This window comes from Corvus hawaiiensis, chromosome 1 (assembly GCF_020740725.1).
Source record: "Corvus hawaiiensis isolate bCorHaw1 chromosome 1, bCorHaw1.pri.cur, whole genome shotgun sequence".
Classification (NCBI taxonomy): Eukaryota; Metazoa; Chordata; class Aves; order Passeriformes; family Corvidae; genus Corvus; species Corvus hawaiiensis.
The window spans coordinates 40,522,237-40,594,325 of record NC_063213.1 but is presented as its reverse complement, the minus strand read 5'-3'; the positions used below and the strand labels follow the sequence as shown (position 1 = coordinate 40,594,325).

The following is a 72,089-nucleotide window of genomic DNA, read 5'->3' as shown; positions in this document are numbered from 1 at the left end:
GAATTTAGTTTAAATTAGTGATGCTTAAATTAATTAAAGAGAGCGGCCTGTGAATTTTCCCATCTGAGTTAGGATTCAAGATTTTATTTGTGAAGGGGGTTTTTTTTGTGTGTTTATTTTCAGCAGCAGCAAATTTGAAGAAAATCTGATTTGAATGTTGTCTGCTGCATAGGAGGTTACATTAACATTTCAATTAAAAATTACATGCAGGCAATTGCTCGTTTATCCTGAGATTCCATATATCTTAGTCTTGTGTAACTCAACATAGACCAGCTACAATCAGTGACACTGCAGTACTTGCATGGGCAAGATCCTAGAGAGGACATATTTGGTAGTGAGAAAAGGGCATGGGAAGTTTGGACACCTGCCTCCTTTTTTGAGTAGTGCCCTCATTGCACTGGGCCTTCATGGAATAGAGCAGGAGGAGATGCACTTCATGGAGCAAATGCATGACTGATGAGTCATTTGAAAGTGCATGAGCTAATTCAGCTTCCACTGACTTCAGGTGGATGGATTAAATGCAAGAATGAAAAGTATGGCATCTATTTTGAAACATTAATTAATTTATCTAAAGTTGTCTGCTGTGTCTGGGTGCAATAGAGATCCATGGTCTTTAGGTCTCTAGCTAGCATAGGACTTGTAGCTTGGCAGTGGACAAAGTCTTGGCATCCCCATTGCAATGTCAGCTCTGGGTAACAAACGCAGTATCAGCTGCTTGTACGTTAAGAGAAAATTCTGGTTCCAACAGAAATGGCCATGTAGTCCTCACAGAGTCCAGGAGTTGAGAGTGGGCAGAATCCCACCAAGCTTTGTTACCCCTGTTTGCTCTTTCCTTGCTTCAGGCTGTAGCCCAGCCTTGGCTTGGAGCACTCCTGCTCTGCCTCCCTCAGGACAGTTGCTGGAGCCTGGGCTAGAGGAAGCCCTTGCCAGCTTGAGCCATGCTGGCCAGGTAGAGAGCCACAGGCAGGCTCTTCTCTAAAGAGCACTTGGGTCTGGGCTGAGCTATGTCACAGGCACCTTAAGCTCTGGATGCTACATTTATCAAGTTTTCAGCTCACTCCTCCAGACCAGAGCCAGCATGGTCCAAATCTTTGCTCAGAAACCAAGGCAGATTACTATTGAACAAAAACAAAGTCAACTACATCTCAGATAAATTGTCTTCTCAAAGCAGTAACTCATGAAGAGGTTACAGCAAGTCCCATGTCATGCCCTTTCCTAGCAGCATTTACATTGCTGGACAGGCATGAGATCAAATGGAAGTTCAGGCAGGAGCTGCTAAGGAAGAATATTACTACAGATGAAGTGTATGGATGGTGAGAGGCAGTTTACAAAATGTTATGGAAATGTTTCCAAACATAAGCTCATGAAATTTTGTTCTGAAATTTGTAAAGCAGCCTTCTGAAAAAAAAATCATCTTTGCAGTGAAGGTCAAGTTGGCTCGAGCTGACATTTATTTAAATAGCATAAGTTGCTATCCCTTCTCTCTATCTCTCACTCTTTTTTGCCCCTTCTTTTTCAAATAATCAAATCCCTTTGAGAGAAATGGAGGGGTTAAAATTTTTACTTTAGGGAAACTGTTGGATTGACAAAGCCTACCCATTAAACCTAATTTATTTAATAGAGATCCCAAAGGCTTTGCAGAATGAAATAAATTAGAAGCTCCTCCTAAGGAATGGTGTTGGACTCCTGGGATGTATGTATGTGTATTAAACATTTTCCATTCATAAGAAACCATTCCTTCTGAAGACTTTGTTTTTTGCTTGCTGACTGTGACATAATTTTCTTTATTAACATAGGTGGTGCAAACCCCTGTGAAAATAATACAGGAATGTTGAAGATGTTAGGCTAGCATGATGAACTAAAAATGGAGTAATCCTGTTTTATGCAATCCCACTGCTCCTCTGAAAAGCAATTAGATTTCTGATTGTAACTGATTTAATGGTAAGATTGTAAGTTTTCAAGTCCAGTTTTTTTGTGACCTCTCCTCTCAGATAAGAACACAAGAAAGAGTGAAGAGGGCTTGCTTTATATAGTGTTATCTGTAGAAGCAAAAAAACCCCACCTCCAATCATTACAGATGTGTTTATTCCTTTGAAATTTCTTTCAGGGGCTTGGCATCTCTGATGAATAAGAAAGGCAGTTTGAACATGTATCTCCACATTTAATTCCTCAGTGCATCCGCTTTAGCAGCAATCATTACAATGGGGTTGACACATCTCTGAACCTGAGAGGTGTTGTCAGAATACGGAGGAAAGAGCACGCAAGATGAAGTCAGAGCATTTGTTCCTTGACAGCTCAGAGACACTGGCAGCCAGATAGGACTGGGAAAAAAGAGAAGGCACTATAGTTCCTCCTCACTGATCTGAAGCCTGCAAATAGATCTCATTTCAGACATAAACACGCCAAGCAGCATGGTTTCCTCGGAGGTTGTTGCAGGAATGAAGCATACTTATGCCTTCTCTGAAGTTTTATGTTTTGTGACCCCATTTTAATGACTGTTTTTTCCTAACAGTCACTCCCTGCAAAGATTCACACTCAAATAACCTATTTATGTTATGAATGAGAGGGTTTTTGGGGGGATTCAAACTGAAATTTATCTCCTTATCCTTACAGCTTGCAAAAAATAAAGTTTAATGTCTGAATTGCTACTGAATAATTAGATTTTACATTCATCAAGGAAGGTAAAACCCATTTGATATGCTTACTTTTTAGATTATTAACATATATAACTTTGTGTCTGTACGTCTTTTATACTACAGCTGAAAGTATGCCTAGATTACTTTCAAGTAACTCGCCTTGTATCAGTATCAAAAATGTCACAATAATGTCACCATCGGAAAATATTTTGAAAGCTCAATATTGGAAGCCCAGTAATTTCTACTCTCTTTCTTTTTCTTTCTTTTTTTTTTTTTTTTCCCTAGAAATGCAAGGTCAGTGAATTTGAATGTTATAAATATTCAAGCTGTGATGTGTTTATGCTTTTGTATCCAACTACTACAATGGCATGCACAGAGATGCATCCATTCTCAGCTGTTTTCCAAGCAGGAAAGCTTGTGCTATAGTATGACATAGTTAGTCTTTGGAAAAGAGAGATTCCAATATTCAGTGATTAAAATTTTAGAAGTCTTCTTTCTTCTCTGCTATAAACCTAAAAAGGTTGTTCAGGACTGCTCCTTCTGCAGCTGGTATCCCTGTGTCTGTTCTACTTATGGTGCTATTTATAACTAGTAGTAGTGTCTTACAGAACCCTACCCCCAAGTTATTGCAGAGAAAAGCATGAAGAAGGGGCAAAGATGAAACCCAGCCACTTGTCTGCCTAATTCAGACAGAACATGTCTTCGCCTGTGAAGAGACATATCAAACAGGACATTGGCTCAGCCAAAACTGGAGAGCTGTGTTGATGTCACTAGTACACATGGCATAATGTTGACTAAGGTTGTTTGCTGGTAGACCACAGGCTTCTGTGGGTTCAGATTTGTGAAGTGAGTCTTTTCCTTCCACCTCTGGGATGAAGCCAGCTTTTGGATGCAGTTGGCAGCACCCTGCCATACAGCTGCCCACATGCCAGAGCAATTCTTCACAGCACAGGTCTCCTGAGAGGCAATTCAGCTGGCATCACTGAAGATAGAGACAAGTTGTCCAACCGCAACACTTGGGTATTTTAATTCTGCAGTCCTCATTCTGTCTCCTAATCATACATGGGTATTATTTAGATTCACAGTTTCAAAACACATCTCTATATGTCCAGCTCCAAAAATAGGTCAAAACACCTATCCCAGCACCAGTAATATAAATTCATAGGGTAAGCATAGAAGAAAGGCACCCATAAACATACATCCTGCAGCCCACCTTGCCTGACTTGCAAGAGGGAAAGTGAGTGCAGAGCAGGATGCCTCAAACAGTAACAAAGTTCATAGCTGAGAGCAAGATCTAAACCTACGACAGAGGATTTTGAGCCAGCACCTCCCTTTATGAATCTCTGCTTGTCTCCCCAGTGGCACTAGGATGTAGAAGAGCAGGGCATTTCTCAAATTCCAAAACATTTAAGGCATACAAGGTTAAAGATGGCCTCTTTAGTCCCATCAAGAAGCTTGTTGGAAACAATCAGTGGTTTTGGAGCATTTGTACAAAGCATTTTCAATAGCTGCTCTGTGTAAGAAAGGGGCTAAGCATCACCTCAACTACACTGGCAAGCTCTAGCCCTGGTGGTGATGGGTGGCACTAATGACTAAAAAAAAAAGGCTGTTCTATTTGCTCTAAGATTAAGAAAAAGAATCCTTTTGAACAACAGTTCTAAACTCCAGTCTACTTCTTAATACCATGCTCTTATGGTTGGAAGATGATTAGCTAGTATTCCCATGCATTTTATTTAACATTTATTTACTCCCAGACTTGAATAACTTAATCATAATAAAAATAGATTTATTGGTCTGTTTCTCCTTCTAGCCCAGTTAGGGAGAGCTCAGAATTTTATAGAAATTTGAGAAGCAGAGGCTGAATAATAACAGCTAATCTCTGTTCATTGTGATACAGCCCAGAACAGCTTCAAATGATGGCCAAGCTCTGTTATCATCCTAGATTGCATGAAAATTAGAGATTTCTTTGAAGTACCTCCTCTGCAGTACAGACCCATTTTCATTTCCTAGTTAGTCCTCTTCTCCCATATGATCAAAATCCCATGACTTTTTATAGATGCAGAACAGCTATTCCTGATCCTATGTTCACTTAGAGGGAAAAATTGTGGACTATCCCAACATCTCTTTTAACAGGGCCAAAAAAGTCTGAGGTTGCCACAGGTAATTCCAAGTGTTCCTTCATTTATGCTGATTTTACTGAAATGTAAGTTTTAAAAATATGGTATATACAAACCCAATATTAATTATGAGGCCATAAGTGCTTTTTGGGGTATCTATATAACCGTGTCTGTAATTATCAAGGAGTCCACAGAGCACAACACGTGTTAAATATGGGAAGTGTCCAATCTACAGGAGAAATAGTCAAAATGCAATAATCCTTGTTGACCGGGTGGAGGGTCACACTCTTTCAGCAGCCTTTGTGAACTTCATGTCACGTAAGACACTACAGCATAAGGTATTCCTTCCCAGGTCATACACTTGTCCCATGCAAGTGTATCCCCGAGCTACTGTTTCTCAATAATTCTATCTTCTCTCCAACAGTGCATTTTTCTTGTCCCACCACTGTCTGCTCTCCTATTCCCAAGAAACTGAAATAAATACAGTCTGAGAGACTAAATTTCAGTAGAAACAGTGCCTGGAAAAATCTCAAGGGTGACACCACCCACCCTGCAGTAGTAGTCATGAAGTAGTAAGTCATGGCAATTAAAGTGTTGTTTCTTAATGAAAGTGATAGATAGTAGCCCTGGTTTTATTACATCCCTTGCTGCTTTTTGAAGTGAGTTAGACAACTCTAAAAATAGATATAATTGCCAGGCAATTGCAAAGGAGCCTGTTTGTGAATGCCAAAGAGATTTAAAGGTAGGTACATTTTGAAAACGTTCAGGTAGAGTACTTTCTTTTCCTTCATCCTAATTGCTGTTTGGGGGGATGCAAGAGAGGAGTGTCCACGCGTGATGAAATCAGTTCTGCCAGCAATCCACAGCAAAAAGGACAGTCAGGGATGCAGACAGTAGAAATGGGGCTGTTTCATAAAACATATGCCACCTATTTCAATACAGAATTTTCCTCCAAAACAAAAATTGCAGTGGTTTTGTGCATGTGGTTCAATGCTTATGAAAGTTACCAGTTGCAGATACTGGTGTAGACTGTCACAGCTTTCCTGAAAGTGGCTGAACTTAGTTTAATAATTGCCTATTTTTTCCAGAGAAGTGAAAGAACATGTGCAGTCTTGCTACCTTATTTTGCTCCAACTTGATCCCAATATTGAGAAGTGAACATCTTGTTCCAGAAAGACAAAATGCTTCCCTTGTCCCACTGTGCCTGCTGCCCTTACGACAATCAGCCGCTGATGACTTAGAGGCAACAGGCAGGGTTTGCTAGACCCCGAGGATTAATGAAAGCTTGGGTGCTGCTGATGGCATGGGAGCCAGGGCAGCTCAAGTGCAAAGTCTGCCCAGGAATATTTAGGCAGTTAGCACATGCATACTTCGTAGTAGCCACAAATTATGTCGTTTGAAGGGCTGCATAAAGGAGCAATGGATAAGCATGGCTTATGAGAGTGTTACCTGGTGCTCTTCACTGCTCTGCTTGCTTTTGTTGGGACTGGGAAAATGATCATGCAATATCCCCCAGACTTGACCACTCACTTGCAATGTGGGGAAGTTTACACTTGGACCCCTGGTCAGGCTGGTGACTCCCCTGTGAGGCCTATTTGGTGACCTGAGACCTAGAGCAACTCTGAGCAAGTGTTTCACCACAATTGTGGCTGAGTATATTACCTGTTGGTAATAACTAATGGCCTATTACCATTTTCATGAGTCATCTGATTATTTGATTCAAAGACTCTACATTAAAATTTTCAGTTGCAAGACTTTTAGCAGGATACCTCCCAATATACTTCCTTCTCAGTTCTGAAAATGTAGGGAATAACTGCCACAGGGAAAAAAAAAGAAAAGGGAAAATGCATTCCCAGTCAAGTATATGCAGTATATGATGTATCTCACATGTATACTGCAACTGTTTTCAAATTCATCTTCCTTGAAATAATTTTAGACTCAAAGATTTTTTCTGTGACGATCTGTAACGGCCAAAATTGTTTAGTTTTGTAGTGAATTATACCTTTCTTAAACAATAACGATTACATGTAGTAAGGTGTGAAACACGAGTTCTTTGACACATCTCAAAACACCTTACAAAGGAGCACAGAGTGCAATTCATCATCATAGCCCGCTATGTCAGATGACTCATGTTGTTATCAACAGATATTTAAAACCAAATTCCATGAAATTTCAACTGTTTACTGCACTATCTCTGAACATTATTTTTACCCACTAGTATGTCAGACGTTATTGCAATGTTTCTTGCCTAATTTGGCATGACCACTACCCCAAATTATGAACTCTCATCTTCTTGAGAAGTTAGCTTTTAAAAAACAAAGATGCCTTGTGCAATCTGAACACAGTTTCTAAAATCTGAAAACCTCCACATGCATTTTTGCTTGTCTTTGAGCTGGGTAAGAGTTGAGCTATTTAATTTTATCAAACTGTCCAAATAAACCATTACTCTTGTACTGGTGGTGTGTGCCAAATAGTAGCCTAGAGCAGGGCTGCTTGGCAGTGTTAAAGTCCTGAACTAATAGGCTCATAATGAAAACAATTCAAACCAACCTGTAAGAAGCATGGAAGGGCCTATGCATCCCTCATTAAAATGAATCTGTTGTTTCATTGCCACTCTGTGGTAACAGGGGCCATGTTTTGACTCACCCTCCAAAGTGGACGCGGTCTTCGTGCACACAGCCTCTCCACAAGGAGATTCCTCAGTGCATGTAAACATAAGGGACAGGAAACAAGGAACCAGATGTAAATCAGTGCTTGACTTAAGAAAAATAAAGATCTCACTTCAATTCTGTCTTGAAGGCTTAAATGGTAGAAAATTGCACAGGCCTCCCTCTGCATCAGGGGTGGATGCTGTTCTAAAAGGTAGTGCAGTTCAGCATGTCCAACAGCGAACAGCGGAATGCTGCGTAAAAAATCTGCTTCTTTGTAGGTCAGATACAGATACATGTCTTGACTCATATGATGACTAATAAGAACTTCAAATTCAGTTCTTTTTTTCTTTTCCAGTATACAGCTCCAAATGAATTAAAAGGATTCCGTTCCACCCCATTTTTTACTGAATCATATTATTTTCAAGATCATGATCTTCTGATCTCATATATACACAAAGATCTTATCATCAAAATGTTTTCAAGCACTCATCTCCCTCAAATTAATTTTTGCACATATTTTCATAATGCTTCTGTATGATCTAGAGAATAGTTGTCCTAAAATGGAAAACGGATGTACAGCTGACTCTTTCTTTACCTGTCCTCCTTGACTTTTGAAATGGATCTGTCTTTGGTTTTAGACAAACAATGCTATATCAGAAATGTTTCATTAGTAACAATAATAATGTACTTGATGTTTTTGTCCTGAAAATGCAGCATCCTAATATATCCAATATTATTGTGCTCATGCTGCATTTCTACAAGCACAAACAATGTATCATCACTGGACAATAATTTTGCCAGATGAAGGCTGTGACTTTGTCCTCTGAGGGTTGTCTATAAGCAGATAATACTGTTGAACTAGACAGAGGGATTTACAATGAAACTCTTTTTAGTTTTCATGCATAAGTCCAGGGAGCTTTTGAAAATGGTCCCTCTTTGAGTAATTTTAAAATGTTTCTAGAAGTGATATAGGCTCAGTGTCAGAATAATATGTATGGCTATTTTTAAATGGTAGTGTAAAACCCCAGCTGCACAGCTTTGTCTGTATTCATATTTTATTAATCAGTCTGTTTTAATGTCCTCACTTCTCTCTCTCTCATTATCTTCCTCTAAGTCCCTACACAGCTACTTCCCAGAGACCATTTTAAAATTAATTCTAATGATTTTAGTCACTTTTAATATGACTTTCATAATAAGACTGTTCTCTTAGTGAACTGAGTTGTTAGTTGACAGCAGTATTATTTGGGGACCTTGCCTTCCTGTTTCCCCCAAGCTAACAAGAGTCAGGCCAAATACTTGGTCTAATCTTGTTTACTTATTTACAATTTAAATCAATTTAAATGAATATGCCAAGGATAAATGACTCCCTTAAAATATAATAGGAAAATAAAGAGGGTCTAAGCTCCAGCTGTTTTTCAGAGAGAAAGACAACTCAGACAAATGCTGTGACCAGGCTCATTCCCAGCAACCAGAAAAACCCTGAGCACATGGGGCATCTTCTCTAGCCTATTGGGCATCTGGCGCAATTTCTGCCCTCTGGTTAATGATCAGTATGGCTAACAGCCTCAGATACCCCACTGAGCCTGCAAGAGTTCTTGGCAGACCACTGATTTTAAGTGGGTCTAATGTTAATTTGGGTTATACAGTGGGTGGCAACCTTTAGTGCCTTTCAAGACAATGGTTAATGAGAAGGCTAGCCACAATTTGTGCACTTGACTAGTTAAACAAGAGCAAAAATGTCTGATCTTATTGACATCCAGAAGAAATGAGGCAATTATGGTTCAAAGATTTCTGGTTACTTGAACTTCTTTTCTTTTGTTTTACCCTTGTTCTTGTGGATCACTGTGTACCTATCAAGAGTCAGTAACTTCAGCTTTGGCAATTTGCCTAAGATCAGTGCCTTGGAGCAAAAAATCTTAGCGGGCTTCTTTGCAGAAAGTCATGCTTTTCCCATTTCCTAAAAACCAGAAAGACAGTGTCATTTTCTCTGGGCCTCTAGTTCTTTTATGGTGCTTCTCTATCTCAGTAGTACTGGCAAAACTTAATTCACTGGCAGGGTTCACACTGGACTGTCTTCTGTGAAATTCTTCAAAAAGGAGACCACTGAAAAGTGTTAATAGGAACCACAAACTGTGTTAAATCTCCACCAGCTTCTTTTCAGAGTTTGATTTATTACTGTGAAGACATGCACATCTTCTTAGGGTTTCATTCTTGGTCCTTCCTGATGTTCAGCACCAAAGAACAGTAATAACAAGGGATGGCTGATATCTGAGAAGAGAAGGAAACCTTCACACACAGGACATATATATATGTGTTACTACAGATCATGTCATTTCCCCTGTAATACCTGTTATTACACCATAATGTATTTGTCTATATCAGAACACACCTGTTATTACACCATAACAAAATTTTTTCGTGAGACAATTTCAAGGAAGGTAAAAGCACTTTTTTCAATGAAGTGGCTGCAGAAGAACAATAGCGATCTCATAGTAATAACTGCTTTTATGGAGCATTTTTCATCTTGTGAGCAAGATCTACCTTAAAAATAAATTGCACATACCGTTCCCATTTTATCTAGGTGCCTAAGCATGAGGTATCATTTAACCTACATATTTTGTTCTCCCAGTGTTTCTGTAGGTTTTTTTACAAGTGTCATTCAACAAGACTTAGGCACACAGTTTACTTTAAAGCCTTTAAAGGCTCAGTTGAAGTCAATATCAGTACTCTTGGTACATTATATTGAACAGATGTGTAAATATCTGCAGGATCAGTATCTTAGGCTGGCAGCTTCTTTGGGGCATGTCATACTTCTACTAATGTACAAATACCATGTAAATGTGTGGCAAAAGATGCATGTTCAGTAAATATGCACAATATCCTATTAAACTTTCCGTTTCTGTTCCTTTCTTTCTCTGCCTTCGTCGTGGTTCTTTTACTCAGAGTTTGGATTGAAACGCAGAAGACGCAGAGCTGTTCTTCGGACTCAGATGTTTATTATTTCTTATCTATGGCACAGCTGCATGGAATGTGCCTCTAAGTCAACAAGGTGGAAATGGCCCTCGAGTTCTAACTTCCGAGGTCTTTTAAAGCCCAATTTACCCAATTATGGAATGCCAACTAATTTATTTTTACTTATAATCCAGTAACTAATCACTCATGTTCTGCACTGCAGGTTTTTTGAACCAATACCAGATCACCCAGACCAGTGGAGAAGAAGGAAGAAGAAAGAAGAACTAACCAACACCTAAAATCCTCCATCTTGTTACATGTATATTACTATATCCCAGAAACCTAAATTCTCTGAACCTAGGGTTCCAACAATATCCCAGTGAATTTGACTAACAGTTTTGTACATAAAAATAACAGACATAATTTTAAAAATTCAACCTAAAACCAATCAATCAAGCCAATTATTGTGAAAGACTCAAGACAGCAGATCCTGGGTACCATGTGAACTCTTCCAGAGCAATCAAGTTTTATACATCTTCATGATATTGTACATAAAGAAAAAACTATCTTCAATATCCTCTGAACATATGTACACATCTCAGATGGCTGAACTGAATAGCTGTTATGTTATTGTTAGTTGTTGCTGGACTACATTTTAAAAATATATTTTTTTCCATTTAAGGAAGATAATAAATCCACCAAAGTTTCTCATTTTCTGCCCAGACACCCTGCAATCTGCTTCTGGGATAGTGCTGGTTGTTTCTTCTATGTCCCATCATAAACAGCGATTCTTTATGGAAACTTCTTTTCCATCTAGCTATTAAAAATGACAGCAAAGATTATGCAATAGAGGAGTTGCTTGGAAAACATCATTTGCAGTCTGTACATACACTCAATGACACAAGCCCATTTCTTAAATAAAATTGTAGTTTAAGAGAAACCTGTGATAAATCTAAACTGAGGAGAATATCTTGAGAGCTGAGGCTATAATGTGTCCTTTTGTCCTACCCTTCAGCAACAAAAAATATCCACTTTCTGTGATGATAAGCATTATATGGAGCTATACCTACTGTGATTTTGTAGGCTTCCAGGTGCAAACATCTTGGGGATCTATCATACCATTTTTGTTTATAAATAATTTGCAGTGTCACACTGTTCATCACACTTACTAGTGATATGTACAACACTTATTTTACACTTATTTTTCAGATGCAGTAGTAATGAAGATGTGTTTCTACCTTAATTCACCAGTCTGAGTTGGTTTTCTTTCATTCCTTTTCATGACTCTCTGGATAAGATGTTAAAAAAGTTTCCACTAATTATGTCAGTCTACACAGAGAAACAGCTAATTTATGTTTATTCAGTAATTATTTTCCTGGATGCAGCCACTTGCACCTCCCAACCACACCAAAACACCATGGTGCGTTTATAAATGTTTTGCCAGAAAAGGTGCTAAATATCCAAGTTCTCATGCAGGGATGCTGAGCACCCTCACCTGTCATGAAGACAGAACACCTCATAGTTTAGGGCTGGAAGTCTTCAGAAACCTGCTTTCAACAGGGCTTTTCAACAATCAAGCTGCCATTGTCCTGCAGTTGTGTCCTGTCAGCCCAGGCAGGATGGGACTACTGATGGCAGAAGCTATAAGGCCAGGCCTCTTCTACAGGCAGGTACTTCTGAGAAGTTCTTCTGATGCTTGCAAGGCGAAGAACTGCAAGCAATTGGCCATATTTTGTGCTCACATATTTTTAAATTTTGGTGGGAATTGCTTGGTTTTTGGATTCTCAGTGAGTTCTTCTATCTCTGACTAGTGGTACTGGAGACTACTTGGTGCTTCTGGCTCATGGTGTAACCATGTGCATTCCTGAGAGCCCTGGAAATTAGAGGCTGTTGTTATGTACGTTTAAAATTTCCTTACAATTTAAGGCCAAGAGAGATCATCAGACTGTCTAATCTGTCCTGCACATAGGTGCCTATTAAATGTTGTACATGTAGGCCAAGGTGAGACAACTACTTTCACTAGCCCATAGTATTTTAGTCCTTGAGAAACCAAACCGTTATGCGTCTAAAAGAGTACCTGAGCTTCCTATGATGCTTGAGAACTGATAAGGCATGACATGCAACAGAAAAACAGACAACCACAGAAAAAAATCCGTGCAAAATATCCATCATCCTTGCCAATCTGAGCTATTAACATTTCTACTGCTCCTGGACTGGGTTTAATTCAAACCCAAGCATCAGATGTCTAAAATAATTTTCTGCATCGGTTTAATCTCTTCCTGGCTACAGCAAGATAAATAATACATGGTTCAAGGGAAGGCAAAAAGTTCTTCTGTAGAATATATGAGACCAAATATCTCTCAGAGGAGTGGCGAAGAGATTCTTCCTCTCTGCTGTAGGCAGCCAACTGGAGCTCTCAAGTATGGGATTTGATTATATTTATTACCTTAATACCAGCCTGAAAATGTCTGAGTGGGCAGGGTGCAATTCAAGCCATCTTGTTCCAGCCATAATGGAAGAAGTTGCACAGATGCATTGTTCTAATGGATATAGGGCCAGAGGGATCACCAGGGGATCTAGCCTGATGTGACCCTCCTTCCCTCCCTGAGCCTGCTCTGTCCATTAGAAGTTCTTCCAGAAGCTGAAGTAAAGCTGTATTTAAGACAGACAGCCTTTTTTTAGGACAAGATCAAGCAACGGTGAGTGCACCACCTCCTTCCATAAGTTGTTACAGAGCTAAATTACCTTTACTGCTAGGAAATTACATCTGATTTCAAGGTTGATTACATCTAACCTTAAACTTCCAGTCACTGGATTTAGTTGTGCTTTTGTCAGCAAGAGTGCAAAACCTCACCGTTGTTATCTATTCCCTGTATCCTCTCACTCTTTTCTTGAGTAAGTGGAATATGTCCAGCTCTTTAAGCCTTCCATCTCAAGATTTGCACTAGACATGCAAAATATTTGGATTTTTTCCAACATTTTCTCATCTTCTTAAAGTGCAGGCATCAGAACTGTGCTTGATATCTTGGGAACATGCAAGGACTGTGCTGAGTCCTCTTCTCACCAGCGTACTGATACCTCACGTAAGGGGTGATTAGGATAATCACTTTTTATCATTCCCTGAGTCTCTGCTCTCTGAGACAGTGTCCATTCCTACAAGCTTTTGGACTGTAGTAAAATGAATTTAGTGTGCTGCTTGTTGGACAGTGATCATTTAGCCAAATCAAATTACTGCAGAAGTAATATATCTTTTTTATTTATTGTGCTAAAATGCATTGTGCTACATGCAAGCCTTTAAAGCAAACATTCTATCTCATGGTCTGAAGTGCTGAAAACAATAGAAAACAGTATCAGGTGAAGACTGTTTCTGATTCTGCTGGGAAAGCTCCTCACATTGAATGAAATCTCCCCATTAAAGGGATACATTTTGAAATTTGTCAGTGAGACACTTCCTAATCCTCTCAATAGGTGACTTGTTAATTCCATGTAATGCAAGACTTGAAATCAAAATGTCATGTGGTATTAAGTTAACTGCCTTGCAGTAATCCAAGTACCTCCTATCAATACAGATGCTTTTCTCATGCAGACCTGTGCGATAACCTATCTGCCCACTCCTTTTCTGACCTCATACTCCCCCCCCGCTTTTCCTTGCCCTAGTCCTGGCCGCTCCCTCGGGCTTTCCCTATTGGTTCCTGTATTCCAACTCCGCCCATGTACCGCCCCTGAGCCCCTGAGAAAATGCCCCTGCACCGGGGTCACGAGGTCTCTCTGCCTCTGGGCATTGCTGGGACGAGATGTAACTATTAAAAGATCCTCTTAAACCTTCCTGAGAGGACCCTTCTCCCCTCCTTCGCCATCACTGGTTGTAGCGCTGACAGCTACCGGAGCAAAACCGCGGAGCTGTCCGGAATGGACTACGGGAGGGCGACAGTGGTCGCACTGCCCTAAGCAGCTCTGCTGAGCTCTCAGGGAAAGCTGCAGCTTGCTAAACTAAACCTAGCATTACAACAGGCCTGTAATCTTTTATATAAGTCTTCGAAATAACTAAAAATTGCACAAGTGTATCTGACGAGACCTAACTTCCACTAACCTGTTTTGACGAGGATTAAATAGATCTATTCTTTTTTTAATATTTAAGTATCCCAGAAAAACATGCTATTTTGTGAGAAGACCAAAACATCAGTTTCAACTAATGGACGTAGCAGAAAAATATACTTCCCTACTTATATTGTTCTCTAAATCAGAGCTAGGTGGAGCATGAGCTGAACAAGCTGAGCTTATTTACAACCACTGTTTTTCTCTCTCAGTTAATGAATTACTGACAGACTAAGGATCTTCTGTTATTTAAAACAGAAACTTGCACCTAAAAGTCACTTCATCTCTCCTCTATGTAGAAAAGAGACTAAGTACAAGACCAGCAAGAGCTTTCAAATGACGGAATCTGCCAAATACAGGGGCACAGAAACTACTGGTGCTTCTTGAAGAGAGTGTTTAATGCCCAGTCCTCAAAGCCTTGTGAGAGTAGCTGTGCTTAGAAATCAAGATGGTCTCTACACTGCCAGCACAGGGCTTAAGAAAGATTAAGAGACACAAAGGATTTGTACTGTCCCTCTGTAAAGAGGACTTTGATTCATTACTAATCTTCTCAGGGCAAAACCTCATCACCTATACACGCAGTAGCACTGCCTATGGGCTAAAAGGAGAATGAAGTCTGCTGGTACCATGAAGCCTAGAGAGAGAGCAGAAACAGGTATCCAATTTAGGAATGCAGCTATAGTGTGAACATTGTGGTTTGTGTTGCTTTTAGTATTCCTAGGTTGGAAAATTTCATGCTTTTTGCTGTTCTTGTGGCTCAACAGAGACTACTGCTCTGGGCCCTGTCTGTGTCCTCCCTTGGAGTACGGAGTAATCCCAGGGAGAATGTGCTGCTGACATGTCTTCGCACTGCTCTCTACAAAAAATCCCACTCTGGCCCATGAACAGAATACTCCCCCTAAACTCCTAAGCATGCGCTACTAGAGCTAAAAACATTGTGAGATTTAGCTCTTTAATGTACCTACATCTACAATATTAATTTCATACTACTGTTTGCTATGAAAATAATTGATCCTGTAATGAAAGGAATATTAGTCAATGGATAAAGAGAAGGTCAGTCAATTTATCTCAGCACTGGAAGAAGTGGTATTCTTTGCTGATTTTTGTAAAAAGCTGTTAATGTCTGGGAAGATCAAGGGAATAGATAGTTCCAGATGATTCTTTAATTTAGCCATTGAAATATTTTGTTAATATTTATAAGATTTTAAGGATCTAATCCTGTAAAGTCATGTTTATATGAATAATCCTTACTCACAAACAGTCTTGCTGAATTATATAGGGTTTTTTGCATTAGAAAAAAATAATTTGTGTAAAGACCAGTACTACCAGGCCCTTAAATATTTACAAACACTCATCAAAATTATTTTATGAGGGAAACTGAAGGACCATCTGGTATCCCCTGTTATTTAATGCTCCCTGATTTTCCTAACTATGTGTAGAAGTCAGGAAATACTAGCATTTTCTTTCTTATCTGAGGGCAGCCAAATTACCTTCTCCTTATCCTTTAAACTTACACTCCTTCCTAACAGAGGACTAATCCTTTCACTTCTACTTATGTAAAATGGACAGGTGATGCCAGTAAGCCAGTCAGCAAATCTGCTGCCGGGCTTGTTCAAGGACCAAAGTTTCTTTCACCTAGAATAATAATATAGTCTTTCTTCTGCACACAATCACCATGACATCAGCAGTATTTCAGTCCTTAAAAAATCTACTTTTAACAGCAAGTAGCTGTGCATCCTTTTTACAGTAATTTTCCCTAGAAAAAGTACTTTATTCTCCTTTTCAGAGATATACTAAACACCCACTTTTCAACTGAAGTTTTAGATGCTTAGCTGCTCTCGGGAGTGAGTCTTTGAATACAAACCTTCAAACCAGCTACACATGTGCAGCTGGTCAAAAAACTTTTTATAAGGTGCAATTTTACAACAAAAACACGTATTTCTGTCTTTTTTTGTGAGGTTCTGTTTTCCTTGGCAATTGCACTTAAATCATTAGGATGAATAACGTCATGGCTAATGCAGTAAGTGAAGTTATGCACGCTAAGATCAGTCCTCTCTTATATTGTTGAGATATTTAACAACCCAAACAGTTAATTCCACAAAGTACCAGTAGAGGTTCAATTTTAAAGGGAAATTACTGCATTTTTATCTAATTTTGGTTTTTTGGGTGTTGAGCCAAATGGAAATTAGATCTGCTAACTCTTTTTTTTTTTTTGTTAAAAATATTTAACAGCAAATCACTCCAAGGAGGTTTGCAATGCTGGTAATGTGGTGTATTGCAACCAAGTGCATCCATTCTGGGTGCTATACCCAGTTGTCAGATATCTATATGTCGAACACTAAAAATATGAACACAAGCTGTACTTGAAGAAAGGGCTGCTGCACATTAGATTTTGGGTTATCAACAATGATTGATATTTTTCTACTTCCTTAAAATGAATCTGAGTTGGTTTCAGCTAAAGGAATAAAACTCACAAAGCCTGAAAATTGTTTCCCATTGCAAATAATACAGGGCTGGCAGTGCAGTCATGGCTTCTTCAGTCAGTTTCATCAGCTTTGTGACAAAATCAAACACACTGCAAAAAGAAATGCGTGCTCATGTACTATGTTTTTATTTTTAAACTGATTATGTCTTCAAAGATGGTTGAGTCAGTCAGTGTGAGAAATGTGTAAGGAACTCATGAAAGTGATTTTTATCAAGTGTCTTTTTGTATTTGTTATTTTCTCTGATACTAATAAGAATATAAAATGATAGGCTTACATATAAGTGTTCATGAGCCAATTTGCAAATATTCTTAGGAGAAAAAAAGAGCAGGTTTTGATATAGCACAAAGGCCTGGTCCTGCATTATCTTGCTAATATGATCCAGATAGATTACTCAGGGAGGTAAATATTTACTTGGGTAGAAACTCACAGGACTGAGGTTTAATGATGAAAAATGACATTTGGCAATGTATTAGTTGCATGCCTTTCCTTTCTTCCCTCTTCCCTCAAAAGACCACCTGTCTGTGGCCATGGCACTGGTCCTTCTGAGCTAGAAGGTTTATATTGACAATGGCCTATACAGAGATAAAACAGTTTTGTATAGTTAGAGGCAAAAAAAAGCAGCCCAGAGGAAATCAATGCCAATTCATTTTCTGTTCCACGCAGCATCTTAGGCAGCTTCCACCTTAAAGCAAACCAGCTAAGATGGATCTTTCTAAAACCCATCTACTCAGGCGCTCTCAACTGGAGACAGGCAACAAAATTCTTTGCTGCATGAAATGAATAGAAAGTTTACTTTGCAGAGCCAGAGTAGAAAAGTGCACAGCGGAGAATGTATGTTTGAGTGAGAGAGGCAACCAACTGGTGATGTTTCTCAAAGTCTGGGTTATGACAGTCCATGCAACTGCTGCAACACAGAACATTTTACAGAAACACCTCTTGGAGAATAAAGTCACCCTCACATGAATCTTGATAAACCCGAAGCAGGATCTGAATAACTGGATCATCACAAAAGGCTGGTGAGGTTGAGCACAGCCTAAGTTCACCTATTGTAGCAAGTATCATACATTGGCAATGACAGCTGTTCACTCAGATGGGCAAAACAATTAACCTTATTCCTATTTTGCTGGGGAACCTGGTGGGCACTGGGGGGAGCAGAAGCACCCTCTGAAGGCACCCCACGGTGATCCTGAGAGGCAGGGCTCTCTCTCTCCGTCAGCCCCGGCGCGAGCGGCCACGACCCTGCCCCTAAATCTAGCGGGTGAGAGCCACAGTCAGCCCCGGGAGGGAGACGGGCAGCATCACCTCTCTCGGGCAGCACCACCTCTCTCGGGCAGCACCTCCCCGCTGTGCGGTGGGAGCGAGAGGGAGGTCTCCTCCTTCTCTCCCTCCCCGCCCCGCTCTCTCCTCCCTCCCTGCCCGCCTGCCTCCGTGCCTGCAGCCGCAGCGCAGGGGCAGGAGGAGCGGCGGCGCGGCAGCCACAGCCTCCCGGCGGGCGCCCGGCGGAGGCAGCAGGGCGGGCGGGCGTTGGCTGCTCCCGGCCCCGCCGCCCCGGCCGCGCCCCCCGCAGGCTCCGCCCGGCGCTCCCATGGCGCGGCGGCCCCGCGCCAGGTGAGCCGCGCTGCCTGTTGCGCCGAGCGGAGCGGAGCGGAGCCGCCGGGGCCACACCACGAGAAGTTTTGCGGGAAGGCGCCGCGATGTGAGTTGCGGCGCCCCGCGGATGCGCTGGGCGGGGGGCGGCAGCGCCGGGAGGAAACTCGACGGGGAGGGAGCGGGGGGAAGGCGATCAGCGCTGCTGCCTCCCAGGGGCTAGCGCCGTGCCGTGCCACCTTGCCCGGCACCGATCGGCGAGGGCCAGCGGAGATACTCCCTCCCCCGGCCCGTGCTGGCGAACCTCCGGTGTCCGTGAGTGCTGGGGTGTGACGAGGTCGGGATTCCGCCGAGGCAGCGGGAGATGGGGAGGGAATCCAGAGGCGGAGGCTGCGGGAAGGGGGCTGACACCCCCTCGCTTGGGAGCAAACGAGGGATTTGAGACCCGCGGCCCCCGATCCCGTACCGGAGCGACATCAGAAAAGGGGGTGGAAGATAAAGCGCCCCTCCCATCCGTGTGTGTTCCCGGGGTGCGTGGCCGCTGTCCCTCCCCGGCCGTGTGCGGGCGGGCTGCTGGAGGTCGGTCGCGCTGCTCAGCGTGCGGGCGGCGGCCGGGGCGCCGAGCGGGGCTGCCGGGGAAAGGGGGCGGCGGAGGCGGGGACGGGTGGGAAAACGCCGGGTGTGTTGCCGTGGGATTTTTCCACTTTGAGACCTACCAGAACCAGTTGCTACGGTCCGGGCGGCGGTGGCCGCGATGCGGGGGGAGGGGGGCATCTCTCTCCGAACGCGAGCAACAAATGGCAGCGGCGGGCGGCAGCCGGGCTGCAGGGCAGCGGCGGTGCCTGCTGCGCCCAGGTGAGCTGCGACGCCCCCGCTGCCCGGTGAGGCACCGGGCGGGACCGTAGCGGGTGGCGCTGGAGCTGCCCCGGGGGGGTGTGGCGGGGTGCGGGGTGCCCCCGGCCCGGGGCAGGAACGGGGGTTCGGAGGTCCCGCGGCCGCGGGGGGTCCGTGCGACCCGGCGCTCCGAGCGGGGCACGGTCGCGACCTCAGAGCCCGCACAGAAATGTCGTGATCTCTTGCAGCAAGCGGGTACTGGGTACAGTGTGTCTGTGGGAACCGCGGGCTCTTCTCTCGCCTTTCTGGCAAGCTACGCGTCCAGAATTTCCCTCGCCAAAAATTTGGAAAATGCCTCAGATGTGCCAGCGAGAATTCTTCTTTCCTTCTTGGCTTCTGCCTTCAAAAATTAGGAGGTTTTAGAGTATCAGTTAGAAAATGTGAAAGTGATTCAGGCTGCAGGTTATCATCCAGTCTTTCTGATTGTCCCTAGACAGCAGAAACGGTGTAATTACAGAATGAAAACAGCCAAATAACGTGAAAAGCATAAATAGACCAACTGCTTAAAGAGTCAGAATGAGAACCAGGCAAACAACATTTAGTGCTCTCCTCAAAGAAGTAATCCTAGAATTATTTACATAGGTATGAAAATGACAGAATAAACTAAAGCTTTTGAGATTATTGGAATTATTTAAAATATAATTGCCATGTGAAAATGTTACAGATTTGGCAAGGAAAGGAAAATGACCCTTCTTCAAGCTGAAGACTGACTGGGGTAGCCTTTTCTGAATGTTGAAAAAGACCTGTCAAAAATTTCTTCTTGTGGTTACCTGTCTAATAATTTGTACGTTTAAATTGGAAGGTGTGCGTCACGCCCTACTGAAAGCAGTAGCTTGAAGGCTTTGATATAGAGCACCACAGTGTTCATATGGCTTACCTATTGCTATTGTTCGTAGTAATTTAGTTTAAAAGGATAGGCTTCTAGTAGAGGGATGGAAAATAATCTGTAGAATGAACTAAATTTGCAAAACCTTTGCTACGTTCAGAGTCTAATTTTCTAGTTTAGTTTCTAAATAGCAAAATTGCTCAGAATTAATTATAACCATGATTGCGGCAGCCCTTACTTGTGCAAGTTGGCTGGGTTTCTGTGGGATTACTTCTACTTCAAGACAGCAGGATCAGGCCCGTGGTCAGAAAGTTCCAGTGTGCAGCACCGTGTAGGGTTGTGCCCATTGGCGCTAATGTTTTGGACTTCGGCAAGAGAAGAATGTGAGCTTGAGTCCAGATCTCTTGCATTTATTCAGCTATTGCTGGCAGGGTCACTGAACCCTGATCTTGCCTTCCTCTGAGGTCTGCTGTAAAATTTGTGCTGACTTCAGTCCAACCAAAATGAGCTTCTCCTGTGTGCTTGTAGTTTTCAATCGCCTTAGGGCCGGTTGAAGCTGCTGAGTGTCTTGGAGATCAGGGCCTGAGTGAATGAGGACTATACATGCAACTATGAAGAATCAATGTGTTTTGCCTCAAATGTGTGATTAATTGAAAAAGAAGTATCATTTAATAGGCATATAAGTCTGTGCTCTGGATCCAGTCCTGAGCTCATAAAGTTCATGAGAGCTTTGCGGTATATAAATGGAATAGCAAGACTTAAGGGTATAGGTGTCTTTTCCTTGTGCTTTATGGGTCCACATTTCAAATATTTTGGGAGGTAGGAAATTCTTCCTGCTCACACTGAAGCAGCGTTAGAGTAAGGAGAGTAACAGAGCAAGTGCATGATATGTCAGCTCAAGAAATATCCTCTGGGAAGAGAACTGGAATTTATAAAATTCAGCTGTATTCAGAAGTGCTAACTCAAGTATCTAAAACCAGAGAAAATGTATTGCTTCATTTCAAAAGCACCTTTAGATGTTCAGTTAAATAATAAGGTACTTCTGAGTCTTGCTTTTAAGGATATTTCCTGTCACTTCACTAGGAATATTTATGAGACTAACACAAGGGATACATGGCTCACTGGCAGGAAGATTTTAAACTTTTTAATGAAGTGGATGATTTAAGCAAGAAGGAATATGGGTAGAAATATTTGTTGTTGCCACTTCAGTTAATCAGAAGATGAACTAAGGAAGATACTTCCTCTCAGAGTGGTACACTGCATTTGTGATGACTTACAGGATTTGCATGTAACTTCTGTCCTTGTTGTCATCTGCATGCCTGGTCTTTGAATCAGCACTCATTATAGAATGCAAATTAAATTAGTGTTCTGTGGCTAGCAAAATAATGCCCCTAATTTTGCTTCATTCAGTAAGCTTTGTTCATAAGCTTAGAGAAAACTCTCGTGAAGCAATTTAGAAACTTATAATAATGTTAAACAGAACCTTATTTCAAAATGGTGGTATTTTGAGCCAAGAATAAATTATTTGAGTTCATAGAATATGTAGCATTTGCTTTGGCTTGTTTTTAAATTAATATTTTATTTACTAAAAGTAATCTCCAGAAAGTGCAATTGTAATAGAGCACTTCAGTACTGGTATGACTCAAATGTCAGTATGTCTACAGAAAGTACAAGCAAAAAGGATATAGGAATTTCTCAGCACCTTCAATAAGTATTTTTAAAGGGATTACAATCTGTGAATACATTCATGAACAAGGTATATCTTCTGCTCTTAAATCCAGTGTGCTGTGGGTGAAGTAGCATCAAATTTAGAGATGTTCTGGTGAATTTAATCTCTGCTTCTAGTTTCAGTCCAGCTCTTTTCATAAGTCGTTTCTGTGCTTCTGTCATTCTGGCACAGTTTGTTGGTCTGGATGTACAGCGGACTTGTGAGTGCATCCCAGAGGGAAAAAGAGTGTGATGTGCTATCGGTTTTACTCACTGCTTCATCAGAGCTCATGGTTCAGATAAACAATTGCTGTGGAACTCACTGTGGAGGAGGATCTCATTAGTTCACATTGCTTAAAGATGCATGATTCTGCTTCATGGAGATTTCTGTGGGTAACTGGTGCCTGTTGTCTGTACTTGTCACTGATGACCTGCACTGCTTATCCCTACAGACTCATCAGCACCTGTATCTTGCTTTACACACTTAGTTTGAACTTGGAAATGCAAATGCAATGCTTACTGTTACCGAACAAGAAAGTACCTTTTATTCCTCTCTCCCTGGATGTTTCAATGCTCCATTGAGTATCTTCAGCAAGCAGATCTTTTTTAAAAACAGGTGTATTTCTGACTGACTTCCACTGGGGAAGTCCTTTTATCCTTTTATCCTCATCCCTGCTCCTTGGTTCTGTTTTCTATCAGCAAGGAAAAGGCAATGTTTGCTGAATTAAAATGGTATTTCTTTCTCTGGATGGTATGAACTTTTGTAGGGATGAAAAAAAGAGGTAGACCAATGGGAACAGATGAAGAAGGCCAGATGCCCTCAAAAGAGGGGAGAAGTAGAAGACAACAGGGAGAAAGTAGTGGCTGATCTGAGTAGTTTGGCTCTTGAAGCTGAGGTGATCAGGGCTGTACCATAGCCCTCTGTCTCGGCTCCGTGCTGTGCCATGGATTTGTCATGGGCCTGCCATGGGCCTTCAGAAAAGATGTGGTGGTTGGTTTCAGTGGGACTAGAAGCCTTGGTGAGGAATTGAATTTGGCTTTTCTTATCTCAGCTCCACTGACAGAAAGGAGATAAAAAATGCCTCGTGAGGAAATGGTACTGGTAAAAGGCCTTTTCAAAGACACATTGAGCTGGATAATTGGACTTTTTACTTAAACAGAGATGAAAATTAGCACTACAGATCTTGATGTACTTGATTAAAGTTTACCTCTGCTTTTCAGGGTCAATTCAGTTAGCTAGTTGTGTGTGTTTTAAATGAATTTAGCACTTCATTAATAGCAGTTTCATAAAGCTGCTAACCTATCCTTTGAAAAGAAGAAAAAAGTTATTCTCTGCTTGCCAAATAGTACTATAAAGATATGCTCATAAGAAAAAAGTGAAAGGTGATAGAAGTGGGTGACAACACATAAATGGGATGCTACTCTGGCTTGGAAGCAGGAAAGCAAATGGAGACTATTTAATTATTTAAGGAACAATAAATGAAAAGTCCAGTTCTCAAGTGACAGTAAAAGGAGAGACAAACAGAATTTTAAAAGGTTAGGAAAGGGAAACAATGCATAAAGAAAGTAGAAGGTGGACAGGAAGGGACCAGAGGGTCAGGGGATGGACTTAAAATTTCTGTGGAGTTTTCAGCTAGAAAATATTACCTGTATATTGTGGTGCTTACATAATAGCCAGTATTTTACTCAAATTGGGGAAGTTTAACACACAGTGTTCTGGTGGGTCACTTTGTGTTCCCACTTCATCCTTTGGATGCACAACCTCAGTTACAAGGGCATGTGCTTTTAAAGACGGCATGTCTTAGGTGTTGGGCTGTCTTAAGAGGTTTACATTGTGGATGTTGTTAGTTTTAATGGTGCTATCATTTCCTTCTGTCAAAGTTCTTTCCTCCACCAAATCATAGCATTGATTTTAAATGGAGTATTTTTTGCAGTTTACCAAAACTGGGTAACAAACTTCTGCAACTGTACTCACTTAAGATACTTTGTATGTCAGAATCATGAGTATTCAACATTTCATTCAAAGTGTTTAATATGCATGCACTGGGAGTTAGTGGGACACATGAAAAGCATGTGAGGGCCATTTCCCTCATGTAGATTACAGATGCGTATTGTTTTGGCAGAATTTGCTTCATTAAAAATATTCTTGTAATACTTACAAAGTATACATTTTTATGTGCATGTGAATAATTTGCAGCGAAAGGGTGAAGCCTTTGGACATTCAAATGAATCTATGCTGTTTGCCACTGTAAAGGCATTATAATTAAAAGAGAAGGAAGAGCACTGGGTGAACAGTGTTAAGTTCCTGCAAGTACTCCCTTGCCTTTAAGAGCAGAGACAAATACTTCTTTCTCTTTAAAGATGAACTGCAACAAAATTTTGTATGAAATTGCTTGCTAGGTCATATATAGTTAAGCAAGCAAGGGTGGTTATACATCTTGGTGATGAAAGTTCATCTTATCAACCTTAAAACCAAAATAAATTTAAGTTACTGGTGTTTTAATTCTTGGCTTTTTAACCTGTTTCTGTTCTGGGAGTGGAAGTGAAAATAGGCAAAATCTCTTTAAACTTCCATTACAATTATTTTTATTTTTAATTCTTCACATAGCAGTGTTTGTACATCGTTTTCAGTGCACTCTTTTCTTAAAACAAAACAAAACAAAACAAACAAACAAACAAAAAAAACCCCAGAAAACCTTTTCTTACAATTCTAAAAACACTTCTGTAATGCTTTTTTTCACTCTGAAGATTTATTTGGAAATGTTGATATTCTGTTATACTTACCTTCATTTAGGCAAAAAATGGTATTTGCCAGGAACAAAAATCATAAAATCAATATGTGCAAATATAGGAGTTGCAGAAAGTCCTCAATGGCAGGAGACTGTTCACAAGACTGGAAATTGGTAAATCCAGGGGTCAGTCTTTATAGTATATCTTGCTAGAGCAAAGTTTGGTTTTGTTGTTTGGGGTTTTTTTTTGCCTAGATGTACTGCAAATGCTCTTTAAAATTTATCTTGATTCTTACGTTTTATTAGATGTAATTACTGTTATTAGTGTCAAAAGAGTGACCCTTAGTTCTTTTTTCCTAAAATGAAGTTAACAGGCTAATTCTGCCATTGCAATTTCAAATAGTGTGATAATGTTTCTAAACGTCCTTTTTGCCCTTGTTTTCAGCTTTGTTGACACCAAGTCATTGAGATAAGAATTGGTGACTTTTGAACAGTCTATTTTTAACAAAGTTTGTAATAGAGTATTACTGCTCGTGAATGTGTGTCAGTCCCAGTCTGCACAAGCACTAAAAGGGAAGGTATGTATCATAGGAGATCTGCTTCAAAGTACTCATTTGCAGGTTTTGTTGTTCTCTGGGTGTGCCTGGTCCTGTTCTCTAGGTGGGAGTACCAAGTTTCACTCTGCTGCTACAAGGACATCTCCTCTTTTAAAGCTTAGCGATTCCAAACTAGAATCTTTTCCAGAGGAATGGTCTACACTGTGTTACAAAATGAGATACAAGTGGGAAATTTTAGTTTCTAGGATCCTTAACTTGGAGTGAAACAACTCCTCAAACTTCAGATCACAGTATTTCTCAGACCTTTAGTTGTCACTTCTAACATACTGCATATAACCAAAGCACACAATTCAAATAGAATAAGAACGTCTCTGCTTTGACTGAAAAGCAGCACATGGGTGACAGCATGCAATCCAGGTAATCCTTTCTTTCCCTGTATGTTTTGAGGCTGCAGAACTGACATGTCATGTCCCTATACACCGGATTTGTGATCCCGTTCTTGGTTATAAGCAAGACTGTTGTCATTGAAAAGTTAATAATTTCTGTTCAGAAAATGTATTGGTTGTTTCCTCTTTCTAGAGTCTTTCACAGGTTTTGCCCTTTGACAGAAAACATTTTATCTGCATTCTGCTCATCATTTTCATCAATTACTTGGTATGCTCGTTGGCGTCTCTGATGCATAGTGGGTGTTAGGAATAATTTCTTGACCGAAAGGGTTATGAAGCATTGGAACAGATGTTTGAGTCACCATCCTTGTAGGTGTTTAGAAGATGTATAGATAAGGCACTTGGGGACATGGTTTAGTGGTGGACTTGGCAGTGCTGAGTTAACAGTTGGACTCAAAGATCTTTTCCAACCTAAATGATTCTATGATTCTATAAATACTTATTTTGCTAGAGTAGGACTTGACAGGATTTAGACATGCAAGAAACCTAAATCTTTGGCTCAGGAAACAATCCTGATGGATACAAATGGTATTTCAATAACTTTCAATCCAAAAATGTTTCTTGCAAAGCGACAGGACTGTGCTTCTTGCCAGTCATGGCAGGTACTCCATCTGTACAAATACCACCTAATTTGAACGAGTCAAGCTTAAGGTTTTTTTTTTTGCACTACCTGCCACATTTTCAACAAATTTCTCTCTGTTCTCTAAACAAGCGTGAGGCAGCAGTGTGGAATGAAATGGACAGAGGCCAAACAATTAGTTAATTATAGTAGATTTTTTTAAATACATTGAAAAACAACAGTCAGCTGTGCAGTGTCAGTAGCATTGCAACTTCCCTTGGTTGTGAGCAAAAAAGAGAAAAAATTGCATAAATCTGTTAAAAATTGAAATTTTGTATTGTCTCGTGGTGTTGTATTGTCTAATGCCATCTCAGCCCTTCCCATTGTCATGCTGTGTGAACAACTATGAACATACCAGTTGTGTGCTGTTCTTTCAGCCTGGTTTGTGCAGCAATAATTGATGTACCCTCTTGTATTCAGGCTTTGTTGTCTGAGAGCAGCCCTTTCTCATGAGCTTGCCATGAGGGATATTTGCTGTTATGCCTTTGTCACTGATTTCAGCTCACAGATGTGTATTTATTTTTTCCATGTAAAAAGCTGTTATGCTAGGGATCTTTCTTGAGATGAAGTCTGACCATAGGTCATATCCAATAAAATGCATTTTTCATTACTTTCACGATTAGTTTGTATAAAAGTACCGTTCCAGTCTGGACTTTTGGTGTGACTGTATCACCACAAACATAGTTCTCCAGACCCTGTCCATTCTCCAAAGAACTTTCCTGAGAGAAGCAATCTCTATGCAGTGTCAGCTCCATGCACTGTCATCTTAGTATTTTTTTTCACTGTGGCATGGCATGACTTGGCAGGCAATGCTTTGATGATAAGTAAATGGATTTAAAAAGCTTATGGTCATTTGAATTAACTGGAAAATCATTAGAAAAACATAAGGTGAGTGAGGACATTGCAGGTTGCACAGGTCCTTTATTTCCCCCATGCTGTGGGGTTGCAGAGCAGGTGTTCTGTGGGCTCCCAAAAGGAGTCTTGTTGACTGGAATTAGTGTGTCTTGATTCTTGTTTCATTGAAGCAATTTTTAATCTGTGAGCTAAGACTGCTAGTTTTAAATTCTGATTCTTGAAGCTGTGGAGTGCAGCTTTGAATACTGAGTAAATGCTTGGGCAGCTGCAAAGGGAGACTAGAATACTATCAGGCCTGCAGAGCAGTTCTTCATTAATGTAAAGCCTTGGTGAGCTAGGGGCTGATTCTGTGACCTCATGTGTTTTTCCATTTCCATTTACTTGGAAGTAGCCTCCTCCATTTCCTATTCATCCACAGTTTCCCCAAATTATTTTTTTTAAAGGTATATTGTTGCCTTTCTTCTAAAAATATTTAAGGTAAGGAGTTAGACTGTTGAATTTAACAAATAACGGTATTGTAGTAGAACTGACATTCTTGTAGATGTGATGTGTGTAAGAGGAGCTAATGTGACTCTAAAAGCATTTGATTTCAGCCCTTCCGACATTGTTTCTGCATTTTGGACCAATCAGTTGCAGGTGAAGGGCACTGACAGGGTAACATTTTAGTGACTTTAAATACCACAGCTGACAGAGATTGAATTTTTAAGGATCAGCTCTCAGGGAAGTGCACTTCAGTATTGCCATCTAGAATAGAAAGCCCAACATGTTTGTTTTTAATTACAGATACTGAGCTTATTGTGGTCAGTTGATGAAGAGGTAGGCTGACTGCAGAAGTGAAAAGTTTGTGGTAGTAAAAATTGGAGATTGTTGAGAGGTGGGCTTCCTGCTGTCACTGACACTACTTGGATTCACTGTTTTCTCTTACACGCCTGACTGTTCTTGGAATCACCTAGCAGCATTTTGCATGGAAGAGTTACTCCTGGAAACAGTTTCAATCTGAGAAATTAGTCATAAACTTTGACCCTTTTCTGGTATAACTTAGACTAGATGGTTTTATTTGACAACTTAATCGTTGTACCTCAGCTGCCTCTAAAAACATTTTGCACTTGAACTTTATTAGTCTTGAATATATTACTTTTTCAGATGAATTTTTATCGTTCTTGCTAAAGAAAGGATGAACCTGGAAAAAGGAAATTAAAAGCGAGTGATCTGTGTCTTCATTTCCAAAACAAATGCAATATAAATAATTACATTCTTTTCAACATTTTCACACCAGGATGGGAAAAAAGAAAAATCCCGTCTGTGTAAACCTTCTGAAACCTGTTTCCTGTGCCATTGCCTGTACTTCATCGGGTTAGAGAGAAACACTGTATTCCTCAGATGCCATAAGGAGAATATCTCCATTCAGTGATTGTGGCAACAAGCAAAGAAAACACTGGGCTGAGTGCCAGGTGCCCTGCACTGGGTTTCAGTGCCAGTGTTGCAGAAGGACATGGGTGTTCGCAGGCTCTCTGTGAACCTCCTCACCACAAGGACAGGGTGTACCTATGGCCACATCAGACCACAGCTTTGGGGTACCCCTCTTTTCTTTAGGGTCTCTGTGGGACATTGCAAAGTTCACCTTGCATCCTTATGCTGTGTTGTAGTTCCCCATAATGGTGAAAGCCTTGAATTTTTCATTAGGGATTTGACCCTTGGTTCATTTGAAGGGTGAACTTGATTTCCTTGCCCCTAGAGAAAAAAACCCCAAATAAACAAACTAAGCAAAAGCACCAGCCGCTGTCAGTACTAATTCATCAGCTGGCATGGGGTTGGTGTTCTTCAGCTTGGGTTTGCGTGTCAGGATTTAGGGAAGACGGAATGAGAGGGAAGTGCTGTCTCTAAGGAGCTGGGAGGGATGTACCAGGTAAAATACCTATATAAGAAGGCTCATCTGAAGAGATGAAAGGCAGAAAATCAGAACCCGCTGAAACGATTCCTTTAAGGTTTGTACTGGTGAGAGGTAAAAGATAAAACACTCCACTAATACTACAGCATGTCCTTGCTAAGCCTGCAGCTGCTTTCTTGGCAGCCCCTATGGAGGCATTTTGCTGGGCCCTGAGAAAACAAGTGTTTTGGACATGCATAGGTCATGAGGATTTGTCAAGGCTGAGACATGAACACTGATGCAAAGGGCAAGGCACGGAGCTCTTTATGCATCCAGGGAGGCATCTTAGGCAGGAGCTCACAGTCTCTGGGCTCACAGATGTGTGGTGGGCTCACAGCTGTCAGCAGTGATGGGTGTCCCTTAAAAGTCTGTTCAAGAGCTGAGCTTTTCTACAAAAGTGGAGTTTCTTTGTAGGTTGGGTGGCTGGTCCAGGGTGAAAAAGGAATGATGGCAAGTTTAGTTATGCTGCTGCTGCCAAATTTAGTTATGCTTACTACACTCTAAAATACCAGTTTGCCTGTTAACATGAATATTGTCAGCGTAAGTTGACGGTGTTTTTAATTTGTGTTGTTTTCATAAGGCGTTCAAGGTTGTGATTGAGGACCGCAGGAGGGCTTTTCCAAAACCTTTCTGAGGAAAAGTGCTCAATTCTTTTTCCTTAGTCAGTGGTATGGTGTAGGGGAGGATGGTTAGGTGAGATTTCAGTGTTCTCAGCCCTGGGTGGAAGGGAGTTCCCATGTGACGTTTTGCAATATGGGTTTATATTTTCTAATTTACCAGGCATTTCTCCTTTGTTTTGTTTTGCTTCTCCAGTACTTTTAAAACCTTGTTCTAATTTTCCTCTGAACCAAAGTGATGTTTAAACAACAAAGTCCATGAGAGATGTTCGTACAGCAAAGAAAAAATTCTTAGAAGAGGCTTAGGAAGTCTGAAATGGGAGGTGAATAGTTCTTTTCCTTTCTCAGGGGAAAATGGTCATTCTAAGTAAAAAGGTAAAGTGTTCTCAGATGACAGAAGAGTCTTCAAAACGCTTAAACAAGTACATCTCTGCATATCCCAATCACGGGAGGAAAGATGTTTTATTGTAACATAGAACTGTAGTAAGTTAATAAAAGATAAATTCTTTGTAATTTTCCTTGAAAGTATTTCAATACTAATGGAAATCCTTACAGTCTCTAAACTTTCTAGTGTTTTCTTTTTATCCTGCTGTCTTCCCTTTTCGTTGCTGCTGCTCTCAGAAAAAGCTGTTTTCCCCTCCCTTTGAGGTGTCAGCTACACAGGACTCTTCCCATGCGCCAACTTGACACTTTATGTGGGCTAAGGCTTGCATGAAGCAGGACAGCAAAAATCTTTCAGTGCAGGTGCCTGGAGCTGGCCTTCCTGTACTCTTGCTGGAGCTGATGGATGGGTCTTCTGGGGAAGAAGCTGGGTTTTTATGAGGAGAAGAAACCACAGGAATGTGCCTAGGTTCAGTCCTGAGACTGGGGTTGTATAGAGGTTGTGATTAGATTGGTATTTGGTTTGGAAACATCAGTATTGTGGATTTATTTTTCTTTTTTTGCTTGAGAATCACTCATATTTAAATATTTCAGGTAAACCTGCATCTGAGCTTGGTGGAATTGCTTTGATTTATGTGGGTGTAAGGCATAGTAGATTTATGTCCATAATGTGCGTGCTGTCCCAGTTTTTTACAGACTTACGCAAAATCATAATGAAAACATCATGAGAATGGATGTTATTTGTACTGATTTAACACAGCATATTTCCAGATGGGAAGTGAGGTATTGTTCCTAACTTGCAATATAAAAATACTTGAAATAACTGTTTCTGGGACTTTGGTATTATCTATTGAATTCACATCAACCCTTGTCATCTGACAGGCTACTAAAACAAGATTCTGCTCAAAATGATAGAAGTGACAGTCATACAATGCATTTCATTCCTGCTGAGTCCTGTTATATGGTTAGTCTGGGGAGATCTGGATCTTGCTTCAGTCTTCCAAGGGCAGTCCTTTGGAAGCGATTTGCAGAATATGTAATTGTGCCCATAAATCCCTCGCTCCCCCCTGCAAATAGGGTAAAATTTCTGTTGCATCCCTACTGTGTGGAGGAGGCAGCACTTTTTTTTTTTTTTTTTTTTTTTTTGGCTTGTTCCCTCCTTTTTCAAACCCCAGCAGTTGCGGTGAATTCCCTCTGCCGCTGGCTGTGCTTTCCTTCCTCTGCAGTGTTGTTATGTAGAATTGCTTCTGTGTTCTGTCAGTATTTGACCCCTTCCAGCTGGCAGTGAATTGAAGAAATTGTATGTGTGGACCCAAACTCTGCCCTCAGCTACACTTGTGGAAACCTGTGGCATTATACGGTTGGCTTGGAAAGGCTTAAGAAATCCCATGAGATCCACTCTGTTGAAAGTTGCTCTGTAAATGTTAGACAGGGCTGTTGTTTTTGTTCTAGTACATTTTACTTTAAAGCTGTACTTGAGCTGCAGTCGATGATACTGTTTCATAACGTTGGAAAAGAGGGACGGATTTGGAGTATGAGATGTGCTGTCAGTGGAGTTTGTCACTGAAACTGTCATAGCTGGGCTCCACGGTAGTGTCTGTGCTGCGAGGAGGACGTGCTCAGTGGCCTTCTGGTTCCTGGCAGCGTTCAAGCCACTGGTCACCATGCACCCGTCCTCCTCAAAAGCCCGATCTCCTTTGGGAAAGAACCAGGGCCATCTGCTAGCGGGGCTGGCAGCAGTGATACCCAGCACCCTGAGGCATCTTGGTGGATGTTGACCTTGCGCAAGAGTGAGTCCCAGGCAGCAGAGGATGTTTCTTCTGGGCCAAGAAAACTGTGTTTAGGTCTGACATGTTCCTAGCATCATCCAGTATGGAGGCAGCACAGGGCTGAGGAGCCCTTTTGGTCTTCAGGCTCTGGGGAAGCTCTGGGGAGTGGCCTGTGGTGGTGTAGCTGAGCACCCTACGACCGTGAAACAAAGTGTACATGGAGATGTATGTTGGTGTATGGATGAGCCCATATGATCCTTTTGCTTCATGTTTAGTGCAGAACCACAGGAAATAATGTTCAGCCTGTAGGCAGATACTGTATGGACACAGCATCTTTGACTCATGCTGGTCTTTGCCAGTGTGGAGGATTCTTCATGCAACTGGTCCACAGATAACCAAAGAGCTTGAATAGTTGTATAATTCTTCTTTTAAAAAGTGTTACAGTGATAGACCCGAGCAGACTGAAGTTGCAGTCAAAAAAGCCGTGCCCTGAGTCTTTAATTCTTGGTTTCTGTGTCTTGGGATCCTATGGAGACAAGGAAACAAATTATGAGATGTGGGGGAGGTAAGCAGAAGATATGATGACAGATATTATGCACACCTCCAGGACTGTCGTTGGGTATTTTTAATCTACTTCTAATTTTTGGAAAATTTTCAAAAAGAAGAGTTCTATGTATTTTTTCCAGACTGAATGGAAATTTTGCCATTGGTTAATATAGAAAGGAAGTCGGAAATGCTAGAATTACATGTGAATTATTTATGTGTCCAATTTGCTGTTGTGAATGGAGGAACAAGGGTCTTAAATGCTGTTAATAAATACTTAACAGTACTTAAATACTGTGGATTTTATTTTACTGGCTGTGGTTGTAGCTGCAAGCCACGTAGCCTCCAGAGGTGACGTGGTGCCATGCAGTTTAAGGGCACTTCTGGAAGGGTGGAGGGAATGTGCAAAACCTTCATTGCTGGGTAGTCAGGTGACATCTGGATGTTTTATCGTGTTAGCAGAGAAAAGTGATATTTTTCCTTCAAGTCCTAAAGATGAACAGCTTTATTTATGTTTCCTCTGGTGTGTCCAGAATAGAAAAAATAATAGAAAAAAAGTTACAATTCTGTACTACAGCATCTTCACATTTTTATTCTGTGCTTCCTATATTCAAGGGATTTCCTAGCAAGAATAGAAACATCTGCAATAGCAGCTCCTATTTATGTTCATCTTTTCCAATCAGCATGCAGCCTGAAATAATTACAATAAATGCACTGTCTGCTCCAAACACTCACAACTTCCATTTATTTCAGGCTTCTTTGCTTCGGAAGTCTGAGAACATAATCCTTCATTCTGCTCTGCTTCATCTCCTTTTCATGAATTTATCCAACAGTATCTTTTGTGAGCTTCATTAACAATGGTCATGCCATAATAAATTACATAAATTGAGAAGTTTTTAATTAAATCAGTTAACAAAACAGCCCCACAAAGCATAATAAATTTAATTAGGTAATATTTTCCTGTAATAAGTTTGCACACGAGGTGTATAATGAAGTAGGCCAGAGTAAAATCTGTAATCTGAAGGTTTTTAGACTTCATAGCTGCAGAAATACTTTCCTTTCTTTTTAAAAAAGGTATTTTTAAAAGACCATGTGCTAAACATACCTTGTTGTGCAAAGGATTATGCAAACTTGGCAGAAAAACAGTAGTTACTGACAAAGGCATGACTAAGAGTATATTTGAACAGAAGAAGGCACATCTTCCAGTTTTTCCCCCTCTGTTTCTGCCAGAGCTGCTCCCCAAGTAAGGGTCATTTTCTCCAGCTTGGCAGTGGTGCTTTGGCTCTGTTTGGTTTGGGTTTTTTTTGTGCTGGGCAGAACTGACAGGTATTTTTGGTCAAATTGGCCAATGTAATTAGTATAAAGAGCACATTCAGAGCTGAGTCTCCTTGCTGGTGCTGTGTGCGTTTAGCTGGGCTGCTTGCCCAGGTATGTGGGAAGGAAAAGTAAGATCAGCCCTGGCTCATGTGTGGAGGGCTGTAGAGCGACTTCTCAGGTGTCCTCTGCAGCTAACAGCATCTGTCTTTGCTTTCTCTTTCCTGAACTTGCATCCAGAAATACTAAGATTGTTATCCCCCACCTCCTACCCTCTTACACAGCCCAGCCAGACTGCTTTCGCTTGGGCAATGCTCCTGTCTAAGGAATTTGGTTCAGAAAGAGGAGCTTTGTTTTTCCTTTATGTCCAGGACAGCTTTGTGACAGTAAATGGTGCTCTGATTTTTGATGGTAAAACCACAAAGGAATTAAACAAAAACCAGTGGGAGAGGACACAGAAAGGAAATATTTAAAATGATGAATATTGGTTTGCGTTTTTCCCAGACTCTTCTGTAGTCACAAAGAGCAGTGCAAAGGGAGTACACTGGTACATCACATTTACTGTTTTGGTTTGATGATGCATAAAGTCAGAGTCATGTTTTGTAATTGTCTTTCACAAGTGCAAATGAGTGTGTATTGAAGGTTGTGAAAAACAGTTACCAGTATTTGTTATCTCTGTGAAGCATCCTTTTGATATTTTAATTTGGGGCTGATTTAGAGAGACAAGTTTGATGTCAGCAACATCAGTTTACAGTTTGGAGTGGATCTCTGTTTTTTTGAGCCCACTCATACTGTTTACCATCAAACTCTGAAACCAGGGATCAGGACTTTTGGACATTCTGTGAAAAATACATAGCACTATGTCATCTGATTTGTGTGTGCATGTAGTTATTCTGCTATCTCCAAGGGATATGTAGTATTTGACCAGGTGAGGTCTTTTGTGAAGATGGAATGGCAACTTACCTGAGCTGGTGTATAACTCCTAAAACTCACCAGAAATGTCACAAAGTTGTGAGTGGGTGGATCTCTTACAGTTTTCTGACTCACAGAGTACAGTTAATTGTCCACCAGAAGACATTATAAAGCATTTCAGTGTGTCTATATATCCTATCTCTCTCTGTTCCTGCCTTTTTACAATTGAGAGTGAAGCACCTGTAATTCTAGAGAAGGTAGGAGGGCATAAAGTTTATGTAGCAGAAGCACATCTATTTTACAGAAAATGTCACACTTAAATTTTAGGGTTCTTCCTGAACAGTTTGAACAGATGCCAGACAGCACTCCTAGGCTTGTAGGGCATTGCACAGAAATCATGACTGTACTACTTTGCAGAATTCGAGATAACTTGTAGCATATGTGGTAGTCTGGTGGTAAAGAGGGACACACAGGTCTGGAGAGCAAAACAAGGTGAAAGGAAAGAGTTACTAGGAACAAAAAGTAGGGGGGAAATTATTGCACAGAAACAGAGGGGGGAAATCAGTGAAGGAATTACAGGAATTAAAATGTGAAGTGTTGGCTGAGAAAAGCAGCTCACTAGCAGTCACTTGCTAGGGTGAGAACATTGTATGTTCAAGAAGAGATTCAAGCAGATCTTCCCCAGAGGTTTGTAAATCTTCCATGTGAGGGACCTTGGGATGAGCAGGAAGACACTTTGCCTCCTGAAGTGTTGCAAGTTAGGTAGCTGCGGCAGAGGAATTTTCTAATAGTATCTGGAAAAGAAGGTATTAGAAATTAAGGTCTTGATGACAGGAGTATGTCAAATTAATGCATGATGTATTTTTGGAATTATACAATGTGTCATAAGCCAATTTTGTTCCAGGGGAAATGTGACATCTTCTCCCTTGTGAGTGAGGTTTCCAAAGGGCTGAAAAGCAAGGAAAATTGGAAAGCAAAAAGTGAAGTTGTCAGGTGGAGAAGAAAAGCATCGCCTGTGCTGTTTAAATTGTATAAATTGGTGTTGATGTATCCTGCTCCTCAACCCCTTCTGATAGTTCTGTGTGTTTTGGCTACTAGACCTGTTTTCCATTTTCGGTCTGTTTCAGGACAATAGATTTTACCTTGACCTGTGAAGCCAGTCTTACCCTTTTGCATAGCAGTGACTTCCCAGGAAGCAGAAACATAAATCTGTACTGTTGCCATGAAATACATGCTGTGCCTCACAGCAGATCTGTTTTTTAACTCACAAGAATGTGTTCAAGAGGATTTTGCTGGGCTGCTGAAAATATTTGAGCTGCAGTTTTACATACTGTATTCTTGTTTCTTCTGTTTTCAGGATCTGGACTGTTTAGAAAGGAAATGTGGAGTTAAAATCTGCAATCTGACATGGTCTCCCTTTTCAGAAAAACACTTTTTCTGGCATTCATGTTGGGAAAGAAGAGCCATCCTTTCCAAGGCTTTTGGTATAGGTATGAAAATGTTCAAAGAGCTGACAGTTAGTAATTATTATTCATTGGTGCTCCTTTGCTTCTAGTACAGTGAACATATTTTTGAAGTAGAATTAAATCCAGGTCTCTCCAGGGGCTGTTGGTATTTTGCTAATGCTAAATTAAAGCGTGCCATGTGCTGTGCACTAGAGGTGGTCAGTGGTGGCTTGACAGAACTTAACTGTGTGTGTGGCCAGGGTGCTCTGAGTCACTGCGTGGTAGGTGTGATGCAGCCGCAGTCTGGTAGGAAGTCAGTCTTTCAGAGCCCATTGTGTTGTCATGAGCAGGAAGGAGACATTCCCAAGCTGCTTTCCATCCTGCTTGCAGGTTAGGTGATCCATCTCCTGGAGTGGTTATCCTGCATTGCCAATTTTTGTTCTTTCTGCTTGTCACTTATCCCTTTGCTTTTTCAACTCCCAAGCTGTAAATACTTAAAATGAGAAACTAATTAGAAGCCATGAAACAGAGATGGAAGCTGAGCTATCTTAAAAAATAACTAAGTGAAGAAGCAGGTCCAGATTGGAGATGAAGGGATGTAGTCTTTATAATCTTCAAAATTATCTTCTTATTGAGATGTTGAATCATGGGTTTGGAGGTATCAATATAAAAATTTAGTAGTATTCAGTCTTTGGGACATGTTGGTATATGTTGGAAGTTCTTATATGGCACTGCCCTTTTTTAAGCACTCATCCTCTTAATACATTGGTAATATTTTTCTTGATGAGGTCCTCACCCTTCTCAGCCAGACACTTGGAGCATGTTCTCCCTGCCCAGATGATGCAGTCAGTGCACAGAATGTTGCAGCATGGCTGGGCTGAAGTGTTAGCAGGAAGAGAACCACCACAATGAAACCTGTGAATTGTGCACCTGAGCCAGCGGAGTCACTGTGGGGGGAAGTTTCCTGAAGAACTGAGCTGAAGGTCCTTTGCCCAAGCTCTCCTTCTTCCCACTCTGTTTTCATTCTCATTGGGGGCTAAACTAGCTCAGGCAATCTTGCAGCAGATGTGGATAAGGTTCCCTGGAGACGGTAGATACGATCTCTTGTAGCATGCAGTAACTAAACGGGAAATAAATGGGATGCAGTGCTCAGTGAGGTACAGGTGCAGGTAAAGGATTGTGGGGAAAATCCCCCTGATGTGTACTGCACCCACAGTGATCCTCAGTGGTGCCTTGGAGCAGGGAAGGAGAAGGAGCTGTGGCTGCCACTCAGTGCAGGTGCTATGGTTGGTTAAATGGAGACAGAGCAGAAGAGTTCAGGAGGAGAGAAAACATCTGAAGATTCTTAGGGCTAGCATGATATTTGGGTATTGCTTTGTGGAATGGTGGCATTTTGTTAATTTATTTTGTAATCTGTGATGACAGTAAGCTGAATATTGAACAGCTTAAATCTAAGCAACTGTCATTTCATGCTTTAGTGAAGAGGGAGTGGGTGAGTGAGATAGTAGGGGTAAATTGTTAATAGGAATGAAACCAGTATGTGCAGCTTTCTCTGAACCTGCCTACCTCTTTTTTTGTGTAATATTGAGCAGCTGGGGCTGTGCTATCTCAGCTTATCATCACTAATCACGCTATAGATCTCTAGGGATATGTTTTACTCTCAGTTGATCTGATAGAAATTTAAACTTATTACCTAGATTACTTGCATATAGATCAGCAAAACCACATAAACAGATTTTGAGCCTTTTTTTTCAGTGTGGTTCACGAGATATACTCTCATTTTTTGAGAGTGCTATCTTTGTCTAGTCAAAGAAGAAACCACTTGCACTCAAAATGAGAGAGCATTTGCACTATTGCCTTTTTTTCTTCATCAAGAAAAACTGTTCTGCTTTTAGTAGAATTAAAACTAATGGAGTTCACCGGAAATTAATTAAAATTATTTACTTTGTTTAAAAATGACATTTTCCTAGTCCATATGCCTACCTGTAAGAACTTAGGACACAACTCTTGACCAACTTAGTTACAGATGTATATGCTGCTGTAATTGAATTCTTAAGCTGTTTCAAACATTTTTCAGGGAGATTTTTCCCTTTCCTTGAATTCCGTGGAGTTTTTCTCTCAAGTATCCCACTGGTGACCCTATATATGCTTTATAATGCTAGGTTAGGTAGGTCTGTTTATGAGTTGCCATTCTAGGCTGCTCTCTCCAGAGATGTAATTTAGAACCTGGTGTTTCATTCATTACTATGCTTACCTTGGTCTGAATCTATGATTCTGTCTGTTGCTTAACTTTCAGACTGATGACTCATTCCTTTGCTTCATGGGATTGCTGCATGTGATCTTACCCCCACTCTGAGATGAGCTTTGGGAGTGAGCTAACAAGAAATGTTTACAGCATTCAGCATAAATCACAATTCCACAGAGAAACTTACTTTACTGGAAAAAAAAAGGAAAAAAAAGGGTTTCTGTAACTTGGAGGTGAACCTATACCTAAGGAACTCAGTGTTCTCCCAGGTGGTCAGTGACAGGACCAGAGAAGATGGCTGTGGCACCTGGGGACATGCTTTAGTGGTGGACATGGATGTGGCCAGGTTAACGGTTGGACATGATGATCTTAGAGGTCTTTTCCAGCTTCAGTGATTCTGTGATTTTAAACCAGTATTTTAATAATTTATCTGTTTCATTATGACTCCCTTGAGTCTTGGTATATGCTAGAAGATGCTCTCTGCCCCTTTCTAGCCTTCATGAGAAGGTGTGCAGAAGCAGACTGGTGCTTCCATTCAGGAGCAGGGTGTAGCAAAACAACCTGTGGGAATCCATGTAAAGAAAGAAATCTTAGTGGGATGTCCATTGTATTTGCAGGAGTTTTCTGCAGAAGAGCAGTTCCCTGCATGCCATGTCCCCGCATGACTTAGCAGCATCCTGTAGGTGTGAATGCCTGTCTCTTCAGAGCAGGATATGCAAAAGATGAAGAGATGGGTGGTGGAGGTAGACATGGTGACTAACTCTTTATTCCTGGAAGTGCACCCTCTGCGTGGAGGACGGCATTAAGTGTGTCCCAGATAGGCTTCTTACACTGCGTCATTGCTGGGGAGCAAGCCATTTTCCCCATGGATTCTGTACTTGGCAGAAAGCTCTGCAGGAAGTGGTAGTGTGCCTCCAGATTCAAACATATCAGCACTTGCATATTAGGTTTGTTCTTTATTATCCACCTTTTTTTTTCTGTTCTGTGGCACGGACTTCGGATACTGCACATGATAACTTTGCTCCTGCTGCCATGTGGTCCTACCACATGGTGAAGGAAGGATGTTCAGACTTGAATTATTTTATCTCACAGAATCTGTCAGTTTTACATTGCCACTTCACTTTGGTTTCTTCCTGGTATCTCTTCTGGTATTTTTATTTCATTTTTAAAAAATCAAACACTGAGTTTAGGTTGTTACCATGAAACTGGTTGTTCTTGTTTCCTACTAAAAGATAATTAGTGAACTGAAAGAATTCTCAGAGTGTAATTCTGCCTTTTTGGGGAGGCTGGAGAATTTGCTTGCACCAATCTATCTGCTTTGCTAGGTCTATGAAGACCAAAAGGTTTCATTTCTCTAGGTGATTCTAACTTGTTCATGCTGATTTTGAATTATATTGCAATAAAGACTTGTCATGAAATTGGAGAAGTACTTTTATGCTCAAGGAAAATAAATAATCTCTTTCCATATTTAGGTGCAAGTCTCAGCCAGCTCTCTTGCTGATGGTAACCTTTAGAACTAACCTGGGTTATTGTATGTGCAGAGGGCAAACAGTGAAATTATACCAGGCAATGTTTTTGTGGTTATCATTTGTAAGGGGTGTCATGGTAGCTAAAGGCAGCATAGAGTTTACATTGGGCACGTTCAACCTGTCTTCCAAATGCTGTGTTCATACCCCTTTGGTGCCAGCCACCTGGGACCTGTTTTCACCTAGTAAATGCTTCTTGTGGCCATTTGGAGGGTCTGCATGACCACAGTCCACAAGATCTTTCTTCAGCCTGGCTGCCAAACCATCTTTGCACAAGTCAGTAGCTAGGTTCTAAGGGTCAAAACTGGGACTTCTTTAAAGTCTGTGTATTAGTTTCCTTCAGAGCACAGGAAAAACACAAAAGAGGAGCGTGGACTAATTCTGTTTAACAGCTTGTGCAAAATATATGTAGGAGTGTAAAGAGGAAACTGTCACTACTGCATCTCAGAAGAAGTAAATGTAAGAAAAATGTTTAGAATTTAGGGAGGAGGGAGAAGATGATGTGCACAGATAACAATGTGAAGCATCAAGTTCATGTTAATGTCCTGGGGTGATGTTATGGAGCTGCTTTATTCCTTAACCATCCGCTCAGTGCCCAAGGACGCTGTGCCTCTAAGATGGACCTGGGGCCAGGGCTGGAGCCAGGGGCTGGAGGGGGCAGTTGAACGGTTCAGCCCAACAGCTCCAGGGGCTCGGCGGGGCTCGGGAGGGAGCGCGCCGGGAGCGCTGTGCTGCTTTTTGGGTTTCTTTGTGTTCTGGCTAGCTAGAAAAGGTTCTGTTGGGTTTTTTTCTTCTTTTTTCCCTTTCCTTCCCCTTGCCTCACTGCCTCCCTTCCCTCCTCGCTGGTCCGGGGAACCTGGTGGGCCTGCAGGGTGGTCCCAGCTGGTCCAAGCCCGTGTGTCTATTCCCTCTCTGGGACTTTGTTGTATTTTGAGGGGGTTTTTTTTATCCTGTTCTGCCCTGTTTTGTTTGTGTGTTAATAAACAGTTTGGTTTCTTTTTCCCACTTTCACTCCTTGTGACCCATTTATCTCATTGACGGAGGAAAAGGGGAGGAACACTCATTCTGGCGTGTTTCCTCCTGAAGTTCTGTCTCAAAAAGCGAGACATAAATTTGGCGCCCAATGTGAGGCACGTAAAAGTGGGAAAAAAACCCCAACAACAACAACATTTTGGTTTGAAGCACTTCGTATTAAGGTACAGCAGTAAGACCATGCTGTTTGATTTATTAATTTTTCTGTGGAACCTAGCCATAAGTACATGTCCACAGCTATGGGCAATCGAGTCCCTGGCTTACACTTTTTATAAGTCAGGAATAAGAATCAGGACTGCCATTTTAATATGCCTGGTGCTAGTGATTTCTTGAAGTTTGACTGAAGTAATGGAAACCATCAAGAATGTGTATGTCATGTTGTTTTTACATTCTGGCCTTGGTAGTTTCCTTTTGGAATGTATTAGCAATTATACCCAGTTTGTTAGGGGAAAAGCAGAGGATGATAATTCCCAGCCTTTCATGTCCTTCTTCCCTTCAGCTCTGGCACGTCACCTTTTGAAAGTGTCCAGTTTCCCCTGGATGTTAAAGATACCACCTTCTTACTATGTTATCTAGCAGGGTTTCTCTGTGTGGTCTCCAGCTTGTCTAAAATAAGGGCTGAGATTTCCAGAGGGGTTGCCCAGACACCTGCCCCAGTTGTAGAAAATCCTAAGTGGTGTGGGGTATGGGAGGACATGGGCCAGACCCTGAAGCAGTTTTCTGAACTAGTAGCCTGGAACTTCCCCCCTGAACAAATTCAGAATCCAGCTGAGGTGGGGAAGTATCTGAAGGAAAACTGCAATAACAACGTGGATGTAAAGAAAAAGCTCATTACCATGTGCTGGGTCCTGGCTAACACTTACTGCACGCTGCTAGATACTGTAGGGCAGAAGAGACAGCCAGAGGAGCAAGAGAATAAGCCTGCAGACACCTCAGTCACTCCAGCTGCAGCTAAAGCAGATGGGGAGCCTAAACCAATAACAATTGCCCCTGTCCAGAGAAAGAAACACAAAGCCAAATCCATTCTCCCAGTGGATGATGATGGGCAGCCAGGACATTCACAGCCAGCAGAGGAAGTGGAACCCGAAATCATTACCGAGTCCCTGTCCATAGAAAGCCTTCGTACCCTGAGGAAGGATTACACCTGACGGCCTGATGAAACTATATTAAGTTGGATGGTCCCAATCTGGGATGCTGCAGGCGATGGTACAGTTCTGGATGGCACTGAAGTGAGGCATTTGGGATCCCTGTCATGTGACCTAAGTATTGACCAAGGGATGACAAGGGGGCCTGAAGCTCTCAGTCTCTGGACACGGCTCTTAAGAAGTGTGAAGGAAAGATACCTGTGCCGAGAAGATCTCCAGCTGCAGCCAAACCCCTGGAAAAACATGGAACAAGGGATTCAATGCCTGAGAGAACTGGCAGTGATAGAGATCATATTCTCAGGTGACCAAGCAATTAGGAGCCCTGACATGGTAAAATGTACTGAGAGACTTGAAACTTGCACAACATGCACCACCAGAATACATCCCTGCTTTAGCAATGATGACATGGAATGACGGGGACAAGACAGTGAATTCTACAGTGAGGAGGCTCTGGGCTTATGCAGACACTGTGCACGGCCCAACACAAGCAAGAATTGCAGCTGTCGAAAAGAGTCTGTCAAAGACCATAGAGAAGATGGAAGATAGGATGGACAAGACTCATCAGAAACTCGGGAAGGAGCTGAAAGAGAGCCTTCTCCAAATCGCATCAGTGTAGACCAGACGCCCTGTTACCAGAAGCAGACATCCCATGGCTAGGGAGAGAAGGTACACCCCAAGAGCTGAACTATGGTTCTTCCTGTGTGACAGTGGGGAAGACATGAGGAGGTGGGATGGAAGACATGAGGAGGTGGGATGGAAAACCAACTTTGGTCCTGGCAGCATGGGTGCGTGAATTGAATGATGGTAATTCTGAGAGAGGGAGTTCTACCAGAAGGGAAGTAGCTCGAGTCTCAAATGATAACCAGGACTAGAGGGGCCCTGCCTCTAGCCAGGGAGAGGCCAGGGAAAATCGCGTCTTTTGGGCAGTGTGGGTCTAATGGGCTGGCACATCAGAACCACAGAAATATGAAGCCTTGGTTGACCCGGGCGCGTAGTGCACCTTGATTCCATTGAGACATGTGGGGAAAGAACCTGTTTCTATTCCTGGAGTGACAGGGGGATCACAGCAGTTGGCACTGCTTGAAGCCAACGTGAGCCTAACTGAACAAGAGTGGAAGAAACATCCTATCGTGACTGGCCCAGAGGCCCCGTGTATTCTGGGCATAGACTTTCTCCAGAATGGGTATTTCAAAGACCCGAAGGGACTCAGGTGGGCCTTTGGAATAGCTGCTGTGGAGGCAGAGGGCATTAGGCAATTGAACACCCTGCCTGGGCTGACCGAGAATCCTGCAATTGGGCTCCTGAAAGTGGAAGAGCAGCGAGTGCCAATTGCCACCTCGACAGTGCACCGCCGGCAGTATCGGACAAATCGAGATGCTGTGATCCCCATCCACAAGATGATCCATGAGCTGGAGAGCCAAGGGGTGGTCAGCAAGACCCACTCACCCTTCAACAGCCCCATCTGACCTGTGCGCAAGTCTGACGGGGAATGGAGATTGACTGTGGACTATCATGCCTTGAATGAAGTGACTTCCACCATTGAGCACTGCAGTGCCAGACATGTTGGAGCTGCGATACGAGCTGGAGTCCAAAGCAACAAAGTGGTACGCCACTATTGACATTGCAAATGCATTTTTCTCCATTCCTCTGGCAGCAGAGTGCAGGCCTCAGTTTGCTTTCACCTGGAGGGGTGTGCAGTACACCTGGAACCGACTGCCCCAGGGGTGGAAACACAGTCCCACCATCTGCCATGGACTGATCCAGACTGCACTGGAAAAGGGTGAGGCTCCAGAACATCTCCAGTACATTGATGATATCATTGTGTGTGGGACCACAGCATCGGAGGTATTTGGGAAAGGAGAGAAGATCATCCAGATTCTCCTGGAAGCTGGCTTTGCCATCAAAAAGAACAAAGTCAAGGGACCTGCCCAAGAGATTCAATTCCTGGGGGTGAAGTGGCAAGATGGACGATGTCAGATCCCCACTGAGGTCATCAATAAAATCACCGTGATGTCTCCACCGACCAACAAAAAAGAAACACAAGCTTTCCTAGGTGCCATAGGCTTTTGGAGGATGCACATTCCTGAATATAGTCAAATTGTGAGCCCTCTCTATCTGGTTACCCGTAAGAAGAATGATTTCTACTGGGACCCTGAACAGCAGCAAGCCTTCGCCCAGATCAAACAGGAAATTGTTCATGTGGTAGCCCTTGGCCCAGTCAGGACAGGACCAGAGGTAAAAAATGTGCTCTACTCTGCAGACGGGAACACGGGTCTGTCCTGGAGCCTCTGGCAGAAGGTGCCTGGTGAGACTTGGGGTCGGCCACTGGGATTCTGGAGCAGAAGCTACAGAGGGTCCGAAGCCAACTACACTCCAACAGAGAAGGAAATCCTGGCAGCCTATGAAGGAATCCAAGCCGGCTCAGAGGTCATTGGCACTGAAGCACAGCTCTTCCTTGCACCCTGACTACTGGTGCTGGGGTGGATGTTTAAAGGAAAAGTTCCCTCTGCCCACTGTGCCACTGATGCCACAGGGAGCAAGTGGATTGCCCTCATAACACAGGACACCTGTATTGGAAACCCGAATCACCCTGGGATCTTAGAAATAATCACAAGTTGGCCTGAAGGTGAAAGCTTTGGTCTCACTGATGAAGAGGAACAAGTGACACGTGCTGAAGAAGCTCCACCATACAACCAGCTGCCATCACAAGACACACGCTATGCTCTTTTCACGAACGGTTTCTGGCGCATCGTAGGGATGAACCGGAAGTGGAAAGCAGCCGTATGGAGCCCCACACAACAGGTTACAGAAGCCACTGAGGGAGAAGGTGGATCAAGCCAACTAGCTGAACTCAAAGCCATCCAGTTGGCTCTAGACATTGCTGAGAGAGAGAGGTGGCCAAAGCTCTACCTTTACACCAATTCGTGGATGGTAGCCAATGCTCTGTGGGGGTGGGTGGGAAGGTGGAGAAAGGCCAACTGGCAGCGTAAGGGAAAACCAGTCTGGGCTGCTGAGGAGTGGAAAGATATTGCCACTTGGGTAGAGAAGGTGCCTGTGAAAGTCCATCATGTAGATGCCCATGTCCCCAAGAATCAGGCTGATCAGGAACACCGAAACAACGAACAGGTAGATCAGGCTGCAAAGATAGAGGTGTCAAAGATAGATTTGGATTGGCAGCACAAGGGAGAGTTGTTCCTAGCTCGATGGGCCCATGATGCCTCAGGCCATCAGGGCAGAGACGCCACCTGTAAGTGGGCACGAGATCAAGGGGTGGATCTAACCGTGGACATGGACCAGGTGATCCATGATTGTGAGACATGCGCTGAGATCAAGCAGGCCAAGCGGGTGAAGCCCCTGTGGTATGGTGGGCGATGGTCCAAATACAAGTATGGGGAGGCCTGGCAGATTGATTACATCACACTGCCTCAAACCCGCCAAGGCAAGCGCTATGTGCTCACAATGGTAGAAGCTACCACTGGATGGCTGGAGACCTACCCTGTGCCTCACGCTACTGCCCGTGACACCATCTTGGGCCTTGAAAAGCCAGTCCTCTGGAGGCATGGCACCCCTGAGAGAACTGAGTCTGACAATGGGACTCATTTCAAGAACAGCCTTATCAACACCGGGGCTAGAGAACATGGTGTTGAATGGTTGTACCATATCCCTTACCATGCACCAGTGGCGGGCAAAGTGGAATGGTGCAATGGCCTGCTCAAAACCACCTTGAAGGCACTGTGTGGGAGAACTTTTTAAAACTGGGAGATGCATTTAGCTAAGGCCACATGGTTGGTGAACACCTGAGGCTCCACCAACCGAGCAGGGCCTGCCCAATCCAAACCCCTGCATGTAGTAGATGGACACAAAGTCCCAGCAGTGCACATCAGGGGACTCTTGGGAAAATCTGTTTGGATTACTTCTGCATCGAGTAAAGGCACACCCATCCATGGGGTTGTCTTTGCTCAGGGGCCAGGTTGCACATGGTGGAAGGATGGAGAGACCCATTGTGTACTGCAGGGAGATTTGATGGTGGGTGAGAACTGCTTGTAATGTTGGAATGCCTATATATATGTTTGTTGAATGTCACTGCCACTGTTTGTATATAGTTATGTATATATGTATAAACGTGTGTGTTTAAAGTTGAAATGTATTAATTTGGGCATTGAGCAGACAGTATGGAATAAGGGGTGGAATGTCCTGGGGTGATGTTATGAAGCCGCTTTATTCCTTAACCATCCGCTCAGTGCCCAAGGACGCTGTGCCTCTAAGATGGACCCGGGGGGGGGCTGGAGCCAGGGGCTGGAGGGGGCAGTTGAACAGTTCAGCCCAACAGCTCCAGGGGCTCGGGAGGGAGCGCGCCGGGAGCGCTGTGCTGCTTTTTGGTTTCCTTTGTGTTCCGGATAGCTGGGAAAAGGCTCTGTTGGGGTTTTTTTCTTGTTGTTTTTCCTCCTTTCCCTCCCCTTGCCTCACTGCCTCCCTTCCCTCCTCGCTGGTCCGGGGAGCCTGTGGGAGCAGCCCCAGCGGGCCCGCAGGGTGGCCCCAGCTGGTCCGAGCCCGCGTGTCTGTTCCCTCTCTGGGAATTTGTTGTATTTTGAGGTGGTTTTTTTTTTATCCTATTCTACCCTGTTTTGTTCGTGTGTTAATCAACAGTTTGGTTTCTTTTCCCCACTTTCACTCCTTGTGACCCATCTGTCTCATTGATGGAGGAAAAGGGGAGGAACACTCATTCCGGAGTGTTTCCTCCTGAAGTTTTGTCTCAAAAACCAAGACAGTTCAAAAAGGGAAGCTATTCAGAGGCAGTTTGGGAAATTTGGGTAGTTTTCAGTGGGCATATTCTGTTGTATCTTGCTACCAATTAACAAGTCTCTTAATTTTTGGTGCATGTTATAGTTTTACCACATACCACTGCAGCTTGCTGACTAAGGCTAGTGAAATTTGTTTTTACTGAGGGTGGGTATCCTCATAGGACATGCATAAAGAGGTTGGCTGATTGTATTTTCACCTTTTGAGAGAGCAGAAATGTTCATTACAAACAACTTGTAAAAAAGCGAAGAGCGTTTCGTTGATAGTGTTATGTGAACACGAATTTCTTGTATGATTTTATATGAAGCAAACAGAAAAAAGCACAGCAATTTACCCCACACATTTGGCTTCCATCAATATAGAAAAATATTTGCTTAAATGAATGCGACTTCCGTTTGGTGTTGTAAGGGAAAATATGTTTACACTTGTTCTCTTCGCCATACTGTTTAATCTTGCTTACTTTATGTAGCCATGTTTGAATATACCATATGAAGTAGTATTTTTGTGAGTTATCTGAACATTTGAATTTCCTATGCATGGCCCTTTCCCACCATGAGGAAAGCTGTAAGCAGTGGTTTCCAGTGCTCAAAATTAACGACTGTGGGCAATTATGTGGTGGGCTCCCATTTTTAGGCTTAGTACCTAAGGGAGCTTCTCTTCAGTGTAAAACAGAAGTAGAAATTAAACTCGTTGTCTTGACATGTAAAACCAAATTGTTCAGGGTGTTTAAAAGGAATTTGTCTGCTATCAGTGCTATTAGTACATGAATTTCAAAAGTATTTCTGTTACTGTGAACTTGAAAATTCAGATGGTGTTTTGTTTTTTTTTTTTCCCAAGGCAGGAACTGCATGACTGTGTGATGCAGCTCCTTTCCTTATGTGTGGAGGTTATCTTTGTGGATGACTCCCTCTGTGGCTTTGGAAAATATCTGGTCAGCAGAGGCGCCCCCCTTCCCACCTGCAGATTATCTGGACGTGTAGAAGTATTGAGCAGAGGTAGTATGCCTTGCTTCTCCAGTGTCTTGTGGTGCTTGAACTTTCCTCCAGAGCTTGGACTCCTGGGAGGCCCTGGGATTTCTAGGTTAAGCAAATAGCCTGATAGAGTGTTTGAGTGATACCAGGAGATGAAAACAGCAGTGCTGGCTCTGCTGGAAGATAGCAAGAGAAGAGCACACAGAATCCCTGAGTGAGTGCAGTGACAGATACCAAGCAGACCTAGGGGCTCTTTGTTTGGCAAGCTGGGGACCAGCATAATAAAAGCCTTTTTTCCTTTTAAGGCTACAAAACCCAACAGGAGGCTTCAGGGAAAACCTTGGTGGCTTGTTCCTTCAGAGCTGTTTTTTGTCTCTTGGCAAATGTCATATCCCTGTAGAGGGATGTGAATTGGCCTCAGATGTTCTAAGAGAGTATTGTAAATGAAGGATGGAAAAATGTATTTCCTATTGCAATCCATCTGACTGACATCCTAAAATTAATAACAAAAGGTGGAATTTTAGAAAGCTTGTTCAGTGGGTTTGTTTTGTTTTGAAGCTTTCTAGCTACACTTTGAGGACTTTCTTCTGTAATTTGTATACAGAAAACAGAATGAAAGTTTCCCCTTGTTTTCTTGCCAGCTTGACAGTCATTTTGGAGCCCAAAAGCATTTAAAAAAAAGGCTCAGACTTTTTTTTCTTTCTCTCTGTTTGTTTGTTTGATTTCTTTAAGGGCAGTATTTTTAAAACAGCTTGTATGAGAGTAAGCACCCAAGTTAGTGTTTGATGCATTGAATACAGTTAATCACTTAATTGGTCCATTAGGTTCTTAGGAATTTATTTACCTAAATAAATTGACTGTGCGTGACTTGTTGTCATGTAAAAATCTTCGCCTTTCAAGATTTTCCAGATAAGTTTATGCATATTTATTGGGGATATTGTCATGCTATCAATTCAGTAACTCAATTTGTTGATTTCAGTTACAAAAATGAATAAATATTTGCAGTTTTGGTCCTTTGCTTTTGGATTTGATATGAGTTAAAAAAGAATACTACTTTGATTTAGTGTCACAGAGCAACATAGTAATTGTGTCTCTTCAATATTAGCTAGCTAATATAACCATTTCTCAGGAAGTGCTCTTCTTGTGGAAAGAAACATAATTTCGATTAATGCTTTACACTACAGAACATCTGTAATTGGATCTTTTTACTTGCTGTAGTCACAGTGGAAACTATACTCAGTGGTAAGATATTTCATAAAACCTAAGTGATAGAAACATCTACAGCCAAATTCTGGTTTGGGGTATGTGTTTATAACACATATCCCTGCTTCACGTGAAGAACCCCATGAAATGCCTCTCTTCTTTACAGACAACACAGATTGTACAGTCATGTATAACATAAAGAGGGAATAAAAAAGTGCTTTAGTAGGATTTAAGCATTATGCTGCAAAGCCTAGAATTACCTCTGTCTTAAATTATGCTGCTTTCAAGTATTTTCTTCTTGAACTGTAGTTCTTTCAGCTGTTCTGTTTAACTTGATTGGAAGTAATCATGGAATGGCTGAGGCTGGAAAGCATCTCTGGATATTGCTTAGTTCACTCCCATGCTCAAGCAGGTTGTTCAGCTATATTCAGCAGGCTTGGATGGAGATGACACAACCTCTCTCAGTAACCTGTTCCAGGTGTGACTACCCTCACAGTAGGAAGAGAGTAAAAAAGAAAAAGAAATTATTTTCTTACTTTCAGATGGAATTCCCTGTATTTTGATTTGTGCCCATTGCCTCCTGTCCTTTTGCTGGGCACAACTGGGAAGAGTCTCTTCATTATTGTCTCCCATCAGTTGTTTAGACATACTGGTGAGTCCTGCCCTGAGCCTTCTCCAGGCTGAACAGTCCCTGCAATCTCAGCCTCTCATAGATCAGATCTTTCACTTCTTTTATCACCTTTGTGGCCTTTGCTGACTTGTTTCAGTCCATGCTTTGTGTATACCAGGAGGCCCAGGACTAACCCAGCTCTGTGCAGGTGTCTCAGAGTGGAGGGGGAGGATCACCCTTAACTTGCTGGTGTTGCTCTTTCTAATGCAGCCCATGATGCTGTTACCCACCCTTTCCCCGAGGGTACACACTTCGTGTCTGTCAGGACCCTGGTGTTGCTCTCTGCAAGCCTGCTTTCCAGCTGATCAGGCCCCAGCATGCATGCTGCATGCATGGAGTTAACCATACCCAGGTGCAGAACTCAGAATTCACCTTTGTTGAACTTCATGAGGTTCCTGTCAGCATGTTCTCCAGCCAGTCCAGGTCCTTCTGGATGGCAGCACACCCACCTGGTGTAGCAACTGCTCTTCCCAGTTTTGTATTATCAGCCAACTTGCAGAGATTCTCTCCCACCCTCCAGGTTGGTTGTGAAAATGTTAAATGACGTTCGTCCCAGTACTGATGCCTGGAGTACTCCACTAGTGATGGGCCTCTAGCTGGACTTTGTGCTGCTGTGCACAGCCTTTTGAGCCAAGCAGTTCAGCCAGTGTTCTCTCCACCTCACCGTTTACTTGTTTAGTCTGTACTTCATCAGTATGTCAATGAGGATGTTATGGGAGACAGCATCAAAAGCTCTGCTGAAGTAAAGTTAAATAACATCCACTTCTCTCTCATCTCAGCAGGATGAGCCAGGCACCTCATTGCAGAAAACTCTCAGGTTGGTCAGATGTGATTTTTACCTTCATAAATCTATGCTGACTACTCCCAGTCATTTAATTTTACTCCATATGTTAAGGGAATTGTTCCCAGATTTATTTGCTCATCACCTCCCCAGGGTTGGAGGTGAAACTGACCTGCCTGTAGCTTATGGGATCCTCTTTCTTGAAAATAGGACTGGCTTTCATGCAGTCCCCAAGAAATTCCTCTGATCCCTCTGATCTTTGAAAGATAGTTTAGAGTAGCCTTCTGTAAACTTCAGCCAGCTCCCTCAGCACTCATGGGTGCACCCCCTTTGGATCCATGGGCTTGTGTATGTCCAGTGTGGTTAAATGTCCCTTAACTGGATCCTCCTCTGCTGACAGCAAGTGTTTATGGCTCCAGATTTTCTCACTGGTTGCAGGGGCCTGGGATTTCTGAGCATGGAATATTGAAGAAATAAGTAGCTTTTAAATTTATGGCCTTTTTCCTGATAGTAGTCTGTCTTTCCCGATATCAGAGGTACGCTTAATGTGCTTTAGACACAAAGCAGTTCTGTGCAGAGTGTGTGTATTAAAAAAATTTAGTCTGTTGATAGACCTGTATTTAAATAAAGCTAAAATGTCTTTCCATGATTACATTAAAAAGAAGAATTCTGCACAAAGCAGTATGAATCTACCAAAAAGGTGTGAATTTTTCCTGTGTGCTTCTTTCCTGTGTTGGCTTGGCTGAGTGCTGACTGTGCAGAGATGTGTAACAGGAGTGACTACAGACAGTGGAGCGATTTCAGAGGCTTTTCGTGTGTCAGAACAAGGTGAATTAGTCTGCAGTCACATTTGTGTTGCCATCGGGAGCTGTCGTGCGTGCCTAAGCAAAGTTGTTTTAAGCTTGTAGGGGTGTAACAGTCCCAATCTACAAGTGTTTATGTACAGTTGTCAAATGGGGAAAAAGAAGGAGAAAAAAAAATTGAAGCTTTTATTTCCAGCTCAGCAGGAACCTGACAGCTCCTGAGCTCAGCAGGACCAGAAACTGCTGCTTCCTGGGTGGAGCCATCAGTGGGAGGCAGGATTCTGGCTCCTGGCTTCTTGTGAGCTCCAAATTCAGCAGCAGCTTGTGCTAATAGGGGTGCAAAGCACAGATCATCCCTTTCCTGCTGAGCATGTGCCACTGATGGGGGGCATAGTTTAGTCAGCCCTGCCCTTGAAAGAGATATTGGACATCTGCACTGACTGAGAGCTGAGGAGCCACCCATCCTCAGCAGCGTTCATTTACCTTTCCAGCATGGCTCCTTCAGATTTAAGTTCATAATAACTTTTTAAAAGCCTTTGCATTCCTTAGATTCCATAAACAGCCAGTGATTCTCAGGGTGTTGCACAGCACTTAGGGCTCAGCCTAGCGTCACGTGGAGGTCTGCTGGGGTTGCTCCGCATCCTGCATGTAAGTGGGAATGGCTCTGCATGGGAACTGTGGCACTACCTCAAAGCTAGTGGGAGGCTGCAAGTGTTGCAGTAATTATTCCCAAGAGTAGCTGTACCCGCTTTTGGGCTGCTTTCTGCTGGCACTGTTACACAAAAAAGGTTGTTTATTGTCCTCAGCATTTCTGCTGTTGTCATCACAACTTGTTAAGTCAGAATTGCAATGTGTGTGTCTGTTCATGGTAGACCTTTCATAACATAGCCCACATTGGGTGTCTTGTCTGAAAAACGCATTGCACGATCTCACCACCACCATTTGACCTTCTGCTTCAGATCATTGCTAAGTTCCTGAGTGTGAGCCCAGCCAAGCAGCATTCAGTGGGGCCACCTTGTTCATCTGTTCATAAGGAGCTGCAACCTTTAGTGCACTGAAGAAGCACCTTCTCTGTTTCGCAGAGAGCTGACTGAAAGCTCCAGGAGGAGGAACTGCTGAAGAAAAAGTACTGTCTTTTTGGAAAGACAGAAAAATGCCAATATTGTTTGAATTCTGTCTTTTGATTAAAATTTTTCATATTGTATAACATTTTATACACATTTTAAATTTTTTCAATTTTTTAAAAATTCATATTTAATAAAGAAAACATGTATGTTCCAATAACACTAAAATATCCATCAAAATTTTAGTAGCAGTATTGATACAAATGCTATGAAAAATGCAGAAGAAATAAGAAACTACCTAACTGAAAGAATGCCACTGTATAGGGAAATAAATTATTTTTTCCTCTTCATCAAACTTTGAGTCATGTCCTATTTTAATGAGTAAAGGTAGGATGTAGCATTTTTCCTGGGAAATACTTGGATAACTTTAAATAAAATATGTACTAACGTGTTATAAATAGTCTTCTTTTCCCTCTCATTTTACTACTAAAATGGATTTTAAGAGAAGCCTAGTTATTTATTTTGTTATTAATAAATGATTGCCTTACTAAGGCAGATGTTACAGTCTTTGATGGAGAACTAATCATTCATTCTTAATGGAGCTTTTTGTACAGCCATGAAAATAACTTTATAATATGAAATGATGATCTGGTGGGTTAATATTGTAGATGAACCTGTAAGACACCTCCTGGATCGATGGTTGATTTGCCCACTCCTCCCTGTTTGGAGAGGTCTTTGCCAAAGTGCACTTCTGTGTGCAACTTTTTGAAGAATTTTAGGGTGGTTATTGCAAAATGACAGCTTTTTGGTGGAAAGAGAAAGGAGTGGTTTTATATCCTAATGAAAAGTAAAGCAGACCCATCATTGTAGCTTTTAAGGGCTATTGAGGCTCGTGCCCCAAGGACCCAGTGTGTGTGGCACCACTTCATTACAGAAGCTTAATCTGTTTTGTTGTGCTTGAGCTAGTCTGTTATCCTCATTGTCCAGTGAGGAAGGGCAGGATGGAGCTGGAGGACACCTTTGCCAGACTGAAAGCAAGAAGGGAAGCAGTCAGGAGTGCAGGAGTGCTCAGATCTGAACCAGCTTATGAAGATGGCTGCCTGTTGCTGCAGCACTGTGGCACTGCATCTATGGCAACTAAGGAAAGGAGAATAAGATAATGTTTCCCGTGATGGGAAACATAAGGAAAAAGATTTGGAAATGCTACTCTCAAGTGATACAGTTTGGTTTACTCTTTGTTTTGCTGTTCTTCATAGTATGTAGCCTGGGACTCGGTAACAGTGTTGTTTAGGCCATTCGGACTTCTTTGCATGTCCTGGACTCTTGACTTGCATTTAGATGTGGGAATGGAATGCATAAGAGGTAAAGGTGCCTTTGAAAAAAGGAGGACAGTTAACAGGGTGCTTTTCATTATTGACTCCTTCTCTGTGAAGATGTGTAAATATGGGGAAAGATGACGTTCACCATACCACTGCATCTCTCTCTATTGTGTTACTCAGTAGAACGTTGATGCTGCTGCTGGTGGGCTGTTTCATGGTTTGTCATGTAGTCCCAGAAAGATGGTATAATTTATAGAACTTGCTAAGGCTTGGCAGTTTCGCTGAGCTCCAGGTTGTAAGGAGTTCACCCATCGGCTTGTGAGCCAATGTGGTCTCTCATGTGAAACTCCCACATCTGGCTTCCTCCCTTCATGGTGAGTGCACAGCCCTGAGAGTAACTTCTGGTTTTCTGTCTTCTTTGCTCTTCCTGCAATTCCACAGGCTCATCTGTCAGCCTTAAACTTTCCTGTAGGTACCACTGCTTTTCTAGTCTCTGTCTTTTTGTCCTTGAATTAGTAGTCCTCCCACTGAGACAAAGACTTTCTTTGTAGCTGGGCCATCTCTATGAAGAGTCCCTAAATCCTAATGTTTGCTTCTGACAGAGGAAAAAAGTGAGTGAGTTGCTTTGAATTCATATGCTTTTATTTGGGGCAAACAAAAGGGCAAACCAAAGAAACAAACAAAAAAGAGGCAAGTGACAAATAAAGCAAACAGATAAAAAATGTCTTAATTTCAAAAGAATATCCATTATGTTTTGCCATTATGTTTTGCCATTATGTTTCATTACTTCTCCATTACTCTTTTTTTTTTTAAGAAATTGTTTCAGGAGAGTAAATAGAAGTCTTGTTTTACCAACCAGTGCCCAGACCATTTTAGGAAAGTGTGACACAAGTGACGCTTACTGGCAGATAAAGCCACCATCATAGTTGTGCTCAACACACCTCACTGAGAGTAGCTGTTGCTTCAGGAACTTGAGGAGAAGCAGGGAAGAAGGAGGGCGTATGTGTGCCATGTGCCAGGCACAGATTCCCTTTGCTTTGATTTGACTTTTATACATTTTACTAGAAATGAGTGGGTTAGTGACTGGGCAGGGATCACAGATGACACACTGGGGCTTGGCACACCAAGGAAAACCTGAGGCCACTTGGACTCCTGTACTGAGTGAAAAAATTCAACTTTATGGCTCTCCTGGAGTCTGACTGAAATAAGACTGGTAGTAAACAACTTATGTGCTAATAGCAGGGTGCCTTAGCGTGCAGGTGGTTTGGAACAGAAGTGAGTGCCTTTAAGCATTGTTTTATGGTCTTGTGCATTTCAGACTGAAAAATGGCCACAAGCTTTATTACTTTAATATTAACACTTTTTCATTACTCTCTCCCTCCTTGCTCCTGCAAACTGCTGCACTCATCCATTATAGTGACTTTTTTCCCTTTCACCTGGTGTTTTTCACAGCGTGAGAGACATGGGTGGTAGGAGGGACAGTTGAGGACATAATGGCACCTCATCTGTTGCCGAGTGAAGCCAAAGCCCAGGCTGCCACCGGATAACCTGTTGAGGTAACTTGCGGAGCCCTCAACGCTGACAGCATCCCTCCTGCCTTTAGTGCTGCTTTCCAGTGACCTACAAGGGGACTGCACCTCCTGTGAGACCTTTTCCAATTAGGTTTTTCCATCCTCCCTCCTGCTCCTTGGTGGCAGGGCCTTTGCAGTGCAGATGTTGTTATCCATTCTTTCCCAGCCCTTGCGATCAGCTATTTCCACTGCATTTGCCACTGAGGGCTGTGTGCCAGGATGTTTTAAAATTGGGAAACAAGCAGCAGTGATTCACAGGATCGAATTTGCCCTGCTTTCTCCTGCAATGTGGAAAAATGGTGTTAAAAAGTTTTTTTAAAAATCCTATTCTTATATTCTCTTTCCCATTCCAAGTATGTCAAGTTTATCTCAGTGCCAGTACCAACTGTAACCAGAGTTAAATAAGCCTTCCTGTTAGCTCTGCTTGAGTTTCACTTTTCAACAAGCCTTAGTAAAATAAATCATGTCCCACACATCTTTAAATTTCATTATCATGACCTAACTTAATTTGCTAGAAATTATTTCTACCTGAGCTTCTTCAGCTGTGAACTTGCAGCCTCGAGTGTCTTGCTTATTGGATCATTGCCCAGGTAATCAAGATTTTTTTTTTTCTTCACAACTCCTGCTTTTTGTATCAGCTAGGTCTGCCAAAGTCAACTTGGCTGTATAACCTCAGAGGGGACACACGAAGACCTGATGTGTTCTTGTCTTTAAAAGAACGGTTTTATTGAACCAAGTTTCGGACTGTTCCTGTTGTGCTCTAATGCTGCTGATAAAGACCTCTTTTCCCTTAGAATAAATGTGACCTCAAGGGTTTGTTCTCCTCTTGGAGGTAGTCATTGCAACACTTTCTTTTGGCTCTTCCTTCCTTTTGTTTTCTGCTTTGGAAAAGCGACTGACTGACTGGAAAATCTCTGCACACTCAGTGACGAGCAGCTGTGCCTTGTTTTTTGGTTTTTTTTGCACAGCTGGATTCCATGTCTGATAAAGGCTGGTATTTATTTCCACTGAGAAAAGCAGATTTCTTTTTTCTTTAGAGCTGTTCCTTTCATTTAGCAATTGGTGATAACTTTTATTTCAGCACCGTGAACACTGAAGGGTTGCTTGTCTCTCAGCAAGCTGATGAGTTGCAAACAGGCTGAAGATTTTTGCTGAGTAAGGGTCAGAAAACCCTTAAAGAATTTCAGCCTGCAACCTCAAGTTGTAATAACGACTTGCTATCATTGTATGTCCTCAGAAGAGAAACTTACACTGCAAGTTTTTTATTACTTTGGAAAAGTACTACATGGTTTAAAAAAATTAAATAAATAAATTACCTGACTTCCTGGGAAGCCTTGGGGATGCTCCAGAGCACTTATTTCAAAATGAAAACATGCTGATTGTTGCTTAGATGTAACACATGTAATTTGAAAAGTTCTTTAATGGCAGCTGAGGGCCTGATGTAACCCACCAGCAGATTAGAAAATAGCCAGTTTGTCTGACTTTCATTTGGAGAAGTGGTAACATGCAACTGTTTATGATGAACAGTGGAACACTGTCTTTCAATACAGCCTTTCTTTTGAAAACAGATGGTCTTGCTTGGTGTCTGGATCATGGTGGAGCAGATATGTCTGCTAGAGTAGTTTGACTCTTATGGTGGATGTTGATACAGGATGGTGCAAGAACAGTGGGCACAAAAGGTACTGTCCTGGACACACAGAAGTCTTCTCAGTTCAGACGTGCTTCAGTCTGACCTAAATTTTTTGGGTTCAATATGAGGTTTACTGGTAAAATGACACGTCATGTGGTAGGCAGGGGGTCAGATTAGATGATCTAATGGCTCCATCTGGCCTTAAATTCTTAATTAGGGAAGTGCTGCCAGCACAAAATGGCACTGAAGCTTTACACTGTTAGATTTTGCTTGCTTGGGAGATCCTCATCTGAAGCAGGGCTAGAGAAGATGTACTTAGGGTAGTTTTTTTGCTCAGCTTCTAATGGTAGTAGCTGCCAGCAGAGCTAAAAGTGAGGGTCCTGATGGGAACCTGGTGATCTCGCTTTTCATGGAAGTACAAAAGCCCTGTGTCTTACTATTCCAGAATACCACATGTTGAGCTTTTAGAGTTATAATGATATCTAAATATAGAAAGAAAATCTATTATTAGGATTAAAAAAAAAAAAAAAAGAGGTAAGTTTCTCTGGCAAGCTGATGAAAAAGAAATTACAGTTATTTGAAGCTGCTCATGGATTGAAATATTAAAAGTGGGGATGTGTTTTTTGTGGTGGGTGGTTTGATACAGTAGACATTTATGATACCTTTGCTTGACACCTTTGGTGCAGAAATGGGAATTACATTTTGTGTACGTGTGGTGTTGTAGATGTGCTCTTGGCTCTCTCATTATGCAAGTGGCAGTGTGCAGGTGTAATACCCATTGGCACAGCAAAACCAGCATCACTGATCAGCCAGTTTCTTTGGCAAGCCTAAATGGCTTGTAGTTAACTCAGTGTGTCGCTTGATTCTGGAAGGTCACTCAAATGTCTTTTAAAGTTGCTTAATTGCTTATTGATCTCATAATTATTCTATACTTGTCTCTTTTGCTATTTTCTAAATTGTGTTGATAGATCACAATTTCATTTGTAGAAGGTTGTGGTTTTGTGGTGTTAAACATTCACTTTTAAGTTTAGAGCTTTTAATTGGAAGTTTCAAACTTGGTTTCTTTTATATGCTGGTACACATTCTATTTTTCTTTCATTTTTCTAAATGAGTTCTCTACTTCTGCATGCTTCTTTAAGGTCCTGTTAATATATAGCGAGTGTATTTCAAAGCACAAGGAGCTGAATTAATAACTGCTGAGGTACTATATTTTAACTGCTGTCCCCTTTTGCTAGTTTATTGTGAGCGATTGAATCTCCGACCCAGACCACCAGGGAATCTGAATCGTTTATTCAAAGGAGTGAGTTGGTTTTATACACTTTTCTAAGGCACAGCATTTCCTTGTATGGCGTGCCCTATCCCATGTTGCCACATCAGCAGCACACTTTCTCAGAGTCCTTCTATGGGGTGGTCACTTGCTGCTCACCCATCTGTCAGCTCCCGTCAGGCTCCTCAATGTAGGGCTCTGCCATGTGACGCCTCCTCCCGCCAGGGTCTGGTGGAGACAAGCCTCTGTGTGCTGCCATGTGCTCCTTTGTGCTGCCATGTGTCTCTGCAGGCAGGTTTTACAGCTCACAACCCAATTCTACCTTATAATTCCCCATAGTTTATCTTGTGGGGTTTTTCTCCTCTTTAAGATTATTTCAGAGTAATTGCTCTGGAATTATGTTCTTTTTCTTTCTCATCTCATCTTGTGTATTACTATTATTCAGGTTGCTTCATTTTAGTAATAGCTTCTACTGGCTTCTTTCCTTGCAAATTCCTTGTGCAATGGATTACTGCTCTATGTTTGCGTCACTGGGCAGTCTTGCAGGGAGAGAAACAGCCTTGGTTTCCTGGGGTTTAACACAACAGGGTAATGTAGACCCAGTTAAAAGCAAGAGTTTGTGAAACTGGTGCTGAACTGTCACTGTGGCAATTCCTCTGCTCAAATCTGTATTTCCTGTTGAACTGTCTAACCTAAGAAATGGTTTAATCTGTGGTGACCCATTGTAGTTCCTGGGAACCTCCTCTGTGACAGAGTGTCAGCTGGATAAAGCAACTTTCAGCAGTGCTCTGCTTCGTTCTCCTTCTCCCCATCTTACTTTGGAGTCTGCAGCACCTCTGTTGCAGGACTCCTTGGTGCCCAGGTGTCTGCTGCCAGCAGCTGTCTTGCTGCTGGTTTGGGCAACTGATGGCAGCTTTGCAGAGCCCCAAGCATGCTCCTTGCTGAACGGTCCCCTCAGGTTTGCACACTTATTTCTGCCCTGCTGACTTTATTCTCAGCACAGCCTCCGCAGCCTAATTACAGCTTCTCTCCTCTACTAAGTTGCAGGAGCATTTGGATGAACCTCAAATGACCCTAAAGATCACAGTACACAGAACCAAATAAGTGCCCTTAAAAGTGGAAGAAAGGTCTCTAAGTGGTCCTAATCTTGCTTATCTTTGCAAGGTGGTTCCTTAAAGGCCTATCAGTTTCTGATAACACAGTTTTGTTACCAGGGGTTAGATTTACACTTTGCAAAAATAGAATGAGATTTTCAACTGGGCAAGGACACCATCTGCAGTCACCAGATGCAGTTATCAAGATTAAATTGCAAGACTTGCCACTGATTATGCTGGTAATCATTGAGGTAATCAGTGTAATTATCTTGAGATCAAGACAACATTTTCTCTGATCTGATAGATTCTGCCAAATTAAGTTGAAGGAGCATCCATCATTAGCTACTGGAAAGAGTATGGCTCCAACTGGGCACTTGTCTGTTTCACTTTGATTTTGTAATATGGGAGAAAAATAAATCGGCAGATATTGTGAAATTGATGTTCTATGATGAAAACATTTTCCATTGGATTATATCAGATTTCTTGAAAATCTACTGCATTGCTTATTCATGAAAGGTTCCTAGGTATTCTCTTCATAACCAGACTTCAGAAAACACTTTAGTCTGGATCTCTTTACCCAAGGAAGATGAAGTATTTCCACTTCAGGTTATTTTAAGCTTTCAGAGTATATTTTTTTTTCTACTATAGATCATATGGAAGATTGACTCAGCTGCAATTGGAAAGGATTTTCTTGCCAAACAGAATGGTTGTTGATGTTTTCTCAGAAAATGTGACTGAGACTTGGTAGAATGTAATCCCAAACTCTTAAAAATGTTTTTTACTCTAAAGCACACTAATAATCTAGAAACAAATGATGTGGCTTTGGAGAACTCTTCACAAGTAGTCATTTGTGTGTGTTGGAGCATTTTCCTTTAGCATCTGTACTGTGGTTCTTCATGTTCTTATATAGTGGTAAAAAAATCTTTTTGCAGATGTGTTTGCAGTAACTGGCATAGCTTGAGCCTTTGTTCATTTCTTCTATAGGTTGTCAAGACAATTTCCTCCAAATATAGTGATAAATGAAGTCAAAGATTATAATGTATCTTATATCTTATGCCTTTCATTTTTAACCTGCTTTATGTTGCCACTACTTATGCACTGTGAGCGTATGTAATGTTTTCTTTGCTTTTTCAAATGGCATAGATGTGCATACAAAATGCTTTTTATATTTCCCATCAGGGTATTGCTCAGGGAAGGGACGGGAGCCTTCTGTAGTCTATGTCAGATGAAGAGGATGCAGGAGATAACAAGGAAAATTAGGCAGCACTGAATACCTTCTAAAAAGCAAGTGATTCAATCTTTGTTAAGGCTCAAAAGAAGGAGGTCTAACAGCATCCCCAATAGCTGTTTCTTTAATTTCCAGCAAGTTGCCGAATTTCATTCCAAGAAATGTGTTGCCACAGAAGACTTCCAAGAGCAAAGCATCATAGGAAAGTTAGGAGATGATTGGTAATATTTTTCTGTCATTATATCTGCTAAGCTTCACACGATTATTTATCAGCTGAGAGTTATGAAATCATTCCTGACTTGACGTGAAAAGGATAAAAAGTCAGATACATTTTTTAACATGAACCCAACCCATCAGTCTTAAAGTGCTGATTCATTTGCCCACACAGTATAATTAAGATGTTAATCTGTAATAAGGAGTGATACATTCAGTGATCTCACAATCAGAAAGTAATTATAGCTTAAAATGTTCATTTGGCTCTCCTCAACCATTTTATTACTCTGTGACAGTTAAGGGAGGCCATTCATAGCTCAGGATCTATAAACCTTTACCTACACACTTTGCTTCTACAACTGGAAGTGGTTTGCCATGAGCAGTTATATATAGATGCCTATACTGGAAGTTTTTTGGGAACAAAATGTTGATTGGCATTCTGAGAATAGGGGAGGATATTATAGGTTGAGTACATTTGATGTTTTATTAGATAATTAATCCATTATGTAGTGTAAGTTCAGGCTCACACTGATTAATCACGACATTTCAATTATTCATAGAATCAGTGATCTTTTGCACCCCTTTTTCCCAACCTCATTTGCCGTTGGCTTCTATTAATTTCTCTTTTTACTGCTTTAGGATTTTTCATCTTGCCATGTTCTGAAATCCTGGAACTTTTCCACTGGTGGAGATTTTCATCTGGGAATTTAAATCACCGGGCACCTTGCAAGCAGCTCGTGGCACCTCTCTGGTTTGGTGCTTCATAGCATGTTAACTGCCTACCTTCAAGGTAGCTGAGCTGTGAGGCAGCCAGGCCTCCACAACTGAGGAGTGACAGGGAGAGATGCGTGAAAGACACAGGTTGTCCTGGGACTCCAAAGCAAGTTCTTGTTTCATCTGCTAAATGGAATTTCCTCATGTTGTCCTGGAGCCATGGAGAAGGTTGAGTTGCCTGGCTCAGAGTCCGTCTGTGCAGCTAGTGAGATTGCCCTTGGCCGTGGTGTGCTGACAGTACACAAGTGGCATTGTTTTAAAGGATTGTATTATTTTTTTAGAGGAATTCACTTGGTACCCATGAAATTTTGTTGTTCTGTAGTACACAGACAGCACAGAGGTCAGAAGTGGCTGTTGTGTTCTCCTTTGGGTCCTGCAGCTCCTGCCCAGCTCCAGGTCACAAGTGTCATCACTTTGCAGCTCAGTACCCACTCAGTCAGTCAGTCACATTGCCGTGCTGTAGTTTTATTATATATCCATAGGGAAGTGAAAAAAACCTGCACCTTCTTATTTTTACATCAATCTTCTTGAGTTTTTAACATTTGTGGGCTAATTCAGCCTGCAGATGTTGGTGGAGCCAGGCAGGATTTCATGGAGGTTTTTCCCCAATGTGCACAGACTCTGTTGGCCTCCAGAGGTTCAGCTGCTCTCAGACCTGGCACACAGGTGCACAGGACAGCCCAGTGTGCAGCTTACTGGGAGGTCTGTGTTTACCAGTAGTGTAAGATTCATTAAGGGCAGGATATATATATAAAAATAGTTCTTTCTCTAGATATCTTCTCTGATTTAACTCTTCTTAAATATGCCATTAGCAATTGTTTGGGAGTAGTGGTGGCAAATCTCTTTGTTCAGGTTCATGTAAAATTGTCCCGTCCTCAGTCCTCCAGCAAACTGGACTTTTCATGTTGGATAATCACCTGTTAATTTTAGCCTATAATCTCCATCTGATGGCTGTCTTGTCAATACTAATTGCAAGGTAATATTTTTAGAGACAAAGTAGTATGTGTTTTTTTATGACAATGGGGAAAAAAGAGGAGTAAAAAGTCATAAAATACAGCTCTGTGGATGTGGGATAGTAAGGTGGGGGGTGTGTGTGCGTTTTGTAACAAGCAGACTGGCATTAGAGGAAGCGGAACTCATGGGAAACAATGTATTAGAAAGGGGCGTATTTTCTATTTCAATGGTTAGATTGCTAAACCTGATGTAAGCCAAAAATATTTAATATGGCAAAGTTAAGACCTGTTTTAATAGAAAATAGAAAACTAGATTTATCAATGAGCATCTTTTCTATAAACCAACATAGTCAATATCTTAAAGGAGGGAAAAAAGTTATAATAATGTCAGGTCTTTCAAAGCTATAAAACATCTCAGTAATTTTCTGGAAGTCAGTTAAAATAATGATCTTTTTACAGTGCTTCATTTAATGGATTTTTAGTTATAAAATTTTAATATTTATTCAAAGTGCAAGTTTGCTTTAAAGATGTCTAAACAAAGAGCCCTGTAGGAGTCTTATTTCCTGGACTTTTCTAATTCTGTATCAAAATTCCGATGCTGGCACGCAAGAAAGTTGTTACTCTGAAGGGTGGGACTTTACTTAGACCAGGCTTGAAAAGTTGAGCTGATTTTCAGGGATCTCTTGAGGTCTTACTGGGAGCTGATAGCTTCTTTTGAAGGCAGTAGAGCTGCCCACAGAAATAGGAGCTGTCTCTGGGTTCATATATGAATTGTATGGGCTGTACGGGAGGAGGATGGGAGGCACCCTGACATGTGCAGTGCATCTCTGATGTGGAGGGTCAGCGGTTTTTCTGAGGGATGCCTTCAGTATTAACAGAGGACACAGTGATGTTTGTTGTGGACTCTGTGATTCCAAGGAGTGTGGAGCTCTGCGGTGCCATTTGGGATCCATTTTCAAATGAGGGCTTCTGTGGGTACTGTGCCTAAAGCTAGTAGCGAGGTCACTTAAGCTTTACAGTGGTACATCCTCAGAAACATGGTAAGCCTTGGCACTTGAATTGTGCATAAGTCCCTATGATCCACATTCTTGGGAAGGTGGTTGTACATATTTTTTTCCAATTTTTCTGGTGGTTGAAAAGTGACAGACCAGACAGATTGAGTACAGTCATGATGCAGCCAACAGCTCACCCCCTGTGGTTGATCCGTTGGCTTCTTCCTTTTCCCTGTTCTGATCTTGCCTCCTTGTTTGAGCGCATAAGCGACAATAACAAGAAATTCCTTTCTCATCATGGAGCCTTCAGTAACCTTAAATACAAACTGTGTGTGCAGTTGCCGAGTATTAGTAGTTAGCTGTGACCCCTTTGACATTGCTGGAGTAATAGATGCAATCTTTTTCATCAGTGGATCCAGCTTTGAAGAGGAGACATTATTCTAGTACCTTATGTTATTGGTAGGGAAAATGGAGTTGCTATCACTGCATTTCCTTCACAGTGAGACATCTGTGCTGTGTGCAGCCCTTTTTGCACGTGCTAGAGGATGGTGTAGTTGCTCGAATGCCAGTGAAGACATAATTTATTATTATTATTAACTGTGGGATCTGCACAAGTGATCGTGCATGAGATGGAAGTATCACTTGACATAAGAGATCAGCAGTAAAAACCCTTTGTAGCCAGACTTTCTGACCCTAGAAGCCACATAAAACTCTCTAGATTTGTAGGCTGCCAGCTATGCTCTCTCACTTTCAGGACTGTGCTTTAGCTGCAGCTTGATGCCACAGCACCTTCAGTCTTTTTTTCCTCAGAATCCCATAATACTGTATCCCACAGAAAGAGCAAAAGAATATCTTCCAAAATATCTGCAATATTTATCCAGTTTTTATTGCTAGGAGGGTGTGTTCTGCACAATGCCTGTACTTGTCAGCTTATGGAATGAAGATGCTTTTAGGATGAGATCTTTTTCCATTTTCCCATTTTTTCTTGTTTGTGAATTATAACTACAACTCTCTTGTCACTGAGGAGTCCTTACAACCTGTGATCTGGTGAAGGCCAGGGTGCTACTGACAGCAGAGAGCTGCTGCTTATTCTTCCCATCAGTGTTTGACAAGCAGGCAAAACGAATGAGGATGCTGTGTGTGAGTTCGGGGGCTCTTATGCTGGCATGCGCCTGTTGGACCCAGTTCTACAGACTTAATTTGTGACCCTCATTCTGTGATTTACAACAGGAATCTTCCCATAAAGACTTCCATATTAAATACTTTGGATCATGGCTTTGTCTTTATCATGTGAGATCTCGCTTGATGAAGAGCTGTCAGGAGAAGGGTGGTGGTCTTGATTTTTCCTCAACAGAAATGTTTGGGAGTTCACCTGACACTGTCTGAGAACTCAGTTGAAATTCCACTTAGAAGCGTTGTCATGTTGGAGCAACTTGAACAAAGATACTTGACTGTCACAGGTAATGTTTGTAATGCTAGAAGGTAATCTTTGAAGGACCCTAATAAAATGTAGATACACAATGTGTGGAGAGGGCATCTGATGAACAAAGAGGGAGTAAATCCCTTTCTCACATCTGAAACATACAAATTTGCAGGAAGTGTGTCATCAACAAGTGGCTCTGCTGATGTCACCTGAGGGCTGAGGTGGTTGTGTGTGTGTTCAAAATACTATAGGCAGAAAACCTCTCAAGGTTGATTGTAGTCTCTGCTTTAGAGTCATCTGAGAGAAGTGGCTGGCCCTCAAGTGCAAGGATTTGGTAGCTGTTCCATTCTCACATTTTATGAAGGGAGGGGATGTATGAATACTTGAGTAATGACCAAAACTGCCATGTGGACTCTGAAAGTCTCTACACCACAGTAGAAACCCCTTCCCCTAGTCAGACATCTTTATTTATACGTATATTATCGATTCTCTTTTTATGCACCTTTTATTGTCTTAGTATTGTCCTAAACAGCAAAACGTCTCAGTCTGTGTCATTTTTCGGCTGTTCTGTGTGATGGTTATAGGATTTCCTATCCTCCTATATCCTTCTCTGAAGACAAAACAGCATAAATTAATATTGCAGGCAGTCTTGTCCTGGGCTTTCTGTGTGACTTCGGGCCCACTTTCTGTATCGGTAGTTGGAAGCACTAATGCTTCCTTCCATCATTAGTTTCTTGTGGGGAGAAGTTATTAATCAAATAGATAATTTAGTAGTGTTGCATTCAGGAGCTAAGTCTCTGCACTTTGTTTGCAGTAAAGACAAACACTTGCAAGTACCTGATACCTGAAGCTCGGTAGAAATCTCACTGTGTATTAAAAGCAATGTGCTTTCCCTGGGGATTTCAGGATTTGTACATTTTCTTACATCGTTGGATGTTAGCACTGAGTGAATGGTCTTGGGGGAGCTTGAGAAGAGGAAGCCTTGGAAACCTGTTTAAATTGCAAGACTGTAAAGAACTCTTCTGTGCAATCTTCCATATTATTCCCCTGCAATATTTGACTTGGCATTAGGTATCCTATGTTTGTACTTGTATTTTAGAAATGTACACAAAAAGCCTTTTTATACCATGCTGCTACCAGCGTTCCTGGTATTGCTGTCATTTCCCTGTGCCTTCATTCACTTTTTATTTTTTTTTTTCTTTATTTGCAGATTTATAATTAATTCATATATTTATTTTAATTCTGTGTCTTTCATCCCTTTGTCTGTAATCATTGGTGTTTCTGTCTGGTATATCTCTCTTATGTTTGTTCCAACTTTGACACCTTCTTTATTTATTGTGTTCCAAGCAGAGGAAATTAGATACAGCTCAAGAAGCCACAGATCTTCCTATTTGCATTAGAAATATGTAGATCCTAGTTTTCTTTTCTTTTTTTGCAGTCATTAGAAGTAAAGAAAATTCTTGTTATAAGTTTATTGTTGAAACCTAAATCTCAGATATCCCTTGGATTGGATATTCTGAAGCAAACAAAGCTCTGTTTACCCTGACTGATGCTCAGTCCCATTGGGTTTCTTCTGGTTGATTTACTGGGAATTTGCTGAGCTTTGTTCTTATTCAGACAAGTTTTGTTGACTGGGTTGTTAATTACAGGTTTAAATTTGTATTTGCTCTATCTAACATCTTAAAACATTGTGAGATTTTCTCCTCTCTATGTTCATTTGCTTAGTTAGGCCTTTAGAAGAGGCATTGCTTCATTAAACACTATCCTGCTTAGTCTGTAATGGCTCTACTTCTTCCACTCTAAACACATTAATACACTAAATAGTTTCATTTGTCTCCAGTGGGATGAGGTTGTTCCACATTGTCTTTGGTGCTTGGGGCCTCTTTGATACATGATCTTTGGTGGCATAACAGTGTTGTGGAGAACTCGGCAGAGTCCATGCTGTAATTACAGGTTGACAGGGTTTTTTAAGCCTGTAATGAAGCAAATTTGATACTTATTTGTCACACTGTGATGAGAACAGTATGAATTTTATGATTCTATAAAATTAAGCACCCGAGACTACTTCAGGTCTTTGCTCTTTCTCCCCCAGTCTCTTCCTGCAGTAGTACTCCAGTGTCGGCGGTGGGAAGCCACTGTGTACAAGAAGTAGGTGATGAGATGATGCTCATTCTGTGGTGATGAGCTGGACCCCTCATCTACTCTTTTGGTGCAGCAGCACAGTAGTGAGACATGTGAACATGAAGAGAAAAGAAAATAGGTGGCTGTTTTTCCAAGGGACAGGCTGTCCTGCCACAGCACCCAGGGCTGCTGGAGGGAGCAGCAGATTGCCAGCACCGAGTGCCAGGGGGAGCAGCTGCCAGCTCCAGCTTGGCCTCTGAATGGGCTGCACATTTTAGCAAGTACTTAGCGCTTCTGGGCAGGCTGGGAAAAAACAACTTCTGGAGCTTATCTCCTTTGATAGCCGATTTCTGTCTGGTCTGAAGAGCAGGCACTGCAATGAACAAAGAGCCAAAGGGAGAAACGGGAAGGCTGCACCCACTGCAACAGGTCTCTTTCATGTAAACCTTGTTTTTTCCATAGAGGTCATGAAGGATTTTGTTGACTTTGGAGGTGCTACCTCACTTCTCTCTCCTCAAAGGGAGCTTTTCATGCTCTGCTTGGTTCCCTTCTAAATATTTTCATGTTTCCAGGGTTAACTTCATAATATCTCATTGCTAACAATTACATTTCGTTTTAATTTCAGAGTAGAAGTTTTATGGAATCCAAATGTAAGCTTTCTGTTTAGGTTCTTGGGCAATCACTGATTTGAACAATAGGTAAGTTGAAGATTAGTGGTGATGCACTACTCTCTGCAGTAGTTGCAGTGAGAGTATGCGGAGCTTTTGCCATTCCCAAGCCGTGGAGTAATCACAAGTAATGTACATGCTGTTAAGTCTGGTTTGGGTTGTTTTATTTTTCTTTTCCTGTGGGGTTACTGACATACTGAGCCTCAGCAAAAAGGGTTAAATATAACTTGAGCTATGAGTTTGAAATTATTGCTTGACACATCTGATCCGTATTACTGCAGTGTGTCAGCAGCTGGAGTTGGTATGTCAGTTTTGCAAGCAAAAAAGTGATTGCAATGCAATTTCTTCCTTTTCATGTAAAATCACACATCTCCTCCGTGCAGAGATTTTCTTGTTCAGTGGACTACAGTGTGGATTTAGAAAAAAACATAATTCATTTATATGTAAATACAACCTGAAGGCTACACATATCTGAGCTTCTACAAAGACAGAGAGCATGTACATGAAAACGAATGGACCTGTTGTTGTTAGAAATTCATAGTTTACCATAATAGGGGGGGGGCGGGAAGGGTTGTCTTTGAAACCATATAGGTCAGCATTTCAGACTTCTGTATTTGTGTTCCAGTTAAAGGAGAAAATGGAAAAGCTTCTGGATGTTTGCTATTTTAAAGCCAGCTTGAGGGGGGAGAAGCAGAAACAGTATTTTTCATATGTGCTATTAGCCAATGACATGCCGTGAATAAGACATTTTAATGTTTGGCTCCTATATGTTTCATGAGTTTTATTTGTTTTGGAGGGTGGGGTATGTGAGTTTTTGGCAATTCTCCCATTGCTTTTTCTCTTTGTTACATGAAAACAAAATTTAAAAAAAAAATGGAAGTCAAAATTATGTCTGTGGGTCTCACAAAATGCTGGGATGTACAAGAAATCCAGCATCCTTAAGCAAAAGAGAAGGAGGGGGAGACAGACAAGGAGATGAATGACTCTGGTGTCTTGCAGTAGCATTTGGTTTACCTGATTTTTGTTCCTTGATAGAGTAAAAATATTTCCTTGCTGAGGTACTTTGACTTGGACTTAAAATAGCATAAATTATTTTGAGAGAAGTTCACATTAACCACCACAAATTCCTCACTTAAGCTGTCATTGTTGCTGGAGATACAAGTCTTAGCTCCTATCAATGCATCTTCTACTTCAGCAAGGAAAAATGCAATTTAGTTTTACAGCTGTTTTAGAAGAGTCTGTGATAAAAGCAAACCAGTGCCTTCTCTAATAAGTATTAAAGACCAAACCTCTGCAATTTGTTGTAAGTGTAGTCTATCCTCTTAAAAATGTCCTCGGGATTTATGCACTAAACTCAGATTAATGCTAATAGGAGTTACCTAAGATAATAGATCATTTAATTAGTGTGGCATTTCCCTTTAACATCTTTTTATTTCTATTTTTTTAATGAAAACAGAGTTAGGATTGGAGTTTATGGTATAAAGAACTTTTTTCCTTCTTCTCTGTAGGCGTGCTTCTAAGAAGTGTATTGACCATGAGGAAGCCCACGTGTTAGTAACCAGTTTTTACTAATCCCACCGAAGAAAATGAAGCCATGTTTCAGCTTTGCCGAGCCTTTTCCCACCCTGTTGGCTGAATGAGAAATGGTCGCGTGATTATGCTGACAGCCCAGCATGCATTTGGTAGACCTGTGGTTAACTCGTTCCCTCTCCATGTGTCTGCTCTTACAAAGTTTTGTCCTCATGATACTGTGCTTTCATTCTGCCAGTATGTGCCCAAAAGGCTGCCTCTGTTCCCACTCCGGCGGTCTGAACGTCAGCTGTAGCAATGCAAACCTCAAGGAAATACCCAGAGATCTTCCTCCAGAAACAGTCTTACTTTATTTGGACTCCAATCAGATAACATCTATCCCCAATGAAATTTTTAAGGACTTGCACCAACTGAGAGTCCTCAATTTATCAAAAAATGGGATTGAGTTTATAGATGAACATGCCTTTAAAGGGGTGGCAGAAACCTTGCAGACTCTGGATTTGTCCGACAACCGGATTAAAAGTGTGCACAAAAACGCTTTCAACAACCTAAAGGCCAGGGCCAGAATCGCAAACAACCCCTGGCACTGTGACTGCACGCTGCAGCAGGTGCTGCGGAGCATGGCCTCCAACCACGAGACAGCCAACAACGTCATCTGCAAGACCTCTGTGCTGGACGAGCACGCGGGGAGACCCTTCCTCAACGCTGCCAATGACGCCGACCTCTGCAACCTCCCTAAAAAGACTACTGACTACGCCATGCTGGTCACCATGTTTGGCTGGTTCACCATGGTGATCTCATACGTAGTTTACTACGTCCGGCAGAACCAGGAGGATGCAAGGAGGCACCTTGAGTACTTGAAATCCCTGCCAAGCAGGCAAAAGAAACCAGATGAAGCCGATGACATTAGCACTGTGGTATAGTATTCTGAATACAATGACTGCCTTTGTGATGGAAACTAGAGTCGGATGACGCTAGAGCCAGAGGTTTACTTCTAACATTCATTGTAAACATTAAGACTTTTGGGGCTTTTTTTTTTCCTGTTTATCTGAATTATGCCACTGTTGAGCTTTCTGACAGAAAGTTTTGTCCAGGTGGTATACTTCAATTATTTCTCTGGTGGTATCCTAAAGCAAGTGAATTAATATGTAAACATTAGTTTAGACCCATTCCACTATTTAATAATGAAATTTATTTTTTTAATTTAAAAACCAAATAAAAGCTTAAATTTGAACCATGTAAAGCAGAGTAATTTATTGATATGAAATCTGTCCAGTGCCGAAGCACTCTTGGTTTGTTCAGTGCTCGCGATGTAGAAGAGAGGAGCGACGATGAAGTGGGCTGTGAGAGGTCCAGGAGTGGAGGGTCCCTGAAGGGCATGTCTCACCCATGGGTGCAAGGTGAGCAGCTGGTGGGCTGCCTGCCACGACGGGAAAGGGGCACAGTGTGGGCAGAGTGTAAGGGACTGATGCTTGGTTAACCTCTTGGAGGGCGTTCCAGCAGTGCTTGGGAGGAGGCAGCCTGGAGGAACTACTCCTCAGGACATCAAAGAGAGGTAAGCTGGGGGCATGTGGTGGGTTTCATCTTAACACCACTTACTGCCTTGTATGAGCTCCAGGCAGGTGACCTTGGCACTGGGGAGTACAGCAAGAAGGCACCAGCAAGCTTAGTATGCTCTTCAAACTAGAGTACCACTAGTGATAATTAAAAAAATAAATAAATCTGGTGGGTTTAAGCTGTATATTAGTTCATAACTAAATGTAACGTCTATTTTTTAGGGAGCAGCCTTTAAAAAAAAGTGAAGGAAATAAATGAATGTACAGGCTAGGTATATTCTATTGTGTGTTAGGATATATGTGTTTTTGTATGATTTTGTGGCTAAGCGTTTGGGAAAATAGAAAGTCCACATGTGGTTAAACTCAGCCTTGCATATGAAATGGGTATTTTAAATCTCTGCTGTCTTTAAAAACACAGTGTTTTTCTCTTTTCATAGATAAAGTTTTCAAAGGGAACAAATTCACAAGAATGTATTTCTCTTGTCCTTTATTACCATAATAAAATGATGCTTGTCTCTGGGTCCCCATAGATCCAGTCTAACTGACATTGGAATATGTATTACAGAAGGGTGGATTAAAAAATGTATAAAATGCTGCTTTGCAAGAAAAAGTGCCAAAGGTCAGCCTTAAAAAATTTTAAAAACCCTCCAGATTAATCTCTCCCATTAGTTTATCCATTATTTCTGTTACAGTTCTGTTACGAGGGCAGAAGCTTGTTTATCTTGCTTTTTTCAGCACACTGTTAAAAAAAAATAGCTAAAATTTGTTTCAAAGCAAGTGAGAGAACAGGAAAAAAAAAGGACTTTTTTTTTAAATGGACATGGAGTCAACTTTTTATATCATCTTTGCACTTTTTTGTCCTCTTTGTAGGGTGAGTCCTTGTGACCAACTTAGCTGTTTGCATATCTCCATGAGCAGTTTTTGGCAAATTGAGACAATGTTAATGTTTGTAAAGGACACAGTCTGTCCATAAAATATCCACTGTCTGATATTTCCGTCCCTGCCACCAACTCCCTTAATAAAAGTTTTATTTTCTAAGGAGAGGCAGTTGTTGATTACACATCCTCCTTAGCTGGCACTTTGTACTTTCTTGTTTCCAAGCTCTATCTGAATATCTACCCCAGCCTCCCAAGTGCTGTATGGCCTCCTGCAGGACCCAAAAGCAGTAGGGTTAAATACACATCTGAATCTGAAGACAGCAGATAAAATGTTATACTGTACTGGCAATGTAACAAACTACTTAACAAGGTATGTAGTGTCTCTATGTAGGCTGAGCAAAATTACTTCCTGATGTAATTCCCCTAATTTCTCTGAAATTTCCTTCAGAGTAAACTTGGTCTCATTTCTACTGCTGTGTTCCCCAAGCAATACTTAGGATCCCAGTTAATATGCTACTTTTGGAAAAAGCAGGGAGAACTAGCTAAAAGATGGCTCTAAGCTAGAGG

The 72,089-nt window shown here is 41.8% G+C and overlaps 1 protein-coding gene across 6 annotated transcripts; it reads left to right on the top strand.

Annotated features, from left to right (window-relative positions):
* The first annotated feature begins 15,087 nt into the window (after positions 1-15,087).
* On the top strand, positions 15,088-70,331 carry LRRC3B (leucine rich repeat containing 3B). 6 transcript variants are annotated; one of them, XM_048301709.1, is made up of 2 exons: positions 15,088-15,106; positions 69,067-70,331. In XM_048301709.1, the coding sequence occupies exon 2, from the start codon at positions 69,232-69,234 to the stop codon at positions 70,009-70,011; it is 780 nt and encodes a 259-aa protein (XP_048157666.1). In that variant the 5' UTR covers positions 15,088-15,106; positions 69,067-69,231; the 3' UTR covers positions 70,012-70,331. The 6 variants fall into 6 exon arrangements, with proteins under 6 accessions (XP_048157666.1, XP_048157623.1, XP_048157645.1 ...); XM_048301666.1 differs by lacking the exon at positions 15,088-15,106 and adding an exon at positions 18,501-18,633; XM_048301688.1 differs by lacking the exon at positions 15,088-15,106 and adding an exon at positions 18,741-18,839.
* The last annotated feature ends 1,758 nt before the right edge of the window (positions 70,332-72,089 follow it).

Bases quoted from the DNA above. Each gene is read 5' to 3' on its own strand.
- LRRC3B (XM_048301709.1), top strand. From the start codon at position 69,232: ATGCATTTGGTAGACCTGTGGTTAACTCGTTCCCTCTCCATGTGTCTG.